The sequence below is a fragment of the Spinacia oleracea genome, chromosome 5 (assembly GCF_020520425.1).
Source record: "Spinacia oleracea cultivar Varoflay chromosome 5, BTI_SOV_V1, whole genome shotgun sequence".
In the NCBI taxonomy this organism is placed as follows: domain Eukaryota; kingdom Viridiplantae; phylum Streptophyta; class Magnoliopsida; order Caryophyllales; family Amaranthaceae; genus Spinacia; species Spinacia oleracea.
Genome location: NC_079491.1, coordinates 24,998,034 through 25,053,932, shown reverse-complemented (window position 1 = coordinate 25,053,932; position 55,899 = coordinate 24,998,034). Strand labels below are relative to the sequence as shown.

The 55,899-nt window shown below is 36.5% G+C and overlaps 1 protein-coding gene and 1 long non-coding RNA gene across 2 annotated transcripts; both read left to right on the top strand.

Moving 5' to 3' along the window:
• Positions 1 to 3,642: 3,642 nt before the first annotated feature.
• LOC130461243 (uncharacterized) lies at positions 3,643 to 9,499 on the top strand. The gene is made up of 4 exons (XR_008921655.1): positions 3,643 to 4,116; positions 5,950 to 6,014; positions 7,929 to 8,015; positions 9,241 to 9,499. It is a non-coding gene; the product is annotated as an uncharacterized lncRNA (long non-coding RNA).
• A 13,399-nt stretch (positions 9,500 to 22,898) lies between these two features.
• On the top strand, positions 22,899 to 25,533 carry LOC110775751 (60S ribosomal protein L10). The gene is made up of 4 exons (XM_021980353.2): positions 22,899 to 23,049; positions 23,586 to 24,087; positions 24,553 to 24,634; positions 25,296 to 25,533. Exons 1-4 carry the CDS (start codon positions 23,040 to 23,042, stop codon positions 25,401 to 25,403), a joined length of 702 nt encoding a protein of 233 aa, XP_021836045.1. The 5' UTR covers positions 22,899 to 23,039; the 3' UTR covers positions 25,404 to 25,533.
• Positions 25,534 to 55,899: the final 30,366 nt, after the last annotated feature.

Sequence of the window (55,899 nt, the reverse complement as noted above, 5' to 3'; positions counted from 1 at the left end):
ATGTATTTTTGTCCGGATTAATTTTTTCTATCCGTGACACGAAACGGCTTTGAAAATGGAGTTAGGGTGTGGAAGATATGAAGATCTTTGTGTAGGCTTTTGGGTGGGTTGAGGTGCGTGTCGCTTTTGAAGGATATGATGGGGTTACATTTTATTAGTTCCCTTTTTAAGCAACATTTTTTATTTTCTTTGATTTCTTTGGGTTGCATGGATTGACTTTGATGATGACACTGGTTGACTTTTTAGGTTTTGGGGATATGAAGGGGATGGTACGGTTTATTTTGTGGGTTTCCGGAATTAGTACCCATGGCACTTATTTCAAGACCGAGTGGGCCTCGTTTGTTGGGCCTAGAGTGGGCCGCCTCTTTATTTTTGTATTTTGCAAGTACATTTGGTGCTTACTTAGTGTTAGAATAAAATTTTAGGAGAAATATTACACCTTTATTAATTTGGAAAGTAAGGAAAACATACTGAAATAAACTTGACCTATATTCTAAGGGGTCTTAGGACCATCTAAAGTCTTTATTATTTTCCTACCAATATAAAGAACTACTAGGCGCTTTTTATTAAGGTGCTCTATGTGGCTCAAGCCTTGGATTTAGTCTCGTAAAACTTTGGTCCTTCACCGGTACTCATCTTGAATTCTATTCCTTTTGCATTGACCCACTGATATTTCTTCACCCATCCGTTCTCGATCTCTTCTAGTGTTGATGCAGGAGCGATTAACCGGGTTGGATCGAAACCTTCATCTTGTAAAGCTAGGGTAGTCATCACAGTCTCGTTCTCCATAGGCCTCGATTCGTTAAACAATGTCCATAAAGCCTGGTTGTCCAATATTTCAGCTGTTTTAGTCTTCGTGAGGTGGGGTGCCTCATCCAAGGTGTGGCAGTCATGGAAGATTTCAAATCCTGGTTTTAGCAAGCCATCCTGAACGAAGGGTTCAGGGAAATCACAGCATGGGTGTCCTTCTCCTTCCCGAACGAACATCCCGTTAAGGGTTCTTTGATACAGGGGAAGGAGGGTGGTTTGTTTGGCCTTGTTAAGGCGTAGCCCAGACAGGCGGTCAGCAATATCTTCCTCCGTTGGTTCATAACCTAAGCCAAAGGGAGTAGATTTGCTGGGTAAAGGATGGAATGTGCATTCCTTCTTCCTTATGCCCAATGGGGTTCCAGGGAAATAACCTTGAGCTAACAGCATTCTAGGGATGACTCGGGATGCGTGCGGGTCTAGGATTGCTGGATCATAATCTTCGATGAACTAGATTGCTTCTTCCATTTGAAACCCGTAAAGGTCGTCTGCAGTTTCGGCCGTTCCAACCATAGTACAACTGACGTCGAGAGGAGGGGCGCGGATTTCTAGTATTACCCCGTTATGGTTAAGTTTAACCATTTGGTGCAAGGTAGAAGCCACACCTCATAAGTCATGGAGCCAAGGTCGCCCCAAGAGGAGGTTGAAAGTGGGCTTGATGTCGATTATTTGAAACTCCGTGGTGCGTGCCACAGGCCCGGTTTGTACGGCAAGGTTGATTTTTCCCAACACAGGCCTTCGGGAGTTATCATAAGCTCGTACCCCTTGCGTGGAGGTTTGGAAGTCATCGTTTCCTAGCCCCAAGCAATGGGCGGTTCACAATGGGCAGACATTAACCGCCGAACCATTATCTACGAGCACTAGGGGGATGTTTTGTCCTTTGCATCCAACTACTAGGTAGAGGGCTTTATTGTGAGCATTCCCCTCTTTGGGCAAGTCTTTGTCAGTGAAAACTATGGCTTTTTCTCCGGCATCTCTCGTGACGTGGTTAACCAATGAGTCTGGTGTGATATCCGTAGGTACTGAGATGAGGTCGAGTGAGCAAATAAGCTTTTTGCGATGTTCCTTTGAAGTACACATGAGATCCCAGATGGTAATTTCGGCTTTGGTTCTTTTTAGTTGTTTCAAGAGAGGATTTTCAATGACTTCTGCGACGGTGGCGTGCCGTCCATTCTCAGGAGTTTGCCTAACTGGGATATCGTCCATAGGAGGTGGGCGAATATTTGGTTGGTATATCCTTCCGGATCGGGTGAGGTTGTCGACCTCGGGCTCCTGAGGGGTGGTGTCGATGTGAGCATACCCGGGCCAAGTTTCAGTAAAGAGGTCCTGGCCCAACACTTGAGATAGGTAAATATCTTTAGCATCATCATCCCACACACCGCACACTTCTCTCTCGATTCGATCCATAGGGACCACAGCGAGTGGTGCACCTCGAGGCGTAATGTACACCGTAGGGTCGAAGTTCTCTGGTTGGTCGAGAGAGATGTGACAAGAGCCGAGTGGGCTCTTGTTGTTGTTGGGTTTGCCAACGTTAGGGAGAGGTATTGCTTCATCCTTTATCATGTCCTGGATTGTATTTTTTAGGTTCCAGCAGTTTTCGGTGTCATGCCCATTTCCTTGATGGAACTTGCAATAAGTACCTTCGACCCAGTATTTGCTCTTGACAGGAGGGTCACGGGTGGGGCCTATAGGTCTCAACTTTCCTTGATTGGTTAGTCTTTCGAAGGCTTGTACCAAAGTCGACCCGAGTGGGGCAAACTTTCGGTCTCGGGCCCATCTTCCAGGGCTTCTTCGGGCCGGAGTCTCCTCTACGGCATGGACTTCTTGGGCTTGGGATGTGTTGCCCCTGTTGTAGGTGTTGCTTTTGTATGCGGGTTTACTTTGTATTGTTTTTGCGAGATCATCCTCGATCTTTATTCCCACATCATAAACTCTTTTGAAAGTGTCAAGTCCCAGGTACCTAAGGTTTTGTCTGTAAGCCGGGTCCAGGTTGTCAATGAATTTTTGGACCAACTCTGTTTCGGGAGGCCTATTGATTAGTTGGGCCGCCTGGTCCCTCCATCTAGCAAAGTAGGTGATAGTACCATTTGAGCGGCACAGGTTCCAAGGACAAAGGAAAGGCAGGTAAGTACATGGACTTGTCCACGCCTTTCAAGTTCATGGCATTCACAAAGCTCAATAGATGATCACGGGGATTGTCCGTGGCTTTAAACTTTGGTAAGTCAGATGAACTAAACTTTTCTGGTAGCTTGCCAGGAAAAGGTTCAGGATCGAGGGAGAAGTATTTGCTCCCCATGGTTTGCTGTAGGACCATTTTTTCAATCCTCTTCTCGTTATCGAGGTCATTTTTAGCTTGTGCAGCCGCTAAGGCTTCGTTTTCCATTTTCAGTTGGCCCATGAGTTGGGTCATTTGAGCCATCTGGTCCCGCAGTTCTTCGATGGACATGTTTGAGGGTGCGAATCGAGGTTGGGGAAGCGGAGATCCTTGAAATGAGGGATGACGGACGGAGCTTGGAGTCACTAAACCTGGTGTTGGCGATGTATCTTCGAGACGTACTAACCTTTGATTTCCCGATCGGCACCAAGTGGCAGGACCAGTCCTATGCATAAGATAAGCTAAAGTTTAGGCCCCAAAGTTTCAAGCATTACTTAGTCTAGACTTTGACTCTCTCTATTGGTTTTTCACTCTTTCTTTTGTTGGTACACTTTTTAGTTCTTTCTTTTGGTCATTCTTTGGATTTTCGAAACACTTGCCCGTGTGACATTCATAATTATTAGCATGTTCGGTTTTGGTGCTGAGCATTGTCGTCGTAGGAGGCCTAACAACGACCACTAGTGGAAAAAACCCCTGTTGTAGCCCCCTTGTTGAGGGGGGCATATATAAGTGGGCCTCAACAACCACTTAGTCAACACGGGTCAAAAAATTTACTAACAGGTTGGGGCGGGCTTTTTTAGAGTTCGCTTCAATAGAACTTGTTGGAGGGGGCTTTATATTGCCCGCCTCAATAGATACTAGTCTAAAGGGGCGGGCTTTGTTTTGTTCGCTTCAACCAATATTCACGAAATTTAAAACAATAAAAACATAGCTTCTCATCGCCAAACCGATAAAACAATCCCTTCAAATCTCTATATTCAAACAAAGCAAGTACGCTTCTAGTGCAATCTGCAGGCGAGTTCGCACCGCTCCTCACCGCGCGCCTCCACCACCACCACCACCTTCCTCGCCTCCTCTTCCATAGTAGTCGCCCCCGACCGTCGTCTTCCCTATCTCGGTTGACTCTGTTTCACACAGTGACGCAATCTGTCAAGGTGAGCTTTTAATTGATTCTTGTTTTGCTTGGTCTTAAAATTCAGTTTCCCTTCAATTAGTTGAGCATAATGAGTTGATTATGCAGAAAGTTTAGGCTAATGTTCCAATATTGGATGAATTTACAAATTAGGGTTTGATATTTGTGGTTTTCTAGTTCAATTGTTAGTTTATAATTGATTCTTTTTTGTTTTTGTTCTGGCCGGGGATGGGGATTGGGTGGATGGGGTCTTCTTTTATTACTGCTTTTTTTGTATGATGAGATGATGGTAGTTGTGGGATTGACTTATCTTACTTTCATTGGCCAACTCGGTTGGGTTCTTGATACTATCGTCTCCCTTTGGGTAACACTCCTCAAACTACTCTACTTGTTTCAATCTTCTATTTCAAACTTTGTTTGTCCATTATTTTGGGTTTAGGATTGTTGTTTTGATGTTAATCTGTCTGATGAGTATTTGATAGTTTGTGTCAGCGAGTTAGCGGTTTTGTTGTTCGTTTGCGTGAGATTGATCATTATCGGATATGAATTTCACTTGCGTGACCCGCGTTGACAAACAAAGTCATTCTTAGTGGTTATGAACTTATGTGCTTGTATATGTTCAGAATAAGGTGATCATTGACTAGAACTGATGCTGCCAGGAAAGTTTTGTAATCCTACCAGTCTAGAGTATATTAGATTTCATACAGAAAAGAGAAGGTTTTGACTTTTCATTGATTTTGTTCCTTAACCACTTATGTACACTTTAAGATGGTTGTTATGGTCCATTCGGGATATTAGGTATGCTGTATTGCTGGATTTGGAGTTGGGGGGGGGAGGAACAAGTAGTCTTCAATGATGTATAATTTTGAATGTTTGTTTAAGTGCAACACTGAACCTCATTTGGAGTTGTCATATAAGGTTTAACCAACTGCTCTCTGTGAACTTTGTTTTCCCTTCAGAGATGTTTATGTGTAGATAAACATAAACCAGCGTAGATAGCATTGTCATGTGAAAGCTATACTGGTATTATCATGCTACCTATACTGGTTTATGCCACAGTTGGGTTTTATCTACACATAACATCTCTGAAACCCCAACTTTGGCATTGTCATGCTATTTCCCACATTACCACCAGGCCCACAACTGCAGCCTCCCACCGCTGTGCTTGTTGCCGCCACCCTTACCTGTGCATGGCGCCGTGCCTGTTGCCGCCACCCTTACCTATGCCTGGCGCCGCCAACCTTGCATGCGATCGCCTCCTCTGCTGCCAACCATCAGACCATCTACCTTTCCTCTCTCATCTCATTCCCTTCTCTCTCTTCCTGTGCTCAATCATTTTTGTTCGAATTTAGGCATGAAAGTGTATTGATTATTTGATCCCTAGGTCATTCTCTAGGACCACTAAGACATGGACAATAGTCTTATACACTGTTAGAGTGTTAGTCTTTTGCATAAAACAACAAAAAGAGAACTGCAACATATACTAGAAAATTTGTAAAAAATCATAACATGAAATCAGCAAATGCTGTAGGAAGACTGTATAGGGTTTGACATTAGAAATGGGCCTCTGAGCTCCTTTCAATAGGTGGGTTGACTTGAAATTGAAACTATGGGTTAGTGATGTGTGTTATTTTCCCTGACCCGTTAAAAACCGTGACCCAACTAGAACCACACCTGGTAAACTCAATTGACTGGTCTATGGACAACCTTTCTTTTATCCTTTATGTCCATATTCCTCTTACAAATTCAACAACCTGTTGGCAATTTAAAATAATGAAAAAAAAGAAGAAATTATGGACATGGTTGGGTCTATCTCCAGCAACTAGAAAGAATTTTAAATCTCGTCTGGCTTCAGGTTACAGTTGTATCATAGTGTCTGGTGGAGTACAAGAGACGTTCCATATGGAGCATGGCTCTGAGGTACGTTATGTAGATTATCTGATTGTTTTTTGTAATCCTGGTTGTGGAGTTGTCAACTTGTGTGAGATTAGACTTTTGTTGTTCGTGTGTGTGACATTGATCAATATTGGATATTAACTTGGAATTTCTTGTCGACTTGCCCATTTTGAAATTTGAATCCATGGTTTTATCTTGTTTTTTTTATTTTTGTCCGTTTTAACTTTTTGTTACAAATTGCGAGTTTGTTCCTTATATATTTGGTGGTCTGTTGAGTGTTTTACTAGCCTATTGTTTCTAGCAATACATATTTTGTTGCTTTCACGTTTGAACTTATAGTTGCTCCAATGCATCAAGTTCTAGTTGGCACATATGATAAGTTACTCTTTTGAACAGATTTGACCAGAAGTTGTTGTTGATTGGTATAGGCTTCAATCCCGAATTTCAAGTTAGTCCTTTTCATAGCCATTACTGCTTTTTAGAGATTCATGTATGTTGCAGCTTTCATAGCCATTACTAGGTTGTTCTATTTGTCGTGCTCACATTGAGTATTATACTATTATGGGTTGTCTGGTCGTTGAGTCCTTTTTCTATTTGGTTCAGGCGGGGAGGGTATCACCGATGGTTGTGAAGATCTTCAAAATTGCCTCTATGTTTGCATTCTTGTGTTTGGTTAAGGATATTCTTTAATCTTCTAATTAACATGCTTCTTCTAGATGGAATTATATGTTTACACTAGCCTTATTTTGTTGATTTAAGGTTTCTGATTTAGACTTGATAGGCTGAGGAGTGAGGACGAGATACTGCAAGGTCTAGCCTTTTGCTATTGTTTACAAATCAGAGTCGTGTCTCTGGCCAAATGAACAATTTAATGAAATCTAAATATTACTACAGTACTATTCCTACTAATATACTACTAGAGACTAGAGACCTATATATTACTACAGTACTACTCCTACTAATATATATTCACAGGAACTAAATGTAACAATTTAATGAAATCTTAATGTCACCAATAATAATGTTATCCCATGTTTTATTTTTATTTATTTTTCTTTAGAATTTCACTTTTTCTCAGTTGAATTCCAATAAGTTCAGTTTAACTTAACACTACTATAACCCATTTTTCGATAAGTTCAGATTGAGCAGTGATGTATAAACGTGCTCTTTCATTTTGCCTTATTTATATTCCTGAATAGCATTATTTATCAAGGTTCTGCCTTAATAATGCTGGTATTGAAGTCTGAATGGTGTATGATGTGGAAAGACGTCAAGGGGTTTCTTTGGGATGGTATATGATGATGTGTTGCTGTTGTTTCGATCTGATAAAATCGAAGTAGTTTCTTCTTCGATCCGTTTTCTAGGTTTTGTTAAAACTTTGGACGTATTGCAGAAAGCAGATCGTTATTTGTATGATGTGATTAAGTGTATTCATGTTGGACTTGTGTATTTCAGAGCGCTAGTGTTTTCTGCTGCTTGAGAACTATAGTGCAGAAAATGGGTTTGCTCTTACATTTATTGAAGGAAATTATTCTGTGTGTTTGTTGAAGTTTCCTTTGCAGTAAACAGCTAGTTCTTTCTAATCGAAACCTGTGATTTAGGACATTAATGTTGTCTATTGTGAGTGAGGTTATGTTGCCTCAGCTGATCTCAAGATATACTGCCGGTGATGCCCACGTATTCTGGTGCTAAGTATAGCAGATTGGTAAACTATAGCAGCAAAGCAAGGAAAAAAAAATATTATCATTTTGTGTGCTAACTGTTTCCTTCGTACTTGCTTGGTCCGTCATTGTGTTGAATTGTTTTATCTGTTTGAATTTGCAAAATTGTAGAAATCAAATTATATGGCAGCCTCCTCCTGTTTTCTTTCTTTTTCTCATTTATTTCTTTGTTTAAATTGAGGTGGTTAAAACATGGCAGTTTTTGTTGTTTTTACAGCTTGTTTTGAGTACTGGAAGCGGTGTTAATGGTTTCACTCTAGATCCATCTCTTGGAGTGTATATTTTAACTCATCCAGACATCAAGGTAAGGACACTTTAGCTTCCTGATTAGAACTAGCTAGAACATATTGTTGTTACAGTGGGGAATCTATTTACTTAGCTCGTTATTGTCTTGGATAAATTTTTTTTTACCACCTAAAAAACTAAAACTTGTATTTTACCACCTAATTTTTTTAAAAAAATTGTTTTTTACCACCTGGAAAATAGGAAAATAGATGAAAATGTTATGTGGGGGGCACAATAACGGTAATATTTTATATATGTTCTTTTCTTCCACTATTTCATGTAATTAACTCTATTCTCTTCCTCGCTTTCCTATTTTCCATGAATTCACATAATCTTTCAGCTGATGCTATAACATGCACTCTTAGGTCATAAATCTCATTGAAATTGCTGTCATTTTCCATGCTTAACAGTAGAACACGTACACGTATCCGATGTCGAACTATTGGACATTGGTCTGCAGGATTACTGTATTCAGCTAGCTAAGTGCAGAATCCATCTAGAGTAGTTTATTAGACTAGAAACTAATGTTGGAACTTATCTCTGAAAACAACATTCTCCTAACAGTACACTCTGATTAGTTGTTTAATACAAATTAGTATTCTGATTAGCTGTCAGTACACTCTCACTTTGTAATCAAATATACATTTATATAAAGATTAGTATTCTCATACTCTTCCAATAATTTGGATTAGGTATGAAGACAGTTTCCGCCAAAATCATTGATCTACTGATCATGTATGTTTCTGAATAACTAATTGTGTTCAGATTTTTTATCTAATACTGACAGCGATTTCACAGCACAGTCAGTCCAAGGAAGTATGAGAAACTTCGGGTTTCATATATATCATCATCAAATTTTGGTTGATAGATTATCTGTTAGTCACTTTAAGTTTTCTGAATGTACGAACCTCGAATGAATGAGACCTTTAAACGTAATAGTATCAGGAAGCTAGCAGTATTATTTGTTTGCCGTCTACGTTAAGGAAGGGCTTCACTTGGGGGCCCTAGATTTACAAACCACGACATATTCAAATTAACCAACTAATCATGGTTTGACAGGCATCAGCTTTCGTGGACACTTTAATGCTCACAGAGCAATTAGAAGTACAGTTTAGCTGCATGGTTTTGAACAATTTAATTATCTCTATAGTCTGCAACTATATCTTTTTATGATCCAATGGAATGTAAAGATAATATCGTTAGTGTAAACTTTGGTACTCATATATTTTCCTTCCATCTTGCAGGGATCGAGTCGATTGGAAGAAAGTCAACACGGCCTTAATTAAGGTTTGTAATGCATGATCTAAAGGGAGCTAAGTGGCCAGATTAGAGAAATTTGTTAGACTAGCTCTCTAGCCTTTTGTCTTTATTTGTTAATATTAGTTTTAATTTGTTAGACTAGCTAGCTAGGTGTTTAAAAATTGTAAACGTACGTACTATACGCTTTTCTCTATTGGGTTAATATAAATGAAGTTAATTTAATGATTTATTAATAAAAAATAAGCAGATTCATACCTTTGCTATTCTGGTGTTGATTGGTGTACAGGTTTCAATACTCAATGGTGTATATATATAGATTTGGTTATTGCCACCTATTTTATATTTTAAAAGAATTTGGGAAAAAGAAAATTAATGTTGTTGAAGGGGGCTTTTAATGTACGCCTCAACAACATATGAATTTATGGCGCAAAAATAAGGACCTGTTGAGGGGGGCATTTAAGAAGTGAGCCTCAACAGAGGAGGCTGTTGAGGCGGGCTTCTTAAATGCCCCCCTCAACAGGTCCTTATTTTTCGCGTTTTTGTAGAGGTTGTTGAGGCGGGCTTTTGAAAGCCCCCCACAACAGATCACCTGTTGAGGCGAACAAAGCCCGCCTCAACAGATCACTGAGCTGTTGAAGCTACGTCTGTCGCAGCGGGCCTTGTTCGCCTCAATAAACCCAAAATGCCCCCCTCAACAGGTATTTTTTCCACTAGTGGACGCAAAGAGTTATTCTTTTTTATGAGTCGCTTTTAGAATCGAGTGCTTTTCTTACGACCTCGCAGCAATTTTTTTACGAACGGTTTTTTTAGCTACGTGTTTTCTTTTTCGCGGGCACCGAGGCTGCTGCGCCTGACCAGAAGGCCAAACAGCAACTTCAGCGCCCAGCGTCGGGCGTGAGAAATTCTGGCGCCCAGCCAGGGGCGTTGAAAATGCGTCCCTAGCTGGTTCTCGTTTTCTGTTTGCGTCTAATTTTGTTTATGCGACTTCGATTTTGCGTGCTTGCCTAATAACGTCCTTTACGCGTCGTGCAGCGTTTGTGCGGGATTCGTTACAGGCCATCCCGAGCGTCGCTTATTTTTTTGGCGATCGTTCGGGTTTGCGGAACACGTATTTCGGTATAACTCTTTGGCAAATTGGTTTATGAATGTTTGGGCAATTTTTAAGGCCGTTGGTTTTTCTAGGATAGTTTGTCACACACGATCATATATTTCGCTACACATAACTAACATTCCATTATGAGGCAATAATAATATGTCATGTAGTTTATGATAGGCTTCTATGGGTAGTTATTTGCGCCTGGCTCGGTACCGCTTCTATCGCAGATCCACCACATGCCCCGGTCGGGGTAGTGCTTTCAACAGACGAATTTCATCCCAGAAGGCCAACCCGCAAGTGCAAGCCAAGGGGGCATGCAGGCGAGAGGGACCTAGTGGGCGAGCGATTGGGTTTGGGACGGGTGTACTACTAGCGAAAGTGCCGAGTGGACAACATTCGAAGCGTATGCACCCCCCGGTTGGCGATGGGTATCCTTAGTCCCAACTCCCGAGATGAAACATCAAGGGAGCCAAGATTCGTTATGCGGTTCTGCCCGTTCACATTAATATGCTGATTTTCAGGTCGTCCCAACTTGATGGGGAAATAAACGTGGGGTAGGATCGTTTCACCCTTCGGCTATTTTGATTACCTACAAGCACGAGTATTTCCTTCACTATCCCCAGTGGAGTCGCCACTGTGAGGGGGTCGAAAAAGCACGAGGCTAATGCGTGACCTCGTCCCTCGTGGGTGTGACGCTTCTTTTTGTCAAATCAAGTGTAATTGGATTTCCTGTGAGTTTACACCCAATTGACTAGTAATATAGGAGTCGCCATTCAATTTTTAACGACAATGAGAAAAACTGACAAAACCCGGTTATCGTGACATAAAGGGAGTGCAATTATGTTTGACCACGACGGCCGTAGGTTCCCTTGTGATCCCTGGTGGTGGGGATCGCTCAATGTACACCCACAGGGTAGAGATTGAGGGTTCGGGGGACTGTAACTACCGAGAGGAGTACTCGCTCTTTGATAACTCCAGAGGCAGGATATCCTTACTAGCTCAGCATAAATAATTGAAGGGACATGCGTTAACTATTAAACTAATCTGAGTCGATTTTAGCAATATGCAACATATAGTACTAGATCGAACGGGATTATCTGATTTAGATTGTTTTAAGGGACCTAGCATGATAATCCAATTTCCCAAAAATATCATATTTATTAGGCGTGATCGAACAATAAGATTTAGTTAGTTTAACAGTTCATAAAAGGGCGAGGAAAGCAATTAAATCATAGAAAAGGGATACATTACGACGCACCCTTGAGAGGTACGTCACGGTTCTCAGAAAACTAACCACTTTGACTTTGCTATTTCTCCTTTTATTTAACGAATCTCAAGTTATGGGACAGTATCCGTTCTGTTCGATTTATGGATCGATTGCGACAGAACGCGTGATCAATTTCGCAGCGTGAGGCTTAGGCTTAGGGGTTGGAGTCAATACTCAAAATAATAATTGTTGTGTGTTGTCCTCTTCACGTCGAACTTAAGGCCCTATTTATAGAAAAGAGTTCGTGGAAAGATAGAATTGTAGAACTCTAACCCACGAAGAATTAGGAAAAAACACGTACCAGGTATTTTCAGCGCCCAGAGCCAGGCGTTGAAAATAGGATCTGGGCTGTTCTTCTTAGCCAGATTCGGATTCCTAGAATCCGGAGTATTTGAGATTTAATTGAGTCTTTTGGTGCGTATTAACCTTGTGACGGGATGCGTCTGGACCCGTTACGAACTCTAGGCTCGTTAGGATTTTAATTAATACGTGACTCTTATTTTCGAATCATATTATGAATAGGATTCTCTCATAATCTCTATCTCATTTAGGATTTATGTTGGAGTGCAACACCTAATTCTGACAGGTTTCTATCTTTTATGACTTTCCACTTTTAACAACTACCCATTACGGCATTTACTTTTTTTAGCAGGTTTCCATAAATAGCAGGTTTCTATAAATAGCAGGTTTCGGGTGAAATGAAAAGGGGAATTGAGATTCGTTATTTTATAGGAGATGCGTTGTCAAGTGGAGATTTATGTTTTCATCATCGAACCTTCCATTTCGGGAATGGGGACAAAAGTAGGTGTCTACAGTATTCATTTATCTCACCGTTTATGTATTTTCAAGTTATTATTCATTTTCAATATGTGGTAATGACCATGGCTTAGTTGGCTATATGAAAACTTTATTTTGTGTTCTGGTTCTTACAAAAAAAAAATACAATTTGCAACTAGCGAACTACGCCATTAGTTATTGCAAGAACACAAAAATTCAGTTTGCATCTAGCCAACTACGCCATTGGTTATTACCAGAACACAAAAATTAAGTTTGCATCTAGCCAACTACGCCATTGGTCATTACTACACTTTCCCATAATCATTTTTAAATGTAATAATTTCAAAACTAGTTTAATATTATTCAATATCTTATAATTGAAATAAAAAATTTGTTACTTATTAAAAATTTATGAATACTTTTTAATATGTATATCGAAAAATCTTGAATAAAATTAAATAAATGTATCAAATTTGCTTTACAATTAATTTAAGGATCATTTATTTTAACTAGCTCGATTTACTCATTTAAGATTCAATTTTAAATATTTAAAACTCAAGTTTTATTCATTGAAGCTCACTGTTTATTCATTTTCAAGTTTTATACATTTTTATTCATTTAGCTCACAGTTTATTCATTTTCAAGTTTTTATTCATTTTCAATATGCGGGTAATGACCAATGGCTTAGTTGGCCATATGCAAACTTTATTTGTGTGTTCTTGATATTACAAAAAAAAAAAAATTACAGTTTGCTACTAGCAAACTACGCCGGCCATTGGTTATTACCAAAATACAAAAGTAAAGTTTGCATCTAGCCAACTACGCCATTGGTTATTACCATAACACAAAAATACAGTTTGAATTTAGCCAACTACGCCATTGGTCATTACCACACTTTCCCATAATTATTTTTTGATGCTATAATTTTAAAGCTAGTTTAATATTATTCAATATCTTATAATTGAAATAAAAGAATTTTTTACTTATTAAATACTAGATTTTAGCCCGTGCGATGCACGGATTCTATTAAATTTTTATGTTTAAATAAAACTCCTATGTATATACCAATTAGATTAGTTTTTGATTTTGCATTGAATTTCATTTTAGATTTTAAAAAAAAATTATGAGAGTTTTTGTTTTTGGATGAAATTGTATATGCATAATATTAATAATTAATTAATAAAAATATCAACGTGACACTTAATTATTTACCTACGTGGCCACTCTACTTTTTTAATTCAAAATTAATTTTGAAATCTTATTTTTCGTTGGTAGAAACCATTAGATTTCATACGTGGCGCTCTAATATTGGCTTAATTTTGATTTAAAATTGAATCTTATTTATTTTATTTTAGATTATTAGTGTTTGATTTTGGATGAATTTTATTTTAGATTTATTTTTTAATTATTAGAGTGTTTTATTTTAGATGGAGTTGTATATATTAATAATAAATAAATTAATTAAAATATCTACGTGGCCATCGATTTTTTAATTCAAAAATAAAGTAGAAATCTTCTTTTTCATTGGCCGAAACCATTAGTAATCCTAGGTGGCACTCTAATATTTCAGCAAATATGCCTCCTTTATATATGTATATTTAATTTATGAATAGTTTTTATTATTTACATCAAAAAATCTTGAATTAAATTAAATAAATGTATAAAATTTGCTTTCAAAGTAATTTAAGGATCATTTATTTTAACTAGCTCGATTTACTCATTTAAGATTCAATTTTAAATATTAAAACTCAAGTTTTATTCATTGAAGCTCACTGCTTATTTATTTTCAAGTTTATACATTTTTATTCATTTAGCTCATCGTTTATTTATTTTCAAGTTTTTATTCATTATCAATATGTGGTAATGACCAATGGCTTATTTGGCTATATGCAAACTTTATTTTTGTGTTATGTTTATTACAAAAAAAAAAAAAAAAAAAAAAATACAATTTGCTACTAGCCAACTACGCCATTGGTTATTACCAAAATACAAAAATACAGTTTGCATCTAGCCAACTACGCCATTGGTCATTACCACACTTTCCAATATTCATTTTTAAATGTAATAATTTCAAAACTAGTTTAATATTATTCAATATCTTATAATTGAAATAAAAAATTTGTTACTTATTAAAAATTTATGAATAATTTTTAATACGTATATCATAAAATCTTGAATTAAATTAAATAAATGTATAAATTTTTTCTTTAAAAGTAATTTAAGGGTCATTTATTTTAACTAGCTCGATTTACTCATTTAAGATTCAATTTTAAATATTAAAAACTCAAGTTTTATTCATTGAAGCTCACCGTTTATTCATTTTCAAGTTTTATACATTTTTATTCATTTAGCTCGCCGTTTATTTATTTTCAAGTTTTTATTCATTTTCAATATGTAGTAATGACCAATGGCTTAGTTGGCTATATGAAAACTTTATTTTTGTGTTCTGGTTATTACAAAAAAAAAAAAAAACACAGTTTGCAACTAGCCAACTACGCCACTGGTTATTACCATAACACAAAAATACAGTTTGCATCTAGCCAACTACGCCATTGGTTATTACCATAACACAAAAATACAGTTTGCATCTAGACACCTACGTCATTGGTCATTACCACACTTTCCCATAATCAATTTTTGATGTTATAATTTTAAAACTAGTGTATTATTATTCAATATCTTATAATTGAAATAAAAATTATGTTACTTATTAAAAAATTTCGAATAGTATTTAATATTTATAACGAAAAATCTTGAATTAAATTAAATAAATGTATAAAATTTTACTTTAAAACTAATTTAAGGATAATTTATTTTAACTAGCCGGTTTATTCCTTTAAGATTCAATTTTAAATATTTAAAACTCAAGTTTTATTCATTGAAGCTCACCGTTTATTCATTTTCAAGTTTTATACATTTTTATTCATTTAGCTCGCCGTTTATTTGTTTTCAAATTTTATTCATTTTCAATATGTGGTAATGACCAATGGTTTAGTTGGCTACATGCAAACTTTATTTTTGTGTTCTGGTTATTACAAAAAAATACAATTAGCAACTAGCCAACTACGTCATTGGTTAATACTAGAACCAAAAAATACAGTTTGCATCTAGCCAACTACGCCATTGGTTATTACCAGAATACAAAAAAAAATGTTTGCATCTAGCCAACTACGCCATTGGTCATTACCACATTTTCCCACCATCATTTTTTGATGTTATAACCTCTAGATCTTTTCGTTTTCTTCCATTATAATAATCAAATTAAAAAAAGGTAAAGGAGATTTCAAATCACACAAAGTCATATGTTATGTTTAAGTTGTTTTTGATTAAAATAAATATTTTTGAAAGAAACACCCATGGTCACACTTCTAGTAATCAAATGAAATGTAATGATTAAGAGAATTTAGTTAAAGATTTAAGCTTCACTTTTATATATTTAAAACTCAACTTTTATACTTCGAAACTTATCGTTTATTCATTTTCAAGGTTTATGCGTTTTAATTTTTATTCATTCAGCTCACTGTTTATTTATTTTCAATATGTGGTAATAACCAACGACGTAGTTGGCTAGATGCAAACTTTTTTTTTTTTTGTTCTGGTAATAAGTTTTAATTTTATTCATTTATCTCACTGTTTATTCATTTTCAAGTTTTTATTTGTTTTCAATATGTGGTAATGACCAATGACGTAGTTTGTTAGATGCAAACTTTATTTTTTTTGTTCTGGTAATGAACAAAATGTTATTTGGGAGTTACCAACCTTTGAAACACCCATGTTCACACCTCTAGGAATTAAATGAAATGTAACGATTAAGAACATATAGGTAAAGATTTAAGCTTCACTTTTATATATTTAAAACTCAACTTTTATTCATCGAAGCTCACCGTTTATTCATTTTCAAGTTTTATATGTATTACTTTTTATTCATTCAGCTAACCGTTTGTTCATTCTCCAGTTTTTATACATGTTCAATATGTGGTAATGACCAATGGCGTAGTTGGTTTGATCCAAACTTTATTTTTTTGTTCTGGCAATGAACAAAAAGTTATTTGGAAATACCAACCTTTGGATCTATTCGTTTTCTACCATTATAATAATTTAATCAAAAAATTTAAAAGAGATTTCAAATCACACAAAGTCATATGTTATTGTTTAAGTTGTTTTTGATTAAAAATAACTATTTTTAAAAGAAACACCCATGGTCACACCTCTAGTAATCAAATGAAATGTAACAATTAATAACATTTAGTTAAAGGTTTAAGCTCCACTTTCATATATTTCAAACTCAACTTTTATTCATCTAAGCTCATCGGTTATTCATTTTCAAGTTTTATACGTTTTAATTTTTATTCATTCATCTTACTGTTTATTCATTTTCAATTTCTTATTCATTTTCAATATGTTGTAATGACCAATGACATAGTTGGCTAGATTCAAACTTTATTTTTTTGTTCTGGTAATGAACAAAATGTTATTTGGGAGTTACCAACCTTTGAAACACTCATGATCACACCTCTAGGAATTAAATGAAATGTAACGATTAAGAACATATAATTAAAGATTTAAGCTTCACTTTTATTTATTTAAAACTCATTTTTTTTCATCGAAGCTCACCGTTTATTCATTTTCAAGTTTTATACGTATTACTTTTTTTTCAATAATTACCACGTTTATTATGGGGAAAATGAATAAACGGTGAGTTTCAATGAATAAATGTTGGGTTTTAAATATACAAAAGCGAAGCTTAAATGAGTAAACGTGGAACTTGAATGAACAAGAGTGGAGCTTAAATTAACAAAAATAGTTGATCTTAAATGAATAAAAGTGGAGATTAAATGAATAATAGTTGATCTTAAATGAATAAAAGTCATGCTTTAAATTAGAACTCAGAGATTTTTCCGGGTCTATTATTCAAAATTGGAGTTTTAAAATCAATTTTTTTTGTTCAAATTGAAAGTTGGAGTTGTTGAATGTATTTCTTTGTTCAAATTCAAAATTGGAGTTGTTGAATGAATTTCTTTGAGTTGTCTTTGAAAATTCAATCTAGATTTATTCCAATCCGTTAAAGTTCTTGGCCCATTTCAAGGTTTTTATTGATTCTACTTGTGGTGGTTGCAGCTCATGAATAATTGTGGGAAATTTTCTCCATAGTAATTAATAATAAGTCATAAGATAATCAGAAAAAGTATGATAATAAAAATAAAATTAAAACTATTGAAATTAAGTTTAAAGCGTCAAATACCAATATCAAACAAAACTAAAAAAGTAAGAACACGTAACATTTTGGGTGTAAAACAAAAGATTAAGTTTTGTTGTAGATGGGTATCAAACCCAGGACCTTGGGGACCCAAATCTCTATTGGAGATGTATCTTCCAACTCCTCCAGCTCCTTACTTGTTCAATTTGTACAAAAGATAATTGTTAACTATTGATTTTGTTCTTCGACTTCTCGACCACCCCCACCGCCTACGCCTTCGATCTTCACCGTCGTCTTCCCCGATCACCATCCGTCGTCCCGCCTCTCCCTCCCTTAAGCGACCACCCAATCTCCGCCCCTTCTCTCTCCCATTTATTCGACTACCCAGACCACCAGCCACCGCACCTTCTCTCTCCCCTTTAGCCGACCACCAAATCTCCGCCCTTCCTTTCTCACTGTTTCCCTTTGTAGGGGGTTTTTCGGTGCTTTTTCCCATTTCCTACAATGGGGGGTTTGGCACGCGGCGGTTCGTTTAGAGAACCGTTGAATTGTTTTTGCACCTCGAAGGAGTCGCCACCAAACTTATTTTAGGTCCCGTTTGGGAAGACCGCAAAATGACTCTATTTTCGGATAAGGCCTTGAATCCTTGAAACGGATGGGTGAGATCCGGGCTCGGGAACGAAAATGCTTATTCGGCGAGCTTTAGAAATATTCAAGTACGTTGGCACAACATTGTTTCGAAAATAAACCCTAAGATTACACTAAGTGGGTTTGAAAATTAGAACAAAATAGAATTTCTAATTGTACGGTGGTCACTTTGCTTTAAAGATTGATTTAAGGAACCTAAGGCCGGTTTGTCCAAAAATATCTTCGTTAAGCGTGATGTAACCTTTGTATTTTGTTGTATTTAGCAGGTTTGGTGATGAAAGCGATAAAGCACATAAAGCAACATCACAATACTAAATAAAGTGCGGAATTAGTAAATACAAGACCCCCTAGAAAAGGACTAGGGAGTAGGTCCACATTGCCTAGAAATGGACTAGGCAAGTAAGGTGCGGAATTGAAAGTGCGATATTGAAATTGCGATATTGAAAGGTGCATAATTGAAATTTGTACTTGGGCACATGAGATTCGAACGCCAAGCGGCTCCTTAAAAATAAGTGCGCCCGACACGAAGTCAAAGCCAAAAATCTCAACTTAATTGGGAGGGGTTGCTCAACCCAAATGTCCTAGATTTTGCATATGGAACTTGGAATTGTAAGCTTGAATATTGAAAGGTTTGAACTTGAAAAGATTGAAACTTGAACTTGGAATGATTGAAATTTGAACTTGAAATGATCCTAGTTTAGAGAGGTAGTTATGAACAACCCTAAACATGGTGGGATCTTTGAAATTTGAAAACTTAAACTTGTATATTGAAAAAATGGAGTCTTGAATCTCAAAAAGACTAAACCTTTAAATGCTAAAAGGTGTCATCTTTGATTACTCCACACTTGAAGGTGATTCTAGTTCAAAGAGATGAATGCAAACAACTTTGAACATCCTTGAATCTTGAAAATTTGTTTTTTGTATTTTGAAAAAGTTTGTATTTTTGAAAAAGCATGTATGATTGTTGCAAGTGGTGTTTTTTATGGCAAAAAACACCAACTTGCTAATCATTTGAAATCAAAATAGCATGATTGATTGAAATGGGATTCGAATTTACCTAGTTAGGCTTAGGCACGAGCTCCCAATTGCTCTTGAATTTTGGAATTTTTGTATGTGTTTTTGAAGAGTTTTGAAGTTTGTATTATGAGGAGTAATGTCGAAATTACAACGTTGTATGTGTTGTGCCCCCTCTTTTTTCGATGGAAATGAGGGGTATTTATAGGAGGGAAATGGTGCAAAACGCCAGCACATGCCAACACCTGGCGCTAGGCCAGCGCTGGGCGCTGCTGACGTGGGCTGAATGCCGCCAAAAAGGACGGAAAGATGCCGTCCTTGATTTGTCTTGTATGGGTGTACCTTCGTACGAATAGTACGATGTTTGGCACGTAGTGTTTGCTTGGAGGTTAAGGCTTGAATTTGCGTCTAAAAACAAACCTTTCTCGGGTTTTTGAATTCCGGTTTTACGGGACGGGGCCCGGCATGCTCGGTTTTGTGGGTCGGCGCCCGAATTTGACTTGCCTTATATGATTTTGAGTGGAAAATGCCTAGTAAAACCAATGGGATGGTATATTAATTGAGATTGAACTTGGATTTTGAAATTGGATTTTGGAAGTTGTATTTTGTACCGAGTTCCGGGAGGGGAACGGTCTCGAAGATTGGATTTTGGATATTGGATCTTGGAGGTGTTCTTAGCAATTGGGATTTCCGCTTAGAGTTACTCCAATCGCCTAACAAGGATAATGGTATCGTCATCATCCCAAAGGGGAGACACAAATTAGGTGTCTACACCCTTCCCCGACCCTCTTTCCCGATCTCCCCTCTCCACCGCCCCTTCCCTCTCCTCCTCTCTCCCTCGTCCCCTTCCTCGACCACCAAAGCCACCCCTCCTCCTCTCCCCCTTCACCGACCTCGAAGTTACCCCTCCCCTTCCCCCCTTCGCCGACCACCAAAGCTACCCCTCATCCTCTCTTTCGCCGATCTCCGGCCACGACGGTGGTGTTCCAGGTCGGATGCAAACTTAATTAGGGTGGGGATTAGTGTTTTTAATTTTTTGGGTTTTTGTTTTTACAGAAATATATGTATTTTAGAAAAAGATTTTCAAATATTACAAATCATTTAACAAAAATAAGAAAATGTATTTATTGAAATAAAAACAAATAAAATAAATAAAACACTATGGTGATCCTCAATAGGTGTATCACCTTAGAATTCTCATAGGACGATTAATGGCAAAGTTTGTTTTTACAATCAGGAAGCACTTTAGTAAAGTAATCTACCATTCCTTACCCTCTTAACCTCTGTGGTCCCCTAGCTCTTTGGATCGGTGCGTCTGAATCCTCTACCAAAACATTTAAGGCGCACCTTCTCAAAATTTTCCCTAAGAGCATGTGAGAGGAAAATGTGAGTGGGTTCACAATAGGCATAAAAGCATCACTTTGTGCATTTAGTTTTAGGTGCACCCAAGTAGACTTTATAATCTGTAATACTCTAGACTCTCGCCTTGACTGAGAGGTTACGTGGCAGCTGTACAATCCTTATACGGTTAACATGGCTCAGTAGTGGTTAGAATTCTAACTTAATGTGAATTGAACCATACACTTCAAGCCTACGACTCTGCTACAGGAGGTCCTCGAGCTATCAAGAGAATTTCCCCAACAAAATTGTTTTGTCAACATTGATTTTTTTACCTTTTTCTTGATGGCAAAGTTTGACAATCCATTTCAAGAATCTTAAATGATAAAGAGTTAGTATAATTTTTAATCGCTTGAAAGAATTAGATTTGTTTGGTAAGAGCTACAATTTAAGGTGTTGAAACGAACTTCAATTAAAATATTATTTCGAGCACTCTCTCAATTTAAGTACCTTAAATTTCCCATTTTATTCTATCTTTACTTTCTTGGTTTTATTAATTAGTGAAATAATAATATCACAATTGTCAACTCCTTAGAAAATTAAGTCTACCAAACAAATCATTGAATTAATTATCTCTAATTTTATTTAACTTATCAATTTCAGCTTTATTTTAGTAAATTTGTCCAGCATTGGCTAGTTGAATAATAAAAAAAAAAAACCAAACCTTGAATGGTCAATAAACTCATTACTAGAGTATTAAAGTCGTTTTAATTAGGGCTGACAAATCGGTTCATCTTATTAGTTATGGATAGGTTATAAATTGTTCATGTCACGTCAAAATTGGTTATTTTTCGGTCAATTTTTTTCTCGGGTCGATTCGGATCGCTTCGACAACTTCGGTTCGGATGAAGTCGTGTCATAATTTGTTTCGAGTCGAACTTTATCGGTTTCAGTTCGGGTCAATCTCGATTACGATTCAAACTAGATCGTGTTTAAAACGATTTTATGTCGGTTTGATTTTGTTCTAATTGAATTTGGGTCCGGTGTGTGTCGAATTCGTGTATAATTTTGACCAGTTTACTTCGGGTAAGGATCATGTCTAGATCGAATAACTTCCTCTTCAATTCAATTTTCCATTTTTCTGAAGTAATTCTATGTGCAATTCTCGTGTATAGTATTTGATGTGTTGGTGATCTTGAACGGTGGTAATTATTGAATCAAAATTATATTCCGTATAAGTTGGTATTTTGTTAATCATGGTCTCATCAATAGTAATTATAGAATAAGAAAGATATGATAATGGGGTTGAGTGAAATATACAACTACTCCTTTCTTTCTTTTTTATCCAGGGAGATGGAATTTATAATGTACGCCTTTCTTTCTTTCTTTGTACTCATAACTTTGGTTAATATTATGAATGAAAATACTCTCAAAAGAGTGTTTCGCGAGATGAAAGATATACACGAGATGTAAAAGGGGTTGATACAAATTGGAGTATGTACATATGCTATTCTCATGCGCTTATACAAATTACCATATACTCAGTAGTATTTGTTTTTTGGGAAATTCTCATTGGTAGCCTTCAACTCCTGTTACTTAGTTTTGGTAGCCTAAAAATAATAGAATTTTGAAGAGTGAGGACAATAATGTGAATAAAGATGGACCATCCCGGATTCATGTGGGGGTATTTAACTAAAATAGATATTATGTTAACCATAGTTAGCAATTAATTCAAATTAACCTAAATAAGTTGCATTAATGCTATAAAATTAGTTAAACCATAGTTAAGGGTCATATTTGAAAATTCTATTATTTTTAGGCTACTAAAACTAAGTAACAAAAGTTAAGGGCTACCAATGAGAATTTCCCTTGTTTTTTCTCATTTTTTTTTTGTTAATTTTGTATGCTTTTGGTTTCTAAAAACATTTGAAGATTTTAACAATCTAATTCCATCGTCTACGTAATATTGTATCTTAATTGACCGAATGAAAACCATACAAGAGAGTGAATGACATGACGTAAAGTAAAAATTTGAAAAACAATTTCAGTACAGATTCAAATAAATATCTAAAAAAAAATCGACCATTTGGAAAAATATAATCTTCTCATTTGATGAAAAAAATCACTTTTGAAACAAATACACACTGTATATTGCACGGGCTTAGAACTAGTTACATAAAAAAGATTGATTTCCATTCTCCTTCTTTCACATTCTTGATTTCATTCCGTTTACCCCGGGCCTTAGAATTTTATTATTTAATGGGCCGTTGACCATAGACTGATAAAATGGGCAATGTAACGCAAACACAAACGTCACAACCCGGCCCAAGAAATAGGGCACACGCGTTTATATTTCCATATACATATATTTAGAAGCCCAGTTTAATTTCTTCATATCCCCCGAATTACAATTTCGGAGCTGAGCATTTTCTGTTGAATCGCCGCCATGGGTAGAAGTAAGATATTCATCTCTTTCTCCTTTTCTCTATCTTCAATCGTTGCTTGAAATGCCGATTTTGCTTATTTATTTGTAATGGATTTGTTCGATTTCAGTTTGTTTAACGGAATGATGAAAATTAATTGAATGCCTTTTCTTTCCCCGAGTATTTTTGTTGGTTAATTGCTTCCATGCTATTAATTATTAGGTTTCTGGATATGCTATAATTTTTAGCATTTGATTCGTTTTGTTAAAAAATTAGTGTAAATCATCTACCTTTGTGATTTTTCCATGTAAGTTGATGACTATTGGTGGTTTTGTATGATTTTAGCTGTATATTTGAGTAGTGACTATTAAATAACAATTAACAAAGAAGTTGATCTAGTTTTTGTAGGATTAAGATGAAATGTAATCCCCTTTTAATTATTTTATGGAGTTCCTTTTGTTAATGAGATAGAAATATGATTGCTTTAATCAGGATGAATCTGATTTGTTTGATTAGGATTGTTTGTGCTGAAGAAACTGAAGTGTGATTGGTTTGAATTTGTTATTTAGGGCCTGCTAGATGTTACCGTCAGATTAAGAACAAGCCGTACCCTAAATCGAGATTTTGTCGTGGTGTCCCTGATCCTAAAATCAGGATTTATGATGTGGGTATGAAGAGGAAGGGTGTGGATGAATTCCCCTTCTGTGTGCACCTTGTCAGTTGGGAGAAGGAAAATGTGTCAAGTGAGGCATTGGAAGCTGCGCGTATTGCTTGTAACAAGTACATGACTAAGTTTGCTGGGAAGGATGCTTTCCACCTAAGGGTTAGGGTACACCCGTTCCATGTGCTTCGTATCAACAAGATGCTTTCATGTGCTGGGGCTGATAGGCTCCAAACAGGTATGAGGGGTGCTTTTGGCAAACCTCAAGGTGTCTGTGCTCGTGTTGCTATTGGTCAAGTCCTATTGTCTGTTCGTTGCAAGGATGGTAACAGCCACCATGCTCAGGAGGCTCTTCGTCGTGCTAAGTTCAAGTTTCCTGGTCGTCAAAAGATCATTGTCAGCAGGAAGTGGTATGTTTATTGTTTGATTTTCTTTGAATTAAGATTTCATTGATTGCTTCAATGCAAAGAGGGATGTGTTATTTGTAGGTGGCTAGGGGCTGATTCCTTCATTGCATTTAACTAGAGTTTTTGTGGTTTTTCAGCTGGGACATGGTTTTGGATGTTTGCTTTTAACTAGTTAGTGTTTCTTTTATCGTGTTTAACAGTATTGAGGTCGGAATTTGTTTTACAAATTATTACTACAAGAATTGATCTGTTTTTTTTTATGGTCACTGGTTGCTTCATCAGCTGATGCTGGCATCTTGTTGCCACATTTGTTTGCAATCTTGAAAATAGAGTTTGATGCTAGTTCAAAAAGAAATATTAAAAGGAGTCCTGTTTTCATGGTTTATTTCTTAAACGTGTCTTCAATTATTTTGTTTCCCATTGGATTAGTCTTGTATATGTGCTAATTTGCTTTACTCTATTTATCAGGGGCTTTACCAAGCACAACCGTGCTGATTATTTGAAGTACAAATCTGAGAACAGGATTCTAAATGATGGTGTCAACGCAAAGGTTCGTGGATGCTTTTCTTTTCTCTCTTCCATGAGCCTTTGATCTTTTACTGCTGTCTGTCTTCCTGTGAGGAGTGTAGTTGTTACTTGTGAAAGTGTGACATATTCTCTGATGGTTTTCAAGGATTTGGTGAACAGAAATAAGAAAATGAAAAGCGTGTCTTTATATGTTCTTCAGTTGTTTGATTATGTTACTGGGTTAGGTTGCCAGCATTGTGCCTGCATAGCTAGTGTTTTATGCAATGTTGTTGCCTTTGGGCATGGTTTGTCATGAGTTGTGGAGGTTTCTTTGCATTAGTGCAATTGGGCATGCGTATCACACAGTTCGTCAGAATGCCTACTGAAAAACTAAGTTGAATTTCTGTGCAAAATGTGTTGTTGGATGCTATCTTGCTACATTTCTTGGTAAAGTTTCTGGATTCTCCATGCACTCATCTTATTTATGTTTGTTGTAGTCACATCATTAACCGATAATGTTAGATTATGCTACTTGTACGCTGTAGCCTGCATATCCTGATAATTGAATTTGATTTCCGGAATCAATATTTTCTTTTGTTTGAGCCTTTATCAATTTGTTGTCAACGCAAAGGTTCGTGGATGCTACTGTCCTCTTTAATGTCGATCAGGATTTTATCTGATGTATTCTGTCTGTTCTGTTGCAGCTTCTTGGTTGCCATGGACCTCTATCTAATCGCAAGGCTGGGCAGGCTTTCCTTACAAGTGCTACTGCTATTGCACAAGAGAAACTTCTAGCTAAACTTCAAGCTTAGAATTTTTCTTTTATGATCAGTCAAAACCAGAGTTTTGGTTTTAGTTTAATGTTGATGTTATTTTCTGAGATTATTGTCGTCATATAACTAGTTTGTAAGATGAGTTGTGCATCAATGAATTTGTTCTGCAGATTCGCTTGTATGATCTCATTCTATTAGTATGAGTGCGAATGTTGACTCAGAAATTAGGCCAAACAACTGAATTGAGGGTTTAGGGCCAAACAACTGGATTACAACTTTAGCTCCTAACGGGTCTGTTTCTCGGGGAGCTAATGGAATGGTTAAATGAAGTTCACGTTCACCTATTTGGTCCTGCAAAATTAAAGATCATACGTACTTTCAAACAAAACATTTTTTTAAAGCAAAATTAATGCTTTAATAAAGAGTCATACGACATCTACAAGAGAAATATAGATCTAACAAGTACATGACAAATTGAATCAAATAAAGGTTTCCTTCATCAAAACTACGGTCGTTGAATGAATCTTGAACTATAGAACGCCTTCCGTATATAACGCTTGTATATAACGCTGGAACATACCACCTTTTCAGAGAGAGGGTCTAACGATTTGTTGCAGCCGCGAGGATGATTTTCACTTGATTCATCTGAATGTACTCGAAAAATTGATATCTGTTGCGATGCCGCATAAAACTTTACAAACGAACCAATTCTATATAAATTCACTGAACGACAAACCAAACATACTAATACTAACTCCACCATAGGGAGACTAACGAACAAGGACGAATTCCGTCCACATGGTGAAAATTTATTTTTCAAACAAAACACACTCATGCTCTTACATTCATATTTTTGGATCTAAATTGGGCAATCTTTATGCAGCCTTGCATCAATTCGAGTAATTTGAAGACACTCCATCTCGATTGATTAGTTGTTTGCAGATTACACCAATACGGGGGATTCATATACCTGAGACTCTGAGAGTGATCAACCTGACGTGGAAGTAGACTAGAAAGGGATGTTGACAGTTGGTAGTGCGTAGGGGTGCTTATGAGCTCACTGAACTCGCGAGCTACTCGAACCCGACTCGGTCAAAACTCGACTCGAGCTCGAGATCGGCTCGAAAATTTAACGAGTCGAGTCGAGTCGAGCCGAGCAACTTGATACTCGACTCGAAAAGTTCGAGAAGCTCGAATTATATATAATATAAATTTTTATAAAAATATAAATGTTTTATTTTATCATTTTTATTCATCATTTTATGTCTTTTTGTTCCTTAATAAAAATATACTTGTTTTTTTTCTTCCTAAAATGGATGAATAAATTATTATGGACAAAAAAAAATTGAAATCGTCCATCTAAATTTTGTCCCACATATGTAAATAAGTGATGGAAAAAAGAAGGAAATGTTATACTCCGTACTTCGTATTAACTTTGTCCCAAATTGGTAAAAAGCGAGGGAGGAAAGGAGGAAAGAGTTATAAGTATTACTCTTTAAGTGAGAAAGTGTACAAATCACTTCCATTGGGCTCAAGTGTGGCTTCATTTTACATGTTAACTTGTTAAAAACGAGCATATTTAGTGAAAACGAAACAACTTCCCTTGAACACGACACAGTATATCAAAATCGAGCACTAACACAATAAACATCACTTTAACAATGTGTTTTGTTGAAAATGTTGCAAAATAAAGCCACACATGCTACTCACGTACAAGTCAATTGCCGGAAAAGCTCAGTCAATGCCGGAAACTTCTCTTACGTTGTCTTTTGCAGAAAAAAATAATTTTACATTAAGGTGTGATTTCACAAAATAAATAAGGTTCTTTCTCGCAAAATTTGGGTTATAATATATATCACAAGCCCTCCAAAAAAAATAGCATTTTAAAAGACGGTTTAACAACCATTATATAATTGCCCGTTTATTGAATGGGCTTAAAACCTAGTTAAATTAACTTTAAAACATTGATTACAAGTATGCCTAACTTAAATATCAAGCTAATAGCTGACCATTGGAGTATAACTAGCTAAAAAAAAGAATAGGTTGAAATATAATGTTGCATAATAAACTAATTTAATAATTAACTTACGTTGAAAATGCTCAAAGGTACCCAAAATAGAATTATAAAAAATGGAGGCATCGTGGAATTACGTCAAACCTCAGACACCCAACTAAGCAAAAACTTTTCTTAAACTAACACTTTGGTTTAAAAATTGTAACATTATTTTGTTCTGTATATTCAAATGGAATACAAGTACTACGTAGTACGTGACATAAAGTATGAACAAGAATATTATTTGTTAACCCTAAGTTTTGGTTGATGACTCAAAGCAAACTTCCTGATGTTGTTGATTTATGTCTACAGTTAAGTGTTCGAATTCCTGTGAAAAACTAAGGATGACTGTTGGAGTTCCTGAGTTGGAAGTGGCAAAACTATAGCATCTAAACTAACATAAAGCAGAGGAACAACTATAGTAATCGGATGGCTCTCATATTAAGCAAAGAATGATGAAGTTCCTAGTCTTGAGTTCTTCTATGCTAAACGAGGAACTCACCGGTTCCGGAGTAGGAACAACTGAAGCTTCTGAGTTGCAAGCTCCAGTAAAGGGAAGACACGAAGACTAGGTAGTTAATTATACTTAGAATTTGTGTAAGTTATTAATATTGTTAATGATATATTATGGAACTAGAGGAACTTAGATTTATTAGAATGATTTGTCAAAATATCTGATAGCAAATTTTATGGAAAATATTTACATGAATAAATATTGTTTTTACGCTTTAAATATAATCAGATTTGCCTAAAATCTTATTCTCCAAGTAAAAACTATTTAAAACTTTCCTAAAATTTCTCCTAAGATTTTGTTACTTAATAAAATGTTTTAAGAGAATCTTGAGTGTTTGAGTTGGTCTAAACCATGTCCAGCATAATAGGAGTTACGTGGGAAGTGGTCTTCCCTTGTTCCTCAAGACAAGGGACGTGAAGACCAAAGCCACTGTAAGTGGCAGTTGAATTTTGAAGGGAACTAACCCGAATGATAAATCTCTATAAAAGGGATAAACATTTTCTGGTAAAAACACACCAACATACACTGAGCATTTTATTCCCTAAAAGCGTTTTAAAGAGTTTTCTTAAAAAATTTTGTGTCCTAGTTGAATTCAAGTTCCTAAGTTCCTAATATATCTAAGCTTTATTAATACAAATTGTTTACATATAAAAGAATTGTATTTTGGGGTGTTCAAGAATTGAGTGATTCTTGTAAGGCTTAGAGTTTAATTCTGAGAGAAAGAGAGGAGGAGAAGCACAGTAATCGAAGGGGATTGCTGTGAGGAACTGGAGTTTGAGTGGAACTCGAGTTATAGATTTATTGTAATCGAGGCTTTGCATTAATATAAAAGTGTTTGAGGTTTTCCCTTCTTGATTAGCATCAAGAAGTTTCCTCAATTGTTTATCTCTTGTCTCTTTCGTTCCCAGTTCCTTAAGTTGTTTTTAAGTTCCGCAAGAAACTTCACTAAAGTTCGAATTACAATTCACCCCCTCCCTCTTGTACGTATTCTACTGGAATATCAGTTGGTATCAGAGCCAGTACTCATGAAAAATACAGGAAACCCTGTTTGAGTCAAGTTCCTGAAAGTATGAACACACACGAGAAACTAGAGGAAGGTTACTCCATGCAAAGGCCACCAATGTTCACTGGCAAATTCTGCACTTATTGGAAGAATCGGATGGAGATATTTATCAAGGCAGAGAACTACCAAGTATGGCGTGTCATAGAAGCCAGGGACTTCGAGGTAACAACAACTAATGCAGAAAATAAGGTAGTTCCTAAACCAATGTCTTATTTTGTTAAAGAAGATTTCGAGAAATATGAGATCAATGTATGCCATGGCTGTTAAGATCTAACATTGTGGCCTTGGACCACATGGAACATAATAGGGTCATGGGGTGCATGAGCGCAAAGTAGATTTGGGATCTCCTTCAAATTACCCAAGAAGGAACCAAAAAAGTTAAGCGTTCTAAAATCGGTATTTTAATGTCCAAATATGAACGATTTGAAATTCTTCCCAAAGAAACAATTCAGGAAATGTTTACTCGATTTACTAACATAACTAACGAATTGGTTTCTCTTGGAAGAATTATACCTACCAATGAACAAGTGAGAAAAATCCTAAGGAGCATGCCACAAGATGACCGTTACAGAACCAAGGTTATTGTATTGTTCGAAACCAAGGACTTTACTAAGTTCAACATCGAACAACTAGCAGGTTCCTTGATGACCCACGAACTGCATCTTGGCGCTGATGATCTTGAGAGTTCTAGAAATCGAGGGTTAGCCCTAAAAGCAGAGGAACTCGATGAGTCAGAACCAGATGAAGAGGAAGCTGTCATGCTGGTAAGGAGGATGAAAAGGCTCTACATGAACTTTAAGCAAGGGAACCAGAAGGGAACAAACTTTGCGAGAAAATCAAATAGTTCCAAAATCGAACAAGGCTGCTTCAAATGCTGAGAAACTGATCACCAAATTCAAGACTGCCCTCAATGGGAAAATGACAAAGGAAAAGGAAAAGGAAAAGGCAAGGAACAATCCAAGAAATGATACAACAAATCCACCTTTGTCAAGCCTAACTTCAAGAAATCCATGATAGTTGCGTGGGGTGAAGAAATTGATTCTGGAGATGATGAGGAACAACCAAGTGAAGAGACTGTCAACCTTTATCTTATGGCTAAGATACATGAAAATCAATGAAGTAAGTTCCTCCACTCTTCAATGTCTTTCAAAATTTAAACTAATTGAATTGTTGTTGGAAACACTAGAAGACTACAAAAAGCTTAGTATATTAAAAGGCCAAAGTGATAAGGCCTTGTAACTTAGTAAGGGACATATGACCTACCTAAACAATGTCAAATCCGATGTACATGGTAGGTTCTTTGAATTACTAGAAAGAAACACCTACCTTACTGAGTCGTTTGAAAAAGTTAAAAATGAAAACATCCTACTCCGAGTAGAACTTAGTCAATACAAGATGTTTAATATGAGTCTAGATCCTACTAGGTCCATGGAAATTAATATGGGATTTTTTAATTTAGACTTAGAGAATTTAAACAGTGACTTGATTACAGTAAAGGAACATAAAGAAAAATTGGAAAAGGAATTAGCTATTGCTAGGGCTCAGAAACAGCCACATAAGGCCTCTCCCAAATGGATTGAAAATTCTCAATCTAAGCGAACAAAAGGCTTAGGTTTCTCACACAAAAAGAGTCACAATAACGCCAAAAAGCATGAGGAATTGCCTAGCATAAAAGTTTGTTTCTTTTGCGGGAATGGTAATCATGTCAGCACTGAGTGTTCCAAGAAAAAGGAACAAGATTAGAAATTATGTGAAAACATATGGGTTAAGAAGTTAGAGGTTGTAGTGGAAAAGGAACTCGAGGAAACCTGAGTTCCTGTAACTAATCACTAATTTTTATATAGGTTCTAGTGAGGGGGAACAGCTCGTGGTATCTCGACAGCGGGTGTTCCAAACATATGACAGGAGACAAATCAAAATTTCTGTCACTAGAAGCCTACAATGGATCGGAGGAACTGTGACCTTTGGAGACAACATGAAAGGGGAACTTGTTGTAATTTGAAAGGTTGGATGGTCAAGTTCCCATGCCATTGATAATGTATTTTTGGTCGAGGGCCTCATGCACAGTCTACTAAGCATTTCCCAATTTTGTGACAAGGGAAACTCTGTAAGTTTTACTTCTAAAAACTGTCAAATTATTAACAATGACACTGGGAAAGTTATTTTGGAAGGAACTCGTAAAGAGAACACATATATTGTGGATCTCAATACAGTTCCAAAGAATAACTTAACCTGCCTCAGTGCCAATGAAGATGATCCACTACTATGGCATAAGAGATTAGGACATATATGCTAGCTTCTCACTACTCGACAAACTAAGATCAAAGGAACTGGTTCGAGGCCTACCCTCAATCAAGTTCCTAAATGATAAAGTATGTGATGCTTGTGCCAAAGGCAAACAATCAAACATGTCAGGAGCTCTTTCAAGCCTAAGTAAATGGTCAGCACAACAAAACTATTGGAACTCATCCATATGGACTTGTGTGGACCAATGAGGATTCAAAGTATAAGTGGAAAAAGATATGTTTTGGTTATTGTTGATGATTATTCTCATTTTACTTGGGTTATTTTCTTGGCCAGTAAGGATGAAACGTTTGATGAATTTGTTACTTTCTCTAAGAAAATACAAAGAACCACATGTCATCAACTGATTCACATAAGATCGGATCATGGAACAGAATTTGAAAATCACAAGTTCGACGAGTACATCAAGGAACAAGGTATGGATCACAACTTTTCTACTCCCAGGACTCCACAACAAAATGGAGTCGTTGAGAGAAAAAACAGAACCTTGAAATACATGGCTAGAACCATGTTAATTGCCAGTTCCTTGGTGGCAGAAGCAGTAAACACAACTTGTTATAATTAATAGAGTAATGATTCGTGCCATTTTAAACAAAACCCCTTATGAACTGTTAAAAGGAATTAAACCCAACATCTCCTATTTTAGAGCTTTTGGGTGCAAATATTTTGTCCACAATAATGGAAAAAGGAACTTGGTGAAATTTGACGAAAGAAGTGATGAGGCAGTATTCCTAGGATATGCCTTAAATAGCAAAGCTTACAGAGTTTACAACAAAACATCAATGTGTGTAGAGGAAAGTGTACATATTTTTTTTGATGAAACTAACAAAATTGATGAAGTTCAGGAACATGAGGGTTTCAAAATTGGTTTGATTTGTGTTACAGAAAATGATGAGGAGATCCATCAAGCTAGACAACCTGCTGAACCAGGAGCTCAACAAAATCAATAAGTTCCTGTTCGAGAGGAACAGGAAGAAAAACAGGGAGTTCCTGTTCTAGAGGAACTCACAATGGATCCTAGAACTCCTGATCTAGAGGAACCAAAAGAGATTCCTGAACCTGTGGAACACCATATTGTTCAACATGAAACTCAGGAAACATAAGGAACTAAGGAGACTGTGGCAGATCCCATGGCTCAGTTTCAACCTAAGCCATGGAAACATCAAAGTTCCCATCCAATGGAACTCATCATCAGTGACATTAGATCAAACAAGACCACAGCTCAGGAACTTCTCTGCTTTCCATGCGTTCCTCTCCATAATTGATCCAAGGAACCACAATGAAGCATTGGAAGATGCTGACTGGATAACTTTCATGCAAGATGAATTGAATGAGTTCAAAAGGAACAAGGTATGGCACTTGGAACCCAAGCCAAAGAATCAAAAGGTGATCGGTTTAAAGTGGGTGTTCCGGAACAAGCTCGATGAACATGGAACAATAATCAGGAACAATGAAAGGTTAGTCGTCAAATGTTACAATCAACAGGAAGGTATTGATTTCGAAGAAACTTTTGCTCATGTTGCTAAACTAGAATAAGGATTTGACTGGAGTCTCACATGACTGCAGTAATAAGGATACTTAGGTATCTCAAAGGAACAGACGACCTATGTTTGTTCTATCCAAGAAGTGGATCATTCGAACTAAAAGGGTATGCAGATGCAGATTATGCTGGTGATTTAGTAAATCGAAAAAGCACATCAGGTATGGTTCAATTCTTAGGTTTGTCAAACTTATAGATATGATCTGGAAATTCAGGATTTTTGAATTCAGGATTTTGCTCCAAGAAACAAAATATTGTTGCTCTATCCACAACTGAAGCTGAGTACGTAGCTGCTGCAGCCTGTTGCTCTCAAATACTATGGATAAAAAAATAGTTAAGGGACTTTGGGATCATATATGACTGTGTTCCAATTTATTTTGATAATACTATTGCTATTTGCATCTCAAAAGATTTGGTGCATCATTCCCGGGTCAAGCATATCCATATTAGGCATCACTTTCTTAAGAATAATGTATAAAAAGGCTTAAACAAATTAGATTTTTGTCAAACTAATAATCAAATTGCTGACATCTTGACTAAGCCCTAAGCAGGGAGGAACATGAGAAAATGAGACTGGAACTCGGAATGATCAAGCTAAGATAAATACAATTTAAGTTCCTCCAAGGCAAAGACAACAATTATGGTACATGGTACTGCTTATTTCAAACACAATTTTACGTGTGCAAACATAGTTGAAGTTTACCATCGTAAAGAATCAACTTACTCAACAAACAAGCTCGGTAAGCATCCTCCTTATAAATCAGTGACATGAGATACAAAATTAAGCAAGTTAATTTTAGTTTTTTTGTTAAATTATTTCTTTTATATTTGATATATTTTCTTTAAAATTAGAAAATCAGTTTTTTTAAAATTCAAAAAGATCTCCCAATTAAATGTCTATCTTATTTTTCCGTTCCTATAATCATTAAATAGAGAAACTCTTCATCTTCCTTATTCACTCCCCTTTTCCATCTTCTCCATCATTCTCACACGCTTTCTCCACTAACCCAACACATTCATCCTCATTCATCCACGTATAAAATCACCACCGACCATGGTCCTCACAAGCCAAAACACCGATCTCTCCAGCCTCAAACAAAAGAGAAACCCATCATCTCTCGTACCTATGGATACCTCACCCATGCAATACCTAATTCCCCTTCAAACCCGAAACCCATTGCTAGCTCTCACTCAAGGGGAACCGATCAACCAAGATGTGGAAATGGTGACTCCAACCACCAAACCCCGATCCTCAAATCGGAAAACAAAGAAATGTCAAGTCGAGGGTTCCAGCTACCGGATGGAGGAAATGGAGGTGAGTACTCGATCTCAGGGGGAAGAAAAGAGATCGAAGAAACTCACGGCGGAGGAAAACAACTTGGTTGAGGAATTTTCCATCAACGCAATTTGGTGTGAGGCCTCGAAATTCGGCGAACTGATGGACATTCTTGAGCATCAAAAATGGGTAAGCTTTTTGAGTAATTATGCAAAATCACCACTTATTCCTGATGCTATGAAAGAATTTTGCAAGAATTTCAAATGTTTTGATAATGTTTATTCGAGTATCGTGAATGGAACTCTAATTGAGTTCGATGCTGTTTATTTGGAAAAACTGTTTGGTACTCCCAATAGAGGGTTTGATATGTGGCTAAAATGTCAAATTAAGGTTACAATAGATAATGTAAATGAAGAACACATTGTTGGTTCAACTGAGGGAGATAGCTCTATATCCACCTCTACAAATCAAAACTCCTTTTCCCCACTTCAGAAACTGTTGTTTAATATTGTGTGGAGAGGCGTTGTTCCTCGCACCCAAAAGAGGAGCATTGCTAGTCTCTTTGATGCTTGGCTCATGTACTGTCTTGAAAGAAAAATCCCGATCAATTTTCCGGCCATAATGATTAAACACCTATCCATATGCATCCCCAAATACAAAATTCCCTATTCCTCTCTGCTAACTTCTATTTGTGAAAGTTTTTCGGTCGATTGAGTAAATATGATTCCATGCCCCTTAAGTCTACTCAAATTGTCCAATCGTAAATGCTCACCCTTTTGAAACTCAAGGCCGTGCAGGGAAAAGTGATTAGAGTTGGTAAGGAGGATAACAAGGAAGTGGAGGAGGAAGAGGAACTCACCCCTGTCAAGGTAAGACTCTCTCGAGTTCCTCAGACCTATAGCAAGAAAAAGGGGATTGCGGTGTCACAGGGCAAGAGAAAAAGTATGAGGGTGGCCTGTAGGGAAAATAGAAAGAAGGGTCATGTGTACATGGACAATACAGGAGATGAAGGAGTTGAGGAGGGTACTCAGGAACAGGAGAAACAAGGTGAAGGAGATAACACAGAGAGTGGGGTTTTTGTTCCCATTCAGAAAGAGGAACTAGCTAGGGCAGTTAAGCTATGGAACATGTCCACTGCTCCAACCCATAAGCCTTCAGTTCAGGGAGTTCCTTCTATGAAGGAACATGCTCCATCTTTAAGTGCTTTTTCAAGGTTTGCCGTGTTTGGCTCCTTCAGTTCCTCTGAAAGCTCCAAAGATCAACAGATCAAGGAACTCAAAGGAACTGTAGATAATCTGAAAGCCATTGTGTCTCGATTGGTGGAGTTGCAGGAAGAAACTAATCACAGGATCAGTCAAATGCAGGCACATGTGGGTTCCTTGGTTGAAGTTGTTCGAACTCTGCAAAATAATTTTTAGCACTACTCTGATCAGGGCAATGCTACTCGAACAACCATCCTTTCAAAGATCAACAATCTGGAGGCAGTTGAGGAAACAATAGTGGAAGAAGCAGCTTCTCCTCCTCAAGCGTAAACACATTCCTGCCTATTTATCATCTATTAATGCTTATGGAATATTTATTTTTTGTTGTTTTGTATAATTAAACTCGGGTGATCTCCCTTTTCTGTTGGTTTTTAAATAACTTGCTATGGTTAAAGTATCTTATACTGTTGATTTATTTGGTTGTTGTTTCTCGAAATTGAATGTTGTGTGAACAGGTACAATACTTTGAGGCTAACTTGACTTGCCGAACGTTGATCGTGGGGAACTGTGTTTGGAATATCTGTATTTTGTTTTGTTCTTTTTGTTAATGCCAACAGGGGGAAAATCATTTGCAAACTTCTTAAGGCGATCAACTTGGTTTCATGCTCATTATCTCGGGTCTCTTCTCTGTAAGTAATTACTTAATTATTAATTTCACTAGTAATTTTATGTTAGAAGCTTCATCTATTTAGTACTGTATGTTAATCTCTGGTTATGAAAGTTTGTTTGTGTTGTCATCACCAAAAAGGGGAATATTGTTGACCCTAAATTTTGGTTAATGACTCAAAGAAAACTTCCTGATGTTGTTGGTTTATGTCCAAAGTTAAGTGATCGAGTTCCTTTGAGGAACTAGGATAGCTGTTGGGGTTCCTGAGTTGGAAGTGGCAAAGCTAGAGCATCTGAACTAACATAAAGCAAAGGAACAATTATAGCAATCGGATGGATCTCATATTAAGCAAAGAATGATGAAGTTCCTAGTCCTGATTTCCTCTATTCTAAACGAGGAACTCACCTGTAATCCCCCGTAAATTTATAAATTTTATTAATATATTTTAACGTATAGTTATTTATATTTTAAATAGGATTTACGAATTTTAGTAATAAATATATAATTAACGTTGATTTATTTTATTTATTTACGTTTTAAATATTTTAACGATTTATGAAATTAAAAGTAATTTTAGAATTTTACATTGAAAAGAATTCGAATTACGAAAACACGTTCGATTGAAATTAGAAATTTGGATTCTAACAACTTAAATCCTACTCCTAGCCCAATTTGGAAAAGCCCAAACCAAAAAAAAAATAAAGACAAAACCCAACCAATACTCCCTTTCTCTTTTCTAATTCACGTACAAACCAACTACACCCAAAACCCTCCATCCTCCTTCAACCTCACGCACAACACCAGCAACTCATCCTCTCTCATCGCCGTTTCTCTCCTTCACGTCGGTCTCCTCGCCGCCGGTCTCCTCGCCGTCGGTAAGTCTCCTCCGACCTTCTCCTTCGTCCTTTCCTCCTCCTTTGTTCCTCGTTAAGTTCTTTTATCTCATGGATTTGTTCTCACACCCCTGATTCGCTGTTGGTGTTCGAACCCGCAGCCTGAACCTTGCTGTAACCGTCGTCCGGCAACCTCTCATCGTGCCGCCGTCCACCTTGCACGGTATTCTTCTCTTTCCTCCTCCCTTTTTCTTTTTTTTTTCGTTCTTTTCATTGCTTGAGCTCTTTGATTTCGTGGCTGACCACCACCATGTTCGCGCAGCAACCACCGCACGCAACCACCGTGCTCATCCCTCGCCGCGAGCCACCACCTGTCCGTCGGCCAACCATTCTCTCTCCCTATTTTCTTGGTTATTTCTTGAACCTTAAGTAACGAATTATTTTAATTAATTATGGTTTGTTAATTTAAATTATGTTCTTGATATTAAATTTATAATTTTTATGGCTTGGATTTGATTTTCAGATTTGGTGTGAAATTATTATAAACCAATTATTTTCAGTTTTGGTTAATTAAAAATTAAGTTCGGGCTTAATCATGATTTATTGATTTGAATTATGTTTTCTTGAATTAAAGTTATGGGTTTTGTGATTTAAATTATAAATTTAAGATTATATGAATTTTATAATAAAGTTATTAATTTTCAGATTATCAAATTACATTGAAATATTAATTTTGATTGTTTAAAGTATGAAATTCAAGGTTTTTATGATTATAAATCATGGTAGGTTAAGTATGGATTATTGAAATTGTTGTTTTGAGATTCTAGGAACGTAGATTGACTTTGGTGAAGCTTTTAAATGAATTTATATTGCTGAAAATTTAAAGTACGATGTTTGCAAAAAGTTTTCAACGAATTTCAATCACTAGTTCAATAACTATGATGCTAGGAAATCAAATGTTTAAGTTTTGTTATTGGGGAAGGTTCTAAATATGCTTAGGATGCATTTAGAATGCTTTATTATGATTGCCAATGATTAGAAATTGATTGGGATTACTTGTTGGTTGTTTTAGGCGGAGAATTCTCTTTAGGCGACTTTTGAAAGTGTTAAAGTGGCCTATCAATTTGTTTACACAAGGTACGTACGTACCTGTGTGCTTGGAATGCGTGCTATTTGTTGAAACCATGTTGAAATTGTTGATGAACTTGGTTATGTTGATATTATTGTTGAACTTGGCGATGTTGCTATTATTGACGAACTTGGTTATGTTGAAATTGCATGTTTAATACTGTTGGACGGACATATTGAACTTATATTGCATTATGAGAATTGTAACATGTGAGTATGGATGATTGATACAAACATGTTGGTTGGGAACACTAGATTATTCTATATGTTGGTTTGGATCGATTGATTATTGTTCCCTTTTTAGCTTTTCACTACTTTATGAGGGCGGTGGACCTTGTTTAGTAAGTTGAAACTTTATACCCATATACAGGGTTAATCATGGTTAAAGGAAAGGTTGGGTAAATTGGAATGAGTCTTGATTGATGCCTTTATGATCACTTACTTAATTCCAAGATAAAAACAGTTGTGAACGAATGTGGATTGTATGCCTTATGTGATTGTTGAGTCATAACAGAGTCTCAATTTGTAAATCATGTAAAGTGAAACTGAGTAGCAATAGCTTTAGACTGTGCACGTCTAAAGTGACGGACAAACAGGAGTTGGGGTTCATGGTGGTAGCCCATGGCCTTTTCTGGAACCGTATTGATCACCGTGTTCTATTTTTATTAAAACGTTCCTCGATATCACAGGTCTCTGAGGTTACGGAGTCGCGCCCGTACCTCGTCTTCCTTAGTGAAGGCTGTCGGACGGTCAACTCGGTCCATTGTCTATTTCAACTAAAATAATATTATTGCTAAAAGTCTAGCCTAGTCTAGTCTGGTCAAGTATGGTCGTCAAACTATCATGTTTTGTCTGCCTTTATTTGTGTTCATTAGTATCATGTTAGGGTTGTTCGTTTAATAAAATCATGTTAGGATTATTATTGATTTAGTATGTAGTACTCAGCTTTGCTGATTACGTGCTTTTTCTTGTGCATGTTGATCATGGCTATGCCTTATTGATCCTGTGATGACCCAATCTTTGGTGAGCAGTCTCTAAGGATCAATAAGCATTGTCCATCTGCAGGTTTGAAGATGTTGCATCATTGGGATCGGGAATAGAGAGCTTGTATTTAGTTTTGATTTGCTAAGTTGACTTGGGTTTGTTTAATTGGACTTTAAACTTGTCGTACTATTTATATTTCCTTATTTTCGTTGGTTGATTTTTGGGACTAAACCTGTAATCGGTTATTTATAAACCTAAAGTTAGTTTTATGTTTTCCGCTGCAAAATTCTGAATAAGCCGTTACGTTTTCACACGGGCGATAATGCCTTGATAATTCTCTACGTTTTATATTAAAAGGTTATTTTAGAAAAGAAAGAATTGTCTGGGTGTTACAATGATACCACTTTGTAACACCCCGACAATTCCCATTTTCTAAAATATCCCTTTTTAAATATAACTGTAGGGAATTATCAAAGTATTATCGCCCGTGTGAAAACGTAGCGGCTTATTCAGAATTTTGCAGCGGAAAACATAAAACTAACATTTAGGTTCATAAATAATCTTATTACATATTAGGTCCAAAACCAATTAACTGGAATAAGGAAATACGAATAGTACGACAAATTTCAAATTAAGTTAACAAACCAAATCATTTAAATAAGCAAATATAACTACAAACTCTCTAATCCCGATCCCAATGATGCATCATCTTCAAACCTGTAGATGGGCAACGCTTATTGATCCTTAGAGACTGCTCACCAAAGATGGGTCATCACAGGATCAATAAGGCATAGCCATGATCAACACACACAAACAAAGCACGTAATCAGCAAAGCTGAGTACTACATACTAAAACAATAATATTCCTAACATGATACTATTAAAGGAACCCTAACATGATACTAATGAACATAAGTAAGGGCAGACAAAACATGATAATTTGACGACCATACTTGACTAGACTAGGCTAGACTTATGACAATAATATTATTTTGGTTGAAATAGACAATGGACCGAGTTGTCCATCCAGAAGTCTTCACTAAGGAAGACGAGGTACGGGCGCGACTCCGTAACCTCAGTGACCTGCGATATCGAGGAACGTTTAAATAAAAATAGGACACGGTGATCAATCCGGTCCCAGAAAAGGCCATGGGCTACCACCATGAACCCCAACTCCTGTTTGTCCGTCACTTTAGACGTGCACAGTCTAAAGCTATTGCTACTCAGTTTCACTTTACATGATTTACAAATTGATACTCTGTTGTGACTCAACAATCACATAAGGCATATAATCCACATTCGTTCACAACTGTTTTTATCTTGGAATTAAGTACGTGATCATAAAGGCATCAATCAAGACTCATTCCAATTTACCCAACCTTTCCTTTAACCATGATCAACCCTGTATATGGGTATAAAGTTTCAACTTACTAAACAAGGTCCTCGGCCCTCATAAAGTAGTGAAAAGCTAAAAAGGGAACAACAACCAATCGATCCAAACCAATCATATAGAATAATCTAGTGTTCCCAACCAACATGTTTGTACCAATAATCCATACCAACATGTTACAGTTCTCTTAGTGCAAAACAAGTTCAATAAGTTTGTCCAACAGTATTAAACATGCACATTCCATATAACCAAGTTTGTCTATAATATCAACATCACCAAGTTCAACAATAATATCAACATGATTTCAACAATTAGCACACATTCCAAGCACGCAGGTATGTACGTACCTTGTATAAACAAATTGATAGGCCACTTTAACACTTTCAAAAGTCGCCTAAAGAGAATTCTCCGCCTAAAACAACCAACAAATATTCCCAATCAATTCCTAATCATTGATAACCATAAGAGAGCATTCTAAATGCATCCTAAACATATTTAGAACTTTCCCCAATATCAAAACTTAAACATTTGATTTCCTAGAATCATAATTATTGAATTAGTGATTGAAATTTGTTGAAAACTTTTGCAAACATCGTACTTTAAATTTTCAGCAATATAAATTCATTCAAAAGCTTCACCATGGTCAATCTACGTTCCTAGTATCTCAAAACAACCAATTCAATAATCCACACTCAACTCATCATGATTAATAATCATAAAAACCTTGAATTTCATACTTTAAACAATCAAAACCAATATTTCAATGTAATTACATAATCTGAAAGTTAATAACTTTATTATAAAATTCATATAATCTTAAATTCATAATTTAAATCACAAAACCCATAGCTTTAATTCAAGGACACATAATTCAAATTAATAAATCATAATAAGCCCTAACTTATAATTCAATCAACCAAAACTTGAAATTAATTCGTTTATAAACTCAACCAACATCTGAAAATCATGTTCAAACCATAAAAATTATGAATTTAATATCAAGAACATAATTTAAATCAACAATTATAATTAATTTAAAATAATTAGTTACTTAGGGTTTAAGAAATAACCAAGAACCAAACAGGAGAGAGGTTCGGCCGGCTGGTAGGTGGTGGCTCACGACGAGGGGCTGGGCACGGCGGCGGCGTGCGGTGGCTGCTGCGCGAGCGGGGTGAGAACATGCAAGCATTAAGGGAAGCACGAAAAAAACGTGGGGGAGGGAAGACCGAAAGCAGAGGAAGAAAGGAAAGAGGGAAGACGAAAAAAGAAGAGGATTACCGGTGAGGTCGCCGGTGGCTGAGGCTCGGCGACGGCGTGGAGGGAGAGAGGACGAGAGAGGAGGGTTTCCTCTTTTCTTTCTTTTTTTGTTTCACGTGAGTATGGAGGGAAGAGAGAGGAGGGTTTGGTTTGTTTGTTTGTTTTTTTTTTTTTTACGTGAATGAGGAAAGGAGAAGGGAGTATGGTTTTTGGGTTTTGTTGGTTTGGGCTTTGCCCAAATGGGCTAGGAGTAGAATTTAGGTTGCTGAATCCGAAATGGTTAGGATTTGCTTTCTGATTTCAATAGAACGTGATTTCAAAATCCGAATTCGTTTTAACGTAAAATTCAAAATCAATTTTGATTTCATAAATCATTAAAATATTCAAAAAGTAATAACATAATTATATTTTAATTACATATTCATTTCTAAAATTCGTAAATTACATTTAAATATATTAAATATACGTTAAAATATATAAATAAAATATAATAAAATTACGGGGGATTACAATCTACCCCTCTTAAAAGAAGTTTCGTCCCGAAACTTGACACGGAAATTCACATATCTTTCCAAACTTTTCAACTTATTCTTATTGTAGAAGTACTTTGTGCCACTCTTATGCACTCTTTTGCCGACTAAGCGATACTTGTAATACTCAAGAACACATTTTCTTATGCGGAGAATCTATTTACTTGCATCATCATGTAAAGGTTGCTAAAAATAAGCATAAAATGCATAAAAACACCATAAAAAATAGGTAAAAGCGCGAATTTCTATCGCATTCTACCCCTCTTAAAGAAAACGAGTTACGCCCTCGTAACTCACCTCAGGAAATAACTCAGGATACTTGATCTTCATTTCAGCTTCGGCTTCCCACGTTGCCTCTTCGTTCCCGTGGTTTGACCAAAGCACTTTCACTATGCTGACGTCCTTGTTGCGTGTACTACGCACTTTTCTATCAAGGATTTTCACAGGCCTTTCTTCGTATGTGAGGCTACTATCAATCTGGATTCTCTCAGGCTCTAAGATATGACGCTCATCCGGGATATAGCGCTTTAGTTGGGAAATGTGAAACACGTCGTGCATCTTTTCAAACTCCATTGGCAAGGCTAACTTGTATGCTACTTTCCCTATTCGTTGCAGAATCTCATATGGGCCTACATACTTGGCACTTAGCTTGCCCTTCTTCCCAAATCTCATCACACCCTTGGTTGGTGATACTTTCAAGAACACTTTATCACCTACTACAAATTCATCATCTCTTCTTTTCAAATCAGCATAACTCTTTTGCCTATCCTGGGCAGCTTGAATTCTAGCCTGAATTATTTTCACATTCCTGACAGTCTCCTCAATGAATTCCGTTCCCAAGACTATATTTTCACTAAAATCATTCCAGCAGGTAGGACTTCTACATTTTCTCCCATATAGTGCCTCAAAAGGTGCCATCTTAATGCTTGCATGGTAGCTATTGTTGTATGAAAATTCGATCAAGTCTAGATGGTCTTCCCAACTACCCTTAAAGTCAATCGCACAAGCCCTCAACATATCTTCCATAATCTGGTTAGTTCTCTCAGTCTGACCATCGGTTGCAGGGTGGAAAGCAGTGCTCATTTTCAAAGTTGTCCCAAGGTTCAACTGGACCTTTTGCCAAAATTTCGAGAGGAATCTTGAATCACGGTCTGAGATAATATCGGTTGGGACCCCATGCAACCTCACTACATGCTTAATGTAAGTCTTTGCGAGCTGTTTCTTTTTCCATGTCTCTTTAATCGGAATAAACACGGCTGATTTTGTTAGACGGTCCACAATAACCCAAATGGTATCATTTTCGTTCTTTGATCTAGGCAAGGCAGTAACAAAATCCATAGAAATGGAATCCCACTTCCATCCAGGCACTTCTAAAGGTTGAAATTTCCCCATGGGTCTTTTGTGGTCTATTTTGACTTTCTGACAGGTTAGGCATCTAGACACAAACTCGGCAACTTCCCGTTTCATATTAGGCCACCAATAGATTTGCTTCAGGTCTTTGTACAACTTGTCACCCCCAGGGTGCACAGAATATGGAGTATTATGCCCCTCATCCATAAGACGTCTCTTGAGTTCTTCACACTTTTGTGGTACACACCATCTCCCTTTGAACCTCAAACTACCATCTTCATGAATCTTGAAATCCACTTCTTTCCCTTGACCCATCTTTTCTTTGATTTTCTCTAAGTAATCATCCCCAGCTTGACTTTCTCTAATCTCCTCGAATATAGACAACCCCAACGATAATGCACTCAGTTTTGCTTTGGTTTCCCCAGGATTTACTATTTCCAGGCTAAGTCTCTGCATGTCTCGACACAACTCTTCAGGTACTGCCAAGACATTCATACTATGGCTAGATTTCCTACTCAATGCATCGGCAACTACATTTTCTTTCCCCTCATGGTACTGGATGTTCAAATCATAGTCCTTGATCAACTCTAACCATCTTCTTTGTCTCATGTTGAGATCTTTCTGGGTGAAAATGTATTTTAGGCTTTTGTGGTCTGTGAAGATCTTACATGTTGCCCCATAGAGGTAATGTCTCCAAATTTTCAAAGCGAAAACAATCGCAGCTAGCTCTAGATCGTGGGTAGGGTAATTAGCCTCATATAGTTTCAATTGACGCGACGCATACGCAATCACCTTCCCATTTTGCTGTAATACACACCCCAACCCATTCTTCGACGCATCACTATATACCTCAAACCCTTCATTCCCATCAGGCAAGGTTAAAACAGGTGCTAAGGTTAAACGCTCTTTTAGAATTTGGAAGGCTTCCTCACATTTTTCGCTCCACTCAAATTTTGATTCTTTCTTCATTAAGTTGGTCATGGGTCTTGCTATCTTTGAGAAATCTCTCACAAATCTCCTATAATACCCAGCTAGCCCTAAGAAACTCCGAATATCAGACACATTCTTCGGAGTAGGCCACTCCCTCACAGCTTGAATCTTGGCAGGATCCACAGAGACTCCTTCCTTTGACACATAATGCCCCAAAAATGCTACCTTTTCCAGACGGAACTCACACTTAGAGAACTTTGCATACAACTGGTTCTTCCTAAGCGTCTCCAAGATAACCCTCAAATGTTCATCATGTTCCTTTTCATTCCTCGAATAGATCAGAATATCATCAATGAATACCACCACAAACTTATCTAGGAACTCATGGAAAATCCTATTCATCAGATCCATAAATATGGCGGGTGCATTGGTTAACCCAAAAGGCATTACTGTAAACTCATAATGGCCATAACGAGTCCTAAAGGCAGTCTTAGGAATGTCTTTTTCAGCTACCCTCAATTGGTGATATCCCGAACGCAAATCAATCTTTGAGAATACACTTGCCCCGTTCAACTGGTCAAACAGGTCATCTATCCTAGGCAAAGGATATTTGTTTTTTATTGTTACGTTGTTCAACTCCCTATAATCAATACATAGCCGCATACTCCCATCTTTCTTTTTGACAAACAATACTGGAGCTCCCCACGGTGATGCACTAGGCCTAATGTACCCCTTGTCGAACAAGTCCTGCAATTGTGTCTTTAACTCACTCATTTCTGGGGGTGCCATCCTATAAGGTGCTTTGGATATAGGTGCGGTTCCGGGATTTAACTCTATGGTAAACTCGAGTGCTCTAGCCGGTGGCATACCCGGGATCTCATCCGGAAATACATCTACGAATTCTCTTACGATTGGGACATCCTCTATCTTTACCCCAGTTTCCTTACTCACATCTTGGACACTACAGAAAAATAGTTCGCACCCTTTATTGATCAATTTCCTCACTTGCAATGCGGAGATCACCCCAAAGTTCCTAGTCTTCCCAAAACGTCTATATGATATTGGTTTTCCAGTAGGGTTCTTCAGGCTTACTTTCTGAATCTCGCAATCTATCCTGGCCTTGTATAAGCTTAGCCAATCCATCTCCAGAATCACATCTAGGTCCCCCAAACTAAATTCTATCAAATTAGATGGAAAAGTGCAATCTTTTATCTTCAAAGGCAAGTTCTTAAATAATTTCGTACACCTTATTGTTGCACCATTAGGCATACTAACAGGTAAATCAATTGCCTCAAAATCTACTAACTTCAAATTTTTAACAATAGAGGTCCTAATAAAAGAATATGTTGCCCCTGAATCAAACAATGTTTTAACAGGTAAGGAGTTGATAGAGAAAGTACCCGAAACTACATCTGCAGAACGTTCAGCTTCATTTCTACTCATTACGAACAGCTTTCCGGGAGCCTTGTTGTTATTGTTGTTCCCATTGGCAGGTTTGTTTTGGTTTCCCTGGTTATTTGGTGCCCCAGCAGGCTTCGAACCTTGGTTCCCCGAATGGTTAAACCCTGGTTTCCCTTGGTTACTACTCCCACTACCATTTAACTCTTTCTTCTGCTTTGTGAAGCACTCAAACTCTCTATGTCCCTTCTTATGACAATAGTTGCAAATTACCAATTCCCCCTTACAATCCTTCCCAGGGTGGTTGTTGTTGCACCTCCTGTAGTGGTACACTCTGTCAGTTTGGTTTCTGTTGTTATAGCTATTCCCCTGGTTGTTTCTTCCCTGGAAATTACCGTTACCATTACCATTACCATTGCCATTCCCATTTCTATTCCTTTTGAAGTTCCCCTGACCTCCCCCAGCATTAAACTCTTTCCTTTTATCCCCAACAACAATATTCTTTTTGTCTCTCCTAGTCTGCAGGCCATAAATATGAGCAGCTCTTCCATACACAATGTCTAAGGACGTAAAGGTTTCCCCGCCTAATCCCAGTTGGATCTCATCGTTAATCCCTGCTCAAACCTCTGAGCCTTTAGTTCCTCAGTAGCTACCACCTCAGGTGCAAACCTCGACAAAGCTATAAACTTACTGTAGTATTCAGCAATGGTCATATTCCCCATCCTAAGGTTGATAAACTCCTGGGCTTTCTGCTTCCTCGTAAAAGGAGGATAAAACTTCCCCCTCAAAGCAACAATAAAAGAATCCCAATTGAATCCCTCAGCAGCACTTAGTCTAGTCTCATTTTCCCTCCACCAAAGGTCGGCCTCATCTTTCAGGTAGAGGACAGCTTGGCCTACTTTCATATGCTCAGGACAGTTTACCGCCCCAAATAGTTTCTCAAACTCCCTGACCCAGTTTTCAAGGAAGGTGGGGTCTGCCTGCCCCTTAAAGTATGGTGGCTTAACTTTCGCAAGCCTTTCAAACATGTCCCCTGCAGAATCGGGGCGCTCAGTTCTTTCCTGGGTTAGTTTTTCCGCCAAGAGGCGAATAGCAGCAGCTAGGTCACTATTATTGGCCATCCTAGAGCGCGACCTGAAATTAATATACTCTAATTCAGGTTCAAAACTTTACTTACATTATCCTCTAGCAATGCAATATCACATCAACATTCAAAATGCACACGAAATGAACAATCATGCAAAACATTCAACTGAGAGACAAGGAATAACTTCAATCATCACGAATAATAAGTTAGAATAAAAGAAGAAAACATTCCCCTTGCGTGCCCGTAAAACTTTGATCCTTTAGATAGTCAATAATCTAACTTTTATTCCTCAGAAGAATGCCAATAACAATCCTAAATATTAACACACACCTGTTCTCAAAATAAAGTAAAAAGGTTCTACGATATAAACATAAACTATGGTTGGGCGGATTGTCCAACATTTTTCTCACACACAACTAAATATGTAAGCAAAGCTAATTAAAGGGAAACATCATCAGACTTGTCCTTTGATTCGCTATAACCTTCTAGGGTGAATAACTCATATTTAAGTTCATCATCGTCATCCATATCAAAATAATAAGCTTCTTTTCTTGGCCTAGAGGATCTTCGTAGACCTTGAAGTTGATGATTAGCTTCCTCTGGCTCAGGCTCAGGCTCAGGTTCAGGTTCATGTTCAGGCTCGGGTTCAGGCTCAAACTCAAACTCAGGCTCAACCTCCAATTCATGCTCGAACTCAAACTCAAATTCATGTTCGAACTCAAACCCAAATTCATGCTCAAACTCAGGCTCCGAATCGCTTTCAGGTCTCAAAACAGCTTGATAAATATCGACCCTAGTTTGTCCTCTAGCACGATCAAATTCACGAAGGGCTTCATCATCACTATCAGGTTCTCCTGCTCTTAAAACTTGACGCAGAACAAGTTCATGGCTGGTGTAACTGTTAATGTCAGACTCGTAATCCATTTCATTTTCATCATCGCTTAGAACAATAGGGTTAGAATTGCTCCCTATTCTATAACAATTAAACATAGTTTCTATGTTAGTAATTAGTACTCTCGCTTACCGTATGATCCCACAATACACAACAAGTAAGAATATGTATTAATGGCAAAGCATAGGAAAGACACGACAGTTAGCAGGCACAAAAGTACAATCATGTTGACATAATGCAGACACAATGTTTCTATTCTATATGCCCTTTCCTATGCTACCCATCTCTCAAAATAAACATAGTATATCAAACATTGAAGCATAAAAGAATAAAACGAGAATGATTTATAAGAATTAATTTGTTTTAACGAATAATTATTTAAACGACAAATAATTAATAAATAAATACAATATTTTTTATTTATTTTTTTTTTCACGGTACTGTAGCAGCAGTAATTTTTTTTTTTTTTTTTATATATATATATAATTACGAAAATATTAATTTAAAAAAAACGAAATACATGAAGTCACACAAACAAGAACGTATTTCAAAGCATGTAATTCCAGAGTTAATTTTAAAATAAATTCAAACATTTCTAACTAATAACTTTCAATTTATTCACTAGTTGTAGTTTACTTCAACGAAATTCTTTTTATGTAACTAATTAGTTAGTTAGGTGCCTAAAATTTAAAAAGGTAGACACGAAATGTCAGTAAAACCTTTAGCTCAAAAATACCACTTTGTATTTTTGAAGATTATGAGTTGCAAGCTCCAGTAAAGGGAAGACACGAATACTAGGTAGTTTATTATACTTAGAATTTGTGTAAGTTGTTAATATTGTTAGTGAGATATTATGGAACTAGAGGAACTTAGATTTATTAGAATGATTTGTCAAAATATCTGGTAGCAAATTTTATGGAAAATATTTACATAAATACATATTGTTTTTACGCTTTAAATAAAATCAGATTTGCCTAAAATCTTATTCTCCAAGTAAAAATTGTTTTAAACTTTCCTAAAATTTCTCCTAAGATTTTGTTACTTAATAAAACTGTTTTAAGAGAATCTTGAGTGTTTGAGTTGGTCTAAACCACGTCCAGCATAATAGGAGTTACGTGGGAAGTGGTCTTCTCTTGTTCCTCAAGACAAGGGACGTGAAGACCAAAGTCACTATAAGTGGCAGTTGAATTTTGAAGGGAACTAACCCTAATGATAAATCTCTATAAAAGGGCTAAACGTTTTCTGGTAAAAACACACAAACATACACTGACCATTTTATTCCCTAAAAGCGTTTTAAAGAGTTTTCTTAAACCTATTTGTGTCCTAGTTAAATTCAAGTTCCTAAGTTCTTAAATATATCTAAACTTTATTAATACTAAGTGTTTTCATATAAAAGAATTGTATTTTTGGGTGTTCAAGAATTGAGGGATTCTTGTAAGACTTAGAGTTTAAGTCTGAGAGAGAGAGGAGGAGAAGCACATGTAATCGAAGGGGATTGCTGATTTGCTGTGAGGAACTCGAGTTTGATTAGAACTCGAGTTATAGAGTTATTGTAATCGAGGCATTGCATTTATATAAAAGTGTTTGCGGTTTTCCCTTCATGATTAGTATCAAGAAGTTTCCTCAATTGTTTATCTCTTGTCTCTTTCGTTCCCAGTTCCTTAAGTTATTTTTAAGTTCCGCAGTAAACTACACTAAAGTTCGAATTACAATTCACTCCCTCTTATACGTGTTCCTACTTGAATATCATTATTTATCATGATATTAAGAAGATCGTGGTAGGACTCTAGTGAGAAGTTGAGTACTCCGTGTTAGTTATGGTAGACAAAATTGGGCAAACAGAAAAGTACCAACTTAACGAGATAGGTGGTTGTAGTTTTGAGCATTATTACCAACAATCATTCCTACCACCATAACTAACCTTAGTTATTGTGTATATATAATATAGATTGTTCAGTTGGTTGAGCTTGATAAGGTTTTCAATTATACAAATGTAAATATATGAGTAGATACCAATATATAGTGCGCATATTGACCAAGAGTAAAACATCTAAAAGTGAAAGCATCCACCAATCATCCAAAGCTTTTAAGCAAAGTTTGCATCATTACAGACCGGCCACCGCGTACTCTTCTTTTCTACTTCGTATTAGTTTTTGAGCAGGCGTTGCGTGAGTGACATCTATACATATACGGAGTATTAAAATTTTAAGGCATTCTATGATATCTCTCCATGTACCGCGATGACTTGGAAAATGATATGATATAGCAGTGCCACTTTATACACACACATCTTTATTACGCCCTCACAAAAAAAGATGTTATTATTCATCCTTAAACTCAGTGTCGATCCACATTTTAGGAGCCCAAGACGGATAATTAATAAAGGGACCCTTATGCTGTTATGCATAGTGAGAGCTTTTAAAATACTCCAAACATCCATATTACATATGGGGATTGAGGTATATTTATTTCTACTTTAAATATCGGAACCATATTTAACAACATAACTAGTTTTTGGGCCCGGGCGATGCCCCGGGTTAGTACATTAATGATATTCACATATACTTATGTATACTTTTTTTTGCAACTATAACATCAAACATCTAATAGCTTAGTGGTAAAAGCTTTAATGTTTAAACTCAAGGTCAAGGGTTCAAACCTTATGCAAAACATGTTTGACATTTTTATGTACATGGAGCGAACGATGACTCATAAGCAGAGTGTCACGTGTCACGTAACCTTTCTTATAAACGCCTTTTAATATATAGTATAGATATAAATATTCAATGTCATTAAACAATTAGTCATGTAAGCTAAGAAAGAATGTTTGGGAAAACAATTAGGATGTATAATTAAAGAAGAAGTTGATAGATATCAAAAGAGACAAAAAATCTACTAAAGGGAAGATAGGAGAAATTCAAGTTAAATAGTTAAATTAGTAAACTTCCAAATGTTGGGGGGTGGAACCAGTGCCCTTTGCCAAGAATTAAATGAACTCAACCAACTGACCTACCAATATTCATGTTTAATGTCTTGGTTTTTTATCTATATTATTCATAACTTGGATTGTATATTTTTGGGCCCTTTCACTTCGGGGGTCCTCGGTGGTCGTTCCTCCATTTATCCTTTAGAGTTGGGCCTACTTGAACGCATGACCTCTTATATGTTAATGCAAAGTCTTATCATCACTCCAATGACACAACTTATGACTCTAAAACAATTAAAAAAGAGTATGCTTATGAATGCATAAACCTTTATTACCCAAATTTATGTATTTGAATAATAATTCATGGTAATAAAAAGTTTCTTAGTTTTTATTCATTTACTAATCGAATCATTTATCTTTTCTAGAAATGTATTTAGATCAAACATAAAACTTTGAAATTAACAGAGAAAATAATATGAAAAAATAATGTTGCGCATTCTTTTAGCTAATCAAATGTGTTTTTTCCTCAAAAATGTATGTTGGCTTTGTAACTCAATATACAATTGCAACTTAAAATATTTCTTACAAATCATACATAAAGTAGGTACACAAATAAAAATTTACATAATAATGCAAAATTACTCAAAAATTAGTTTAGCTGTAGTTGATTAACCAAATTTATTCTTAATCTGCATATGTAATGAAATTCATATTATTGTCACACTAGTATATAAAGAAACTTATAAGTGAATTTGAAATGACTAACAAAAATAGAACTATATGCAACACTATGGGGCATCTCCCGAGCCACTAACTAGTTTTTATACAAAAAATCATAAAGAATAATTATTGTGTAGATAAACGGTCGTTGTTAAGAGTATTATAGGCATTACAAAATGAGACACCTAGTACTCAAGAGTTAACTTATATGAAGTCTGTCAACGCAGTTCTAGGTCTTTCGTCTACTCCTTGGCGAATCGACCATATCATCACAGATATTCTCCACATCCTTGCTTCTTTTGCAAATAGGAAAATTCGTCATGTATAATGTGAAGAAAACCGATCGAGCAGCAGACTAGATCGCTAATATATGTTGACATCTTATTCCCTCTAGCTTAGATAATAAAATTTGTAATAATTCTAGTTTGTACCCTATAGTTACTTCTAACACCTAGGAGCTCCCCTCTTGAGGAGTGTCTCCTAAAACTTTTCCTCTTCTTCTTACTTCTTCTCCCTCTAAGAAAACCACCCACGCTAAGAAAACTCCACCGCCACAGCTCGGACCTCGCCGGTGGCCAGGCACCTCGATCTCCGGCCAGCTACCGACGAGTGTTCTCTTCTTAATAGGCTTTAGTTTAGTTAAGTTTTTCTTCGCCCTCCGCCAACATCAAGATCAGTCAGATCTGGTTTTTACCTAAGGAGAGGAGTTTTCGGAAGCGGAGTTCTTGTGTTCAGATTCAAAGGTGACAAAGAAGTGGACGATATCAATCTAAAAGCTACCCCTAGTGCCGCCGCGGAGCAATTTCAGAGTTGATTTCCTTGGTGGTAAAGGTAAAATTAGGGTTAGGGTTTTTAATTTTGGGATTTCTTGTTTCTACCTAGCAGGGTTTCTTTTTTTAAAGCATTGAGTTTGGAGGTAATTGATCGGGTTAGAGGGTCAACTTAGGCGGTTTTCCACCCCTTCTCTATTCGTCGCCGTCGTCGTTCATCGGTAAAGGTATTTTTAGGGTTAGGGTTCTGTGAACTTGGAATTGCTGTTTGTTTTGGGTTGGCTCTTGTGTAAGTTGTGGGTAGTACTATGTGTGTTGGTTTCTTGGCTTGTTATCCTAATTCCGGCTAATCGTCGTTGTCTTGTTTTGTGTCGGACCACCCCGATCTAGACGGTAAAGGTAATCACCGCCGTCCTGTAGTGTCGACTCACCCCGACCTTGATGGTAAAGGTAAAGGTTAGTTTAGTGTTTTAGGTTTTGGGTTGAACTTGCCATTTGTGTGTTGCCCGTATAGTACCTCCTCTGCTTTGCTTTGTGTTAGTGGTGGGTTTCCAGAATGGTCTATTTTAGTAGGCTGTGATGGGTGGTATTGTTTTTGGTTCTTTTTGGTGTTGGTAGTTGTCCTTCTGCTATTGTTGATTGTGGGTTTTAATTGTGGATTTTAGTTGTTTGGGTTTCAATTGATTGTTCCGTGAATTTAGGTTCAATCTGGAGGTGGTTTAAGATAGTTCAATTGCTGGGGTTTATGGTTGGTTTTGGAGACTTAATTATTGTTGAAGTTCTCTCTTTCTCTAAAGTTGTTAATGGAGGAAGTATAAGTCAGTGTGTATTGGGGAACTTCATCTCTTTCGGTTGTGGGCTTGGAGTATGCTGCTCTGGTAGTTTGATGAGGGAAGGAATAGTAGGAGTTAGGAAAGGTTTGCGTCCTAGGGTAGGGGTTGTTCTTTGGTCGTGGAGGTTAGCTTATGTTAATCCTCATTTTAGGTCAGCATTGAGAATGTTTCTTGACGCTTTCAAAACCCCAAACGTTAACGCTGCTCCCCAATTTTTGGGGATTCATAGCATGCTATCTGAGTTATGTTTATTAACTCAAGACGCTTGTGTAAAATTCACAAGGTCTTTTACCCTTGCCTTGGGCGTTGTTATGTTTTCGATTCTTTCCTTGTCTTTTAAGCTCTACAGGTTCTCGAAAGGTACTTCAAATGGTAATCGTCCTGTTTTCTGCACCATCTCTTATAATTCACACTCACAAAAGGCCTTGGCAATAATCAAGGCAGGTTCGACAAGCACGCGATGACACAAGAAGAGCATACCTCCTTCTTGGTGTTGTGGCCTATGTATTTTGTTACCTATGAAGTATGTGTAATGGTCTATAAAGACCTTAGTGGTTTAGTAGTTGTAGTATATAGTTTGTAAAACCTTTTCAATTATGCAAGTTTAAGCCTATGTCCAAAAAAAAAAAAAGGCTAGTTTGTACAATGTACGTAATATCATAGAGATAGTAAAATATCTTATTGACGATTTAACGAAGGCAAGTTCCAGTTCATCAGGTTGATCTGGCATCGATGATAGATTTTTTTTTGGAAACTATCTTAAAAAGTGTAAATTGCGTGTTAGATGCATCTTAATAGGATTTTCCACAACATGACTTTCCTTATCATAACATATCTATGCTACACATAAAATATTAATTAATAAAAAGGAGAAAAGGTGGTTTTTTTTTATGTGAATGAACCACATGGGCGATATAAATTATAAATGGGGATGAGAGATTCGCACCTGAGACCTTAAATTAATAAAAAGGAGAAAAGGTGATTTTTTTTTTATGCGAATGAATCACATGGGCGATATAAATTATAAATGGGGACGGGAGATTCGAACCTGAGACCTATTATACATAAATCCACAATTTTAACTAATAGACCAAGACCACAATGGTAGAAAAAGTGGTTTATGTTGGATATTTCGTATAATGCAAAGGGTGGAGACCAGAGAAAAGCTCTTACTATCTTTGGAAAATTAAAATCATTGTCTCATATGGGAACCAGGAAGGGAAAACATTTTGCCTTGTTTAAATAGTAGAGTGAGGTTGACCTTGAAAAGATGTTATGCATGTCTGATATACAAAATTGTTATGCATGTCTGATTTTTGCAACACACGATTTACCGTACCCAAGACAGTGAATGTTGTTTTCCACGGTAAGATTCAATATGTAGATGGTTGTACTTTAATAATCATTCTCGGTTCCTTAATGATAACTCTTAATGATTCTCAATATATTATAATGACTAGGGGTGAGCAAGAAAGTTAGTGTACTTTGAATCGGAATCGGAATCGGAATCGGAATCGGAATCGGAACCGGAACCTGTTGTGCAAGTTTCGGTTCCTGCTAACAAAATTAGGAACATGTTGTAACATGTTTCGGTTTTTAATTTTTCGGAATGGGTACCCTGTTGAGTACCATGTAGCACCAATTCTAATATGAAATACCAAAAATAAGGGGTCAAGCCATATGAAGTACTTTATATGCCCAAAATATAAAACAATTCAAGCCAATTCTTAGGGGAAAAAAAATGTAGAATTATAGTTTAAGCCCAAACTATAAAACAAAAGCCCAAACCATAAATTAGCTTTTTTTTCAATAAATTAACAATAATTAATTTAAAATTTTAAAATGACAGGTACCCTGAATCGGAACTTGTTTCAACAGGTTTCAGTTTCGGTTCTCATTTTCAAGAACATGCTGCAACAGGTTCCGATTCCTGTTTTCATTTTCAAAAACCTGTTGCAACATGTTCCGATTTCAATTCCTGAAATTTTGACGGGGTACCCTTTTATACTCACCCCTAATAATGGCACACCATATAATAAACTTTTTTGTACAATATAACTATTCTAAAGATAATTCTTTAAAAGAAAAAGAAAAGGATAATTGACATGTTCAGTAGATTTATCTTTGAAGGAATCAAACACTTTTACGCGGATAAAAACTATGGACCACGTTATTATTTAGTTAATGCAATCCGTCGCAGATCAAATATACATTACTCCCTTAATCTCTGTATAAATTCCTTTTCTTCATTATTTTAATTCAAGTTGACCTAGCTTGAACCAGATGCAATATTACAAAAGGTCTTGCGCGTACAAGGTGTATAATAAATTTATTGCACACCAAGATAACTTTAACCCATTTTTTTTATAACTTTAACCTAGTTTTGATTAACTTTTATATTAGTAAAAAAAAAGTTGATAGATAAACATTTTAATGGGTAAAATGATTAATGTTATACATTATTAGTGATTTTGAAGAAATAAGTTTTACTAAAATCAAAAAATGTATCACTAAAAAATAGATAACATTTACATATATAAGCTTAACTTTTAAGCATTTTGATTTTTGAGTTAACTTTTACTATGGTGTACAATATTTATTGTACACCCATTGTAAATAAGAATTTGTGGCAACCTTATGTGACCTACAATAAGCATGAAATAAAGAATCAAGAAAGTAAGTTCCTTCCCTTCTAGAATGAGTCGGATGATTTTAAAAAATGCATCAAATAATCATATTCTCTAGTCTCAAGTTAACTACGCAATAAGCCAATAACTAGAGAGCATCAAGCCATTAAGCCATGAATTCATCAAACCAATCATGATCAATTTGTGATCCGTGCTTACTCATAATAATTTGTAGTTGGTATCTTGTTTCATCTTTAGCAA

Bases quoted from the DNA above. Each gene is read 5' to 3' on its own strand.
- LOC110775751 (XM_021980353.2), top strand. The intron at 24,088-24,552 runs GTATGTTTATTG...TCTATTTATCAG, and splicing joins ATCATTGTCAGCAGGAAGTG to GGGCTTTACCAAGCACAACC. The intron at 24,635-25,295 runs GTTCGTGGATGC...GTTCTGTTGCAG, and splicing joins ATGATGGTGTCAACGCAAAG to CTTCTTGGTTGCCATGGACC.